The sequence below is a fragment of the Euleptes europaea genome, chromosome 14 (assembly GCF_029931775.1).
Source record: "Euleptes europaea isolate rEulEur1 chromosome 14, rEulEur1.hap1, whole genome shotgun sequence".
Lineage (NCBI taxonomy): Eukaryota > Metazoa > Chordata > Lepidosauria > Squamata > Sphaerodactylidae > Euleptes > Euleptes europaea.
In genome coordinates this window covers 30,711,149-30,782,234 of record NC_079325.1, presented here as the reverse complement: position 1 = coordinate 30,782,234, position 71,086 = coordinate 30,711,149, and the positions used below count along the sequence as shown (strand labels likewise).

The window sequence follows — 71,086 nt, the reverse complement described above, 5'->3', positions numbered from 1 at the left end:
TGGCTGCTTTGGAAGGTGGACTCTATGGCATTTTACCCTACTGAAGTCTATGCCTTTCTCAATCCCCACCCTCCCCAGACCCCCACCTCCAAAGTCTCTAGGTATTTTCCCAACCCAGAGCTGGCAACCCTATACTCTGTCCTCATTAGGTCTGTTGGAGGCCTATCTTGTCTGTAGGAGGCCCAGTTTATTGCTTTGAATCACCAGCATGAATCATCTACTTTACTGTTAGGTATAAGCCCTAGAGACTGAACACGGGTGCTGGTGGAGGAGGGCGAATGTCATCACGCTAGCATGTTCCACCCCTTACTACTTGAATGTGAAGGTCTTGCATAAGCACAAATGCACATACATACAACTCTTTTCTCACAATCAGGAACCCTGGTTTTCCTGGTTCCCACTTGTCTGGAGAATGCTTATATATGCAAAGGACATTTACTTATCTTCCAATGCATGGAGCGTGCTATCATGATGATGCCCCCACATTAGGGTTGCCAACCTCCAGGTAGTAGCTGGAGATCTCCCGCTATTAAAACTGATCTCCAGCCGAGAGAGATCAGTTGACCTGGAGAAAATGGTCGCTTTGGCAATTGGACTCTATGGCACTGAAGTTCCTCCCCTCCACAAACCTTGCCCTCTTCAGGTTCTACCCCAAAAATCTCCTGCTGGTGGCGAAGAGGGACCTAGCAACCCTACCACACCCCACACACACACATTTGTAGTCTCCATAAAATGTTGTGTGAAAAGGGTTGGTTTTCATAAACAGACCATGCCAAAGAGTCAGACCACTGGAATATTTGAATGTATACAGCAAGCTATGAGGAAGCAGCATTTTAGCGCACCTCTTCCATAAGCGCAAACAGTAAACAATATAGCTTTTCCTTCTCTTGCCTCTCTGCCCCCTCCCACTCCACCCAACTTCCTCTGTCAGATCGATCCTGAAATTAAACAGGACTCTTGGGGATATTTATATCTTCCCAGGCTCTTCTGTATCATGCTTGGATATAACAATATTACCTCCAAGAGCCTCCGGCAACTGAAAAGAGGGGGTGAGCTTCAGACTCATTTTCATGTTTCCAACCTACAGCAAGTTTAGTTTGGTACAACATGAGCTTGAGGAGAGGGAGCACTGTAGAAATGATACTCCCTCTACACCACAGCTAGCTATGTTACAGAAAACAGAACCTTTATTGGCATTTAGCTGGCTATGTTGTGAGGGCAGGGTTGCCAACCTCCAGGTACTGGCTGGAGATCTCCTGCTATTACAACTGATCTCCAGCCGATAGAGATCAGTTCACCTGGAGGAAATGGCCGCTTGGGCAATTGGACTCTATGGCATTGAAGTCCCTCCCCTCCCTAAATTATCATGTTGTCCAGTAACAAAACAAGTGTACTCAGGGCCAGCCCAACACATTTTGATGCCCAAAGCACCAATACGAAATGGCGCCATACACGCTTCCGTTATTTAATATGGGTCGAAAGCTACTGGCAAAATCCCAAAAAGAAAAGCCATATAATGCCTTTTATTAGAACTGACCACAATCACACACAACGAAAACAAAATCACACTAATCAAAGTCACACAAAACCTTATGCCAGCTGTTGAGTTTTCCAGAACATTCTATCTGGCTTGATGTGAAACAGGGGGAGGGGTGAGAAAAACATGTTTCAGTCTCTGCATTTAAAGCTTCTTGTCTACATCCTATATAGAAAGTCCTGCAGAGTTTCATTTAAAACATTTATATCACTGTCTTTCTCCTGAGCAATTCAAGACCCAAAACGTGAAGAGATTCAGTAGCGCTGTGTGAAACAGGTGTCAAGTTACATCTTCAGCTTTCTGGGAAGAAGGAGGGGAAATGACAGCCATCAGCTGGAAGTATTAAAAAAAGATAGTTGATCCAATTTTCTCTATGCCCAGCTCCCATTTATTTCTATAAGCATTATGCAGGAGAAATTCCACAGTAGCTTCTGTTCCATGTTATTTAATTGGAGAGATCTGCTCTGAGCAGATTTGGGCCTGCTCTGAGAAGGAAACATGGGATGAATTGTTAGGTTTTTACTTCACTTTTTTATCTGACAAACTAACAAGAGCCCTCATAATTTTCTTTCACTTGTCCATTTGAGTGCTCTGCTTGGAGTTAAAAAGAGAGAGAGAGAGAAGTCCTCCATCCCAAAAAACCCCCACTTTGCTGACATTTTAATAACATCTTCAAAGCCGGCACTGACAGATGTGGCTTAAGCTGGTTACTATTCTTGCCTCCTCACAGCTGCTGAGCAAAGAGAGGCCTCAACTGTCAACAACAGTTTAGAGAAAGCCTGCTGTTGTGATCAAAACTGGGGACAATGTGGAAAGCCATGTTGTAGGCCACAGCCAACAACCCATAGGGATTAAAGTTATTTATCCTTTACCAAAGGCTGTCAGACTAATAAATTCCCCTCGTTATGTCTGACATTTCTCCTATCTCTTTGTGAACACTGCTGTGAACAAGCACGTACGAAACCCAAGCTGACTCTAGTTCATCCTTACATGAATGTTACATCTGTTTCACTCCTGAATAAACTCAAGCCACATACCCACTAGTTGGAATGTGAATGAGGGAGGACTGGCATTACTGAAGCAATGACACGTACGTAGAGTTGCCAGGCCACAGCGTGCAACCCCAAGGGAGAAATGGGGTGGTGGTGGAGCCTGGCACACCAGTGTTGCACCGGCTCTCATGACTTCCCAAATAATCCTGGGAAATTTGCTAGAATTCTCTGTTTAAGATCGCTAGTGGACACTATTTCCCCACCTCCACAGAAGGAAACGTTTAAAATGACGGATGACTAATTATTGCTACTAGTTGAACTTGGGAATTTCAGATGACATTCTTGTGTCCCTTCACAAACTTCTGATGGGAAAAAAAAGGATTGGATGGATCCCACAGAGGATTTCAACTAATGGAAGGGGGGAGGGAGGAATTTTAACTGATTTGCTCCTCCCCAAACAGACCTCTGAATTTCCCTTTATGCTGTTCCCTTCATATTCCTATTCCCCAGGAGCAGACTAGGGAGGTATTTTGGGGCTGCAGTGGTGGAGGGACGAGAGAAGATTATGCTCTACAGACCAAAATCCTTCCATCAGTAGATATTTTCCTCAGGATCCAAGCCAAAGTTTGTTTAATTTTCCTATGAGTTTTTAAAAGGTCCTTTTCCGATTTGGTTATTGCCTCTCATGAAAAGAAGCACACCGGCACCTCTTCATTGTATCTTCATCAAACCACAGGTGACAATCCCATCCACACAGAACATCTGAATTGAATTTTAATGCTATTTGGGGTTTTTTAAAATCCCCATAAGCTTTGAGAGACAATTTTGGCTGAAAAGCAGAATAAAAACGTAATTTGTTACCCAAAATGCTCCTTTAATTGGGAAAATTAGCTGAGCAATCGGAAACTATAATATTTGTAAAGCGGAATGCAACCAGTGTATACCAGAGCTCGTAACTGTGACCTTAGAATAACGACAGAGACAATGGATTCCGAATTAAGAGAGTTTGTTTTCAAGCGTTCAATGATGCAACACAAACATACAGAGACTCTAAGAGTTAAAAAGAGAGGAGTACAGAGACGTTCGACAATGTGGTAGGAGGTGATGACAGGCTATATGATACCTTTTCTGTAGAGGAGTTGTCCCATGTTCCAGTAGACTAAGATACAGAGAAAATAGAGGGGCGAGGGAGAGGGGTTCCCGTGGACTCGACCAGCAAGGCGGGAGGGGAGCGTGGTCAGGCTGCGCAAACCCAAACCAACAGAGTGACGGCAAAGATGCATAAAGATAACATTATGGGTGTGGGCAACCCCAGTTATACTATTTTTCCGGGGGCGGGGTGATTGGATTACCCCTCCGTGGTTCCCAGGTGACAAAAGGTGACAAAGGATTTAATGTTCAGCTGCCGGGGTGGGGAGATTGGAATTTGGAAATCTATTCTAATTCTAGTGACTTGTGCAACCCGGGAGGAACTGGGAGAATCTCTTTTTTTTTTTAACTTTTTATTATTTTATTTATATAATTGGAGGGTACAGGAAGAGAAAAAGGGGAAGGGGTAAACGTTATCATTATAAAAACAATACAGTATTGTAAAATGATTTCTGAATAGAACATAATTACAGAATATCTTTAGTTTGTTATACTTGCATCAGGCTGATTTCTAATATTTTAAAAATTCATATTCTACTTGGCAGTTAATTGAGATAAAAATATAATACAGAGTTTATTATAATGTTTAAACATACTTCGTTTAGGTTAGCTGCATTTCATGTAAGTATAGAAAGACGCCCACTTCTCCTCGAATTGCTCAGTGGATTCACTAGGTTTAGGATTTAATTCAAAAGTCATTTTGGCCATGGTTGCATATTCCAGAAGTTTTTCTTTCCAGTCATCAATTTCAGGTATGTGAGTTTGTTTCCAGGTTCTTGCTAAAATTGTTCTGGCAGCTGTTGTAGCATATTTGAAGACGTCATGCGATTTCAAAGGTAAATTTGACGGCACTATACTGAGTAGATAAAATTTAGGATCAAATGTAAACTTCATATCTAACATCATCTGTAGTTCCCGATGAATTCTTTTCCAGTATAGTTGTAGTTTTGAACACGTCCACCAAACATGAAAGTAAGAGCCGTCTGACTCTTGACATTTCCAACATGCACCTTTTTTCCCTGGAATTGTCATCTGGGAAAGCATATTAGGAGTCAGATACCATCTGTAAAAAGTTTTGTACCAATTTTCTTTCACTTCTTGACAGACAGTATATTTCAATTCGGAAGAACAAAGTTTTTCCCATAGGTCCATATTGATCATTTCTCCGAAATTTTGCATCCACTTTATCATATTTGTTTTCACTTGTTCTTCTTCTGTATCGTATTTCAGGAGAAGCTTGTATATTTTTCCTAAGACGTTGAATCATTTTTAGATATTAACTGCTCAAATTCTGTTAATTCACGAAATGGTTGTGGGTATAAACAGTCTTTTTGCAAATTGGACCTCAATTGTAGATAAGTTAACCAATTCAACTTTTGAAATTTTTCTTGAAGTTTAATCATGGTCTTAATTTCTCCCGTGGACTCTATCATATCATTGTAGGTAAAATGAACACCCGGTTTCAGTTTAACATTATCGTGATAAGTTCAGTTGGTGACATTATGGGTGGCGGAGAAGGACTTATTCTCTTTTTGTATCTTTTCCACACTTTCAGTAACACTGTTTTGACATCGCAATCTTCTGATACTTTGTCTTTTTGAATTTTTGATTTGAAGTCCCACAAAACTTTATGGAAACCTTGTCCCAAGTCCGCCCGCTCTAAAATAACATGCCGGCTTTTAGGATGTTTTATCCATTCGGTTATCCAAGTTAGGCAGGCAGCGTGGTAGTATAATTTGAGATTAGGCAATGCCAGCCCTCCTCTTTTCTTTTCGTCTTGAAGGACTTTAAATCTGACTCTCGGTTTTTTCCCATTCCAAACAAATCGGTTAACTTGTTTTTGCCAGTTTTCTAGTGTCCTATCAGGGATGTCAATCGGCAAAAATTGAAATAAAAAATTTAGTCTAGGAAGAACATTCATCTTTATCGTCGATATCCTTCCTATCCATGAGATGTTCATTTTTGACCATAAACTCAAATCTTTAGGAACTGGGAGAATCTCGATGATGAGCTTAACGATCTCAAACAATAGGCGCGATTCTGCTAACGTCCGGGGATAGCTGCTTCGCATAGCTGGAAGAACGAGTCATCGCTGATATCAGGATCTCTGCTGATGGCCCATTGATCTGCTGATGTTGCAATGGGAGGGGGGGGTTGCTGGCACTGACTACATGGCTGTCCACTTTCCAGGAAATGGCTGCGGCTGGAGGAGAGGTGAACAGGAACATGGAGTCTCTCAGGTTCGCTGGAGGTTGCCCTGGCCTTTGTCTCCCAGCTGCTGGCTGCTCGGAACGCACAGGAGCGGTCATGTCAGTTTCGCTGGTGCGCGCTGCTGCTTTCCCCATAGCGCTTGGGGCTGGGCGCGCGGCTGCAACAGTAGTAGTGTGCCTGCATATTGGGGTTGCCATGACCAGTCCGGGAGTTAGGCGGCCCGTATGCTTACAATTATGAAATACATAATAAATTAAACAGATAATAGATAACAATATTAACAGATGTTTTGATCAGAATCTCTAGGGTGTGCGAAACATGAAAAGTGAAGTCGGGAGGGAGGGCAGGAAGGAAATGCATGTGATGAGAAAGTCATAGCAGCACTTCTGTTCCCACACAGAGACAACACAAGCCAGTATTGCAGTAGAAAATCCAAATGGCAGCACTCCCAATCCACCTACGCTTATTAAGACAGCCCACAATCCATTTCAGAATGGAGAGGGACTTCTGTTGGGGCTCAGGAGAACTTCCTACCGATGGTGAATTAATGGCACCTGAGATCCATCACGTGGAATTGGACACTTCTTACCTCACGATAGGGCCCCACTTCTGTTCCTCACAAGGGAGATGAGGGAAAGAAAGAAAGAAAGAAAGAAAGAAAGAAAGAAAGAAAGAAAGAAAGAAAGAAAGAAAGAAAGAAAGAAAGAAAGAAAGAAAGAAAGAAAGAAAGAAAGGTTTCCCGTTCCAGAGTCTTTACCAATGGATTGTTAATATGCTGCCATGACAACAGATGTACCATTTGGGGTAATTATTGGTGAATAACAAAAAAGCCATGAACGATGAGAGATAAAAGGCCAGAGAGACATTTGTTATTCACAGCTAAAGCACTTTCTCAATTAAACATGTCTGTTGCAGAATTACTAAGATGGGGCAGTGAACTAATCACAGTCAATGGAAATATGAGAAAAGTGCCACCTACTCTTGGGATGGGGTTGAGAGCTGATGGCTTGATTCTACTCATAACTCTACAGAAGGATCTGTCTGAATGTTGAGTGTCAAGCCCAAAACTGCAAATGCTAATGAATTATTCTTTTAACTCTTACAGAGACAGCTACAGCTCAATTTATGTCAGGCCACATTGATGCCCAGTGCATCTCAATGCAACTTCTTATAGGGTATTAGACAGATTCATGAAGTCTCTCATTGGATGGTTACCTTGAGGCTAGACTATTGTGACGTATTCTACATGGGTCTGCCCCTAAAACCAACTTGGAAACTCCAATTGGTACACAATTCCATAGCCCAAATACTATTGGGCAATCGGCAGAGCATGAATGTCACACCCATTCTGCATTCATTCCATTGGTTACCAATCAGTTACTGGGTTCAGTTCAAAGTACTGGTCATCACCTATAAAATGCTTAAGGGACTCACACAGATACAGGACCACCTCTCCTTCTATGCTCTGACAGCTTCACTGATCGAAGCAAGGCTTTCTGAAGGGGCCACTTGCAAATTGGTAAGCTTTTTTTTATATAAGTTCCCACACTGTCGAACAGCCTGACTGAGGAGGTCAGGAAGGTTCCCACTCTTCTATCATTCTGTAGAATGTCTTTTGGGTGCCTCAATACTTGAGATCTGGCCTGTGTATACCAAGGTCCAGATTCAGACCAACACTTGGAAAAACAAGGGGGAAAAGACTCTCAAACAGAAAGGGTTTTTATTTAAAAGCCAAATTGATCTAAGCAATACGGTGGTGCAAAAAAATAAAATAACAAGGGGGAAATGGCAAGTAACTGCAATACAAAACTTTTCCCTAGCAAAACTGCCTACCTACTGGGAAGTAAAACTAAAGCGGGGAGAGACATACGAGTCTGCTCTTGGACAGGAGGGGACGTTGTCCTCGGCAGTGAAGAAGCAGCATTGCGAGCAGAAACTGACCAGACGGTGGAGGAAATACGGAGAATAGGTCCATGAAGCAGAGAAGTGAGAGGCAAACCATGATTCTGGGGTAACAGGATAAGTCCCAAACCAGCTACAAAAAGGGGGCTGAGGGACAATTCTTTATACCCTTTTGATGAGACTAAGGAGGGGACGGGGTGCTGGCATTAGAATGTGTCACACCTAAGGAAACAGTACAGCCAAAGGGGATTTAAAACTATAGTTTTATCAAAGTATTTGACAGTGGTTGATCAGAGGAAACAGGAACAGAATCATGGCAAAATAATATACCGCTCCATCAAAAAAAAATTCCCCACTTGCATCACTAGTAGGGATGAACGAACCTCTACCAATTCTTGATGGAAATAATAGGGACCTAGCAAATTATTTTTCTAGATTGAGATCTGGTTGGTTAATCCAGCAGTCCTATGTTATTTTTGGACACGCACGGACTCCTTGCTCTCCCTCTCACCAGACGTGGCCAAGACCCATCTCAGAAGTGCCGAGACGAACCAACGGCTGACATGGTGATAACAGGCATTCATATCTTCAGTTCTGCTAACTGGGGTGTTTTCTTCTCACCCATAATCTTGATTTCTGCCTGTCGGTGACACCAGTGTGGGAAAATGCAACTAAGAGGGAAGAAACCAGGAGAGGGGAGAGGATGGAAAGAGAGGCTAAGGAGAGAGGGTAGGCTTCAAGCCCAAAGCACTCTGATGAGACTTGAGGGACTTTGAGAATTTTCTGGCAACAGCAGCTTTGACACAGGCAGGAGGGAAGTGGTGAGACTTGATCCTGCACACACAGCCTCTTGCTCGGGCCTCAATGAGAAGGCTAAACAGCAGGCATGTTAAAAAAATTGTGTGTTGTGTGTCATCAGTAACATTGCTATGCCCTTTCACATGACCCCTGCTATATACACGGTCACCCTGGAAAACTTCCCAAAGGGAAGGGTGCTCTGAGAGGGGGGAGGACTCCATGTCCTCCTAAGCTTATGAATATGAACTGCCTTTCTCTTGCTTAGGAATTTTTAAATGGGAAAGAAGAGGGGGGAAATTAAAACCAGTTCTTGCTGCTTCCACAAGGACCTTGAGCTCTGCTTTCTCCCACAAACTGCAGCTTTTAAAAACTCAGCATACATCCATCCCTCTTCTCTATTTTTCCCTGCCTCAGAGCATGTTTTCCCAAACCTGTTTTGGTATGACTCTTTCCCTCAAAGATAGGACTGCCAGCCTCCAGGTGGTGGCTGGAGATCTCCTGGCATTACAACTGATCTCCAGGCCACACCTCCAAGTTGGCAACCCTATGGCAGATACTTCAATATATGGGGATTATCAGTAAGACATAGGGTTGCCAAGTCCCTCTTTGCTACCGGTGGAAGGTTTTTGGCATGGAGCCTGAGGAGGGTGGGGTTTGGGGAGGGGAGGGACTTAAATGCCATAGAGTCCAAAGGCCAAAGTGGCTATTTTCTCCAGGGGAATTGATCTCTATCGACTGGAGATCAGTTGTAATAGCAGGAGATCTCCAGCTAGTCCCTGGAGGTTGGCAACCCTAGTAAAACAGCTGACATGAAAAGAAGCAGAGGAGAATTTTGGAGAGCACATTTGTCTCCGCTGTAGCAGCAGAGGTGAGAAGGGCAGAGCCTAATGCACAGAAACCACAGGGCCCAAGCAGTGGCCTCTCTTGTAAAGCTTGCGTCTGCGTGTCTAGGAAGCGTGCATAATGCTTGCAATGTGAAGAAAGGCAAGACATGCTGTGGGTCAGCAGGCCCTAATCCCTTATCAGGAATTCATTCCAAATTCCCCAGCTTACTCCCATCTCAAGAAAGGGCAAGAGGATGGAGCCAGAGAACGAAGAACGCATTACTGGGAGGCAGGAAAGGGATGAGCTTTCCAGAAGTTCACTGACCACATTTCTCATGGGGGAGGCACATTCCTGGGGAGGGGGTGGAGGACAAAGGGGGGACGAGCACTCTTAAGGAACTCTGCTGAGACAACACAAGCATTTTTAATTAACAAAGCAGAATGAAAATAAGGAATGGGCCAGCTGCGGAAAATCAGGGTGACAGGGAAAGCAGACGTACAATCCGTGCAAAGCAGGAAACAGGTCCCTTACTTAGGTTGTGCCACCAACCTTTCACATCATGCAGGTATACCTACTTTATATTGAGATGATAGCACTGGCTGAATTTATGCCTGTGACCAAAGCCGACGTGCACATAGGGTTCCAACAACCCTGGAGAAAAAGTCCTGTCCTTTTAATAGGGACTTAATGTGTGGGCATAATAGGGTTGCCAGGTCCCTCTTCGCCACTGGCGGGAGGTTTTTGGGGTGGAGCCTTCAATGCCATAGAGTCCAATTGCTAGGGTTGCCAACCCTGCTATTACAACTGATCTCCAGCCAATAGAGATCAGTTCACCTGGAGAAAATGACTGCTTTGGTAATTGGACTCTAAGGCACTGAAGTCTTTCCCCTCCCTAAACCCTGCCCTCCTCAGGCTCCACCCCAAAAATCAAAGAGGTGGCAAAGAGAGACCTGACAACCCTATCAATTGCCAAAACAGTCATTTTCTCCAGGTGACCTGATCTCTATCAGCTGGAGATCAGTTGTAACAGTGGGAGATCTCCAGCCAGTACCTGGAGGTTGGCAACCCTAGGAAATAAGCCAGTGAAGTAGTTTTTCATGGCAAGGAGGCAAGTAAGATCATCTGGCAAAGGACATCCCATGAAGGCTCTATTAAAGGAACAGAAGTCTTTTTCTCTCTCTCCAGGCTGCTGGCAATCCTACCTGCTCACTGTGCTTATCTGATGTCCTCAGCCTCAGGAGTTGGATCTCAGATCTCTGATAATGTACGCTGAATGGTGGTCATGAGATGCAAGGGGGTTCCTATTGCTGCAGAAGCAGAGATATCAAAATAGGAAATACTGCTTTTTGTATTTAATGTGTCTCTTTTAAAAGCCACTCTTGTGGAAAAAATTGTTTGGACAGTTTGCAACTAACCACGTGGAAATACCTCACTTCTTTACCTGGTTGTTTGCTTTACCCTGGTTGTTTGCCTTCTTTGCTTAACCAAGTCTAGCGGCAAGGCAGGTGACTTGTTCATTAATATCACTTTCTGGGAAGTACACAAGAGAGGCTGTCCGGGACTCTTCAACTGCAGTATGGGTTGGCTGTAACTGGAAAAATCTTGGTTCAATCCATACGTATATTTCAAAATCTATCACTATAAGGACAGCCTGCCTCTCTTCCATAGCTCTAAGTCACATGCGCCTCTTCTTTTCACCACCACCACAACGTTCATCAACCCATTACAGAAATATAGATATGGACAATATAGGCAAAATGCAGCTGTGTAAGTACCACAGACATGTGTTGGGTAGTGCATTGTGCCTGCGCCATCACTGCAGGACAGCTGACACAACCTCCCCCTCCCCCTGTGCCATTTTTGAACATTTTTATAATTTTAAAAAAATGTCCTTGGTGACTATGTGCTCCCTTAAATGTGCTAAATCAGAATGCAATGGAGTACGTTTCTTGCCCTACTTTAAAATATTATTTTTAAAATGTCCTTGATAGTCAGTCATATGCTCCCCCCAATTGTACAAAGTCAATGCTGGAGTGTTTATCCAGCCTGATTATTTTCCCCCATGAGCTGTAAATGGGAAAATGTGTGTGTGCGCCTGATCAAAACTTGAGGAATGCTGTGTTTACATCCCCCCCCCCCATGAAATTGTTATCTTGTTTTCTTAGTGGTCTGGCAGCAAATTGAAAGCAATAATTCACTTGATGGAAAACACTGTATTTTGCAAAAGCTTATAAATGTGCAGCCTTTGTTGCATCCATCAGACACATGGGCATGTGATATGAAGTTTCTGGCCATTGCTCTGCTACAGCATTTTCCAGACAATCAAGTAGGATTGCCAACCTCCAGGTACTAGCTGGAGATCTCCTGCTATTACAACTGATCTCCAGTCAATAGAGATCAGTTCCCCTGGAGAAAATGGCCACTTTGGCAATTGGACTAGGGTTGCCAGATCCCTCTTCGCCACCGGTGGGAGGTTTTGGGGGTGGAGCCTGAAGAGGGTGGGGTTTGGGGAGGGGAGGGACTTCAATGCCATAGAGTCCAGTTGCCAAAGCAGCCATTTTCTCCAGGTGAACCGATTTCTATTGGATGGAGATCAGCTGTAATAGCAGGAGATCTCCAGCTAGTACCTGGAGGTTGGCAACCCTAAATTGGATGCTATGGCATTGAAGCCCCTCCCCTCCCCAAACCATGCCCTCCTCAGGCTCCACCCCAAAAACCTCCAGCCGGTGGTGAAGAGGGACCTGGCAACCCTACAACCAAGCCATCTTGTCCAATAACCTACTAGCATCAGCACTGGTATTCTTCAGCCTGGAGGAAGCGCATCATCATTGAAACCTAGAACTCTGTAGTCTTCCATAGGTTCGGTTCAGCAAAAGTGGGATCAGCTGCAGGCTCAACTTTCTGGTGCCAGGCTGAGCAGCAGGGGCATGCACAAGGCTCAGAGGCTGGCTGCCAGTTATGACTCGCCCAGCAACTAGAGTTGCCAATAGGCCTGGAGAAAATAATGTCCTGTCCCTTTAAGGGAGACTTAAATAGGATGTTATTCCCAAGGCATTATCATTCACTTCCATGCCAGGAAATGTTTAACCTGCCTGTTTCCACACATTAAGCTTATATTGCAGGGACAGGACGTTTTGCTCTCAAGTTATTGATAACCCCTAAGTGCAGCATTTCTGGAAGCTACAAAGGTATTGCTTCATCTGGGTCCTCCTTACAGCACCCACTTTCCAGTGGTCTTCTTGGGACACTGAAACAAGTCTATCTGGCATATAGATGAATCCTAAAGCTACTTAAGAGAGAATCAGTTGTAGGGTGTGGAGATTTGGGTGTGGAGATTTGGGTGTGGAGCCTGGGGATGGTGGGGTTTGGGGAGCGAAGGGACTTCGGCAGGGTATAATGCCATAGAAACCATAATCCACACCAATCATTTTCTCGACGGGTACTGATGTCTGTTATCTGGAGATTAGTTGTAATTCCAGGAGATCTCCACACCCACGGTTGGCAACCCTAATCTGCATTAGGAACTGCCCAACAAGTGAACCACAATTCAATCTTTCAACCCCCTTTTTTCCTGTAGTACACACACGCACAAATTACATCACATGTATCATGACAGCAAAATTCTTAATGCGCATAATAGATTCTTTACCCTGTTTGCACAGTCAAGGTTGTTAGTACGTGCATGACCAAGGTGGTATTAGAAAAGGCAAGAACATTTCTGCAATGGTGATAGAGCCCCACACACACACACACAGAAAAACAGTGAATTATCTCCGTCAAACTGACTCCCCTTCAAAACAGAAGAAAAAAGAAGGCACTATTTGCCTGCTGCCAACCAGGAAATTAATGAAAATTATTTTTCCCACCCCTGCTCAATATGACCCACCTTTCCCACATTCTCTTGTTGCCTCCTTTTGCAAGGTGTATGTGATGTGCCTGATCTCTAATTGCCACTTAAGGCTCACTAGTAAAATGTAATTCCCCTCAGTTGCTAACAGAAAGGCCTGCCTGCAGTGGGGGATGTGGTTTCCTGGTTGTCAAGATCAGAAAACAAACTCCAGTGGGATAAAATGAGCCAAATCACAGATAACAAGGATTCAGAAGAAAAACAAGCTAATACGTTTGTTCTTCCACTCAACGCATTTCTGTCCCCTGATGACCACAACTCATTTTTGTTTCCTGAAGTTAATAAAGTGGAGAGTCAAAATTTTATTACTACAAACAGATGCGTCCATGCATTTTATAAGCTCTGGGGAAATGCAGTTGGGCGGAGAATATGAGGCATTTCTCAGGATGTGGCTGCGTTGTCCCTTATGTGGAGCACGGAGAAAACGCCAACGCAAGGGAGCCCCTAAAAAAGCACAGAAGCCTCGACCTGCCTCCTGCCCAGCTGTCGCCCAAATACAGGGATGAGGCCCCTCGTGGCCCCGTGCCTCTTTAAATACAAATCCACAGGGATGCTGCCAATGGCTGTCACCACCACCAGCCGCCAAGAAAAGCTTCCCACGTCATGGTTTGAATTAAAAATAATATAACGTTTAGTGTTAACACAGGGCTTTCCAAGGAGTTCAGAGCCCATCTCATGCCGTACCACACAGACCTTTACAGGGCTGCAGCCAGCCTCCTTACCAGGTAGGATTTGCCACATTTCCAGCTGGTAGGGTTGCCACAGGGTTGGCAGGTCCCTCTTCGCCACCGGCGGGAGGTTTTTTGGGTGGAGCCTGAGGAGGGTGGGGTTTGGGGAGGGGAAGGGCTTCAATGCCATAGAGTTCAATTGCCAAAGCGGCCATTTTTCTCCAGGTGATCTGATCTCTATCGGCTGGAGATCAGTTGAATTAGCAGGAGATCTCCTGCTACTACCTGGCAGTTGGCAACCCTAGGTTGCCAACCTCCAGGTAGTGCAAAGAACCAGCACTGGTGGTCCACTGTCCAATATGCTGATATTCCAATATACCAGCTATATAATCAAGAATTTTTGTCTAAATAATATTTTTTCAATTAAGTGTTTTTATATAACACTATTGCTTTAACTGCATCAATACAATAGCGTTGGATGCCACAAACTTCTTATTCCATTCAAGACCCTTTGGATTTTATCCCCAGGAGTAGGGTTGCCAACCTCCAGTAGTAGTAGTAGTAGAAGAAGAAGAAGAAGAAGAAGAGTTGGTTTTTATATGCCGACTTTCTCTACCACTTAAGGGAGACTCAAACTGGCTTACAATCACCTTCCCTTCCCCTCCCCACAACAGACACCCTGTGAGGTAAGTGGGGCCGAGAGAGCTGTAACAGAGCTGTAACTTGCCCAAGGTCACCCAGCTGGCTTCGTGTGTAGGAGTGGGGAAACAAATCCAGTTCACCAGATTAGCCTCCGCCGCTCATGTGGAGGAGTGGGGAATCAAACCCTGGTCTCGTATGGGATATGCATACTGATCCAAAAAGAAGTTCCAGAAGCTGTTGTGTGACTTGGAACACACTGTGGTGCTTCCTTGGGGGACACTAAAGACAGACAATAAGCAGCACAACAAAAGTTTAGGAAAATGCTGCTATTTGGCATTCAAAGTGAAAGAAAGTTCCATGTGAAAACCCCCAAATTCCATACAGGGAAAAAGAAAATGGATAGGAAGGGCGATGTCAATTCTGTGTTCTGTACACACCACAACATCCCCTCCTTCAATTGGATGCTTTTAAACAAGGCAAGTCATAATAGCTGCATCTGGATTTATATTCCTCTTCTGTTATATATTCCTATTAGAGTTGATACTAAAGGCATGTGATCTCATGACTCTCTGGTCTGAGTCCAAGCTAAAGCCAGAAGTTTCTAATTTTGCAAGCCAAAAGGGTTACAGGCGACAGGACGTTGGCGGATGCATCATGTAAATGTGGTCTATTATCAGCTATAATCAAGGTTTACTTTTACTCAGAGATGCTGCTCGCTCAAGAGAGATTGCCCTGTTGCTTCCAGGAATACTAAACATAACCAGACACTAAAAATGTACAAATGCATTGCTTATTCCTCTGGCAATGGATTGCTTTCAAGAAAGGTCTTCAAGCTCAACACTGTTTCAGGGGGCTCGATTAGGGTTGCCAACCTCCAGGTAGTAGCAGGAAATCTCCTGCTATTGCAACTAATCTCCAGCCGATAGAGATCATTTCACCTGGAGAAAATAGCAGTTTTTGGCAACTGGACTCTATCACCACCCCAGCCCTGCCCCAAACACCTCTGCCAGTAGAGAGGGGGGACCTGGCAACCCTAAGTGGGAGACATCCCAAGTCCTGCCATTGGCCCTTGCTGCTTAGGGTTTCCAGTGGGGGGTGGGGGCGTAGGGTTGCCCATTCCAGGTTGAGGAACTCCTGGAGATTTGGGGGTGGAGCCTAGAGAGGACATGGACCCCGGGAGCGGGAGGGGTACAATACCAGTAAGTCCACCCTATGAAGCATCCATTTTCTCCAGGGGGACTGATCTCTGTAGTCTGGAGATGAGCTGTCCTTCCAGGAAATCCCCAGGTTCCACCTGGAGCCTGGCACTCCTGTTCCTGTTGCTCTTCTGCTTGGTGGTAGGAGAAAAATGGAGAATGGAGGGAGTGGTTGCTGGCTTCCTGACACGCTGATCTATCTGCCAGTGTGACTGAAAGTGCCTCAACGGTGACACTGTAGCACTCAGTCAAAACATGATGCTTAAACCATAGAGTTTTGGCTGAATACGAGAGCATTGCCATTGATGTGATGACATCATTATGTCTCTTGTGAGCTCCCACCCCACCCCACGATGAGATTCCTTCCACTTGCCAGTCTTATGCTGGCAACCCTAGTGCCTGGGCTGTTGAGTTGCCGGCTCTATGGTTTCCTGCTTTGGGTGGGGCAATTCCTGGACATTTAGGGGCGCAGCATGGTGAAGGCAGAGTTTGGGGAGGGAGCTCAGCAAGGATGAGATACCAGGACCCCCTCCAAAGCTATCATTTCCTCCAGGAGAACTGATCTCTGTCACTTGGGGATGTCGCAGTTTCAGAAGAACTCCAAGCCCCACCTGGAGACTGACAACCGTAGCTGGCTCTTCCCAAATAAATTTGTATGAGCTGTGTTTACTCATCTAAATGTACCAAATGGGTGGTTACAGAAGACCAAATTACCGTAGATGATACAAGGGAAATAGAGATCTCCCAATCCCATATTTTACTCATTAGATTGTTGTAGGAACAGGAGATAGGTATTTGCATGGGAGAACCAGTGAATATATGCACCCCCTTCCTTACATTTTTCATTATTTTGACAGATGTGAGGTTGAGAGTGAGACCATGTTTGCTGAGATAATGTTTAGTTTGGTTTTCAGTGGTCATGAGAATGCTCCGCACAGGCACAGTATCATTCTCTTATTATCCCCCATAGGGAATAAGATCTAATTTAGAAATTGAATTCTGGGGCCAGACCTTAGTAAGAGCCTGCTTCAACTCACACATTTTCACCAGAGTCAAATGGCTTGTACAAGCAGATGGATGTTGGCTCGCCGTTCTCTTGCTTTGGAGTGGAGAAGCAATTTCCAAAACGTCTGTGGGAACCCTTGGAGACACAAAGCTGCCTGCTCAAGAAGATGTTACAAAGCCTGCAAAATGTGTGGGAAGTTGTTGCAAGCTCAGAGTAGGAATTCCCAGAGCGGCTGCATGCAAGAAAGCATTATCCTCCAAGCTTGTGGATTTAACTCCTGTGTGGCACCAGACAGCAAGGAACTTGAAAAACACCTTTGCCTGATCCTCACTGCCTTAACCCCTGGGTAGCCTTTACAAAAGACAGGCCCCTTTGGATAAGAGGGCTACCCCATACATTTAAATCTGCTTTACCATCAGGGCTAGGGTTGCCAACCTCCAGATAATGGAGATAATCCAAACAGCACTCACACACTATAATAGAATAAAGTGCAAATTTATAAAAGTGAAAGTAAGTGCAAGTGTGAATAATATGTACAAGGAAATAACAATAAGATACACTTATTGTATCTTACTTTGCACTTACTTTCACTTTTATAAATTTGCACTTTATTCTATTATAGTGTGTGAGTGCTGTTTGGATTATCTCCATTATCTGTACAGCACTGAGCCTTTCTTTTTCCAGCAGAACCTCCAGATAATAGCTGGAGATCTCCCGCTATTACAACTGATCTCCAGCCGATAGAGATCAGTTCACCTGGAGAAAATGGCCGCTTTGGCAATTGGCATTGAAGTCCCTCCCCTCCCCAACCCCCCTTCTTCAGGCTCCACCCCAAAAACCTCCCGCAGGTGGCGAAGAGGGACCTGGTGACCCTAATTGGGGCTCCCCCGCAGGGATTCTGGTCTTGTATATGTGCCCTTTGTTAGAGATCTCTGGTCCTGTCTCAGAACTTCACTCCTCACAGTTCTGGGGCTGGTAGCCATTGCAGTTAAACAATCTTTGCAAACATCTTTGCCACCTGTTTTTTTTTTTTATTTCAAGGAGCAGTTCCTTATTTAGAATCAATGGAAAAGACAAGATGCTTGATAACTGTTAAAAGCAACTGTGATGCCTTACAAGGATAGCACATTCTAATGAAGTCCTGGTAATGTTCTGACATGTGCAAGATGTAGTTTTCTTACGATCTTACAACCTGTTCTTTATTTTGGGGTTTATCAAATAGAAACCCTGTTTGCAACTGGATTCCTGTGTGCTGGGGTATGCAGGAAAAAAAGTTAAAACAGATGTTGAGAAAGGGGTATAGGGAAGCAGCAGCCAACCCAGACAGAGCAAGCTAAAAGCCCTTTTTTCCTTGAAGGAATAATATGCATGATATACAAAAAAATCAACAGGTGCATACTCCTTGTATCTCTGTCCCACTGCCACAAAAAGGCGGCACCAGTCGAATTTCTATTGTATAACCCACTAGAGGCACAAGACCCTGGGTAGAAAAAAAGTGATAAGTCTAAGGGGATGGTACATAACTGAACCCAAGAAAGTAAGTCTCAGTACTAGTTTTGTCTCTGGATGATGTTCTTCTGCAGACTCTGCCTGGGACTTTTCCCATCGCCTAAATAGCTCAGGCCCTGAGCAACTGAACACCTGGCTACTTAGTATGCACATAGCATTTCAGCACTTTAAGTACTTTGCATACATTATCTCAGTGATCCTTGCAACAGGCATGTAAGGTCAGCCAGTATTAAAGACATAAGAAAGGCTATGCTGAATCAGACCAAGGTCCATCAAGTTCAGCAGTCTGTTCACACAGTGGTCAACCAGGTGCCTCTAGGAAGCCACTAACAAGACGAGTGCAGCAGCACCATCCTGCCTCTGTTCCAAAGCACCTAATATAATAGGCATGCTCCTCTGATCCTGGAGAGAATAGTATGCATCATGACTTGTATCCATTTTTACTAGTAGCTATGGATAGCCCTGTCTTCCATGAATATGTCCACTCCCCTCTTAAAGCCTTCCAAGTTGGCAGCCATCACAACATCCTGCGGCACAGTGGTCAACCAGGTGCCTCTAGGAAGCCCACAAACAAGACGACTGCAGCAGCACCATCCTGCCTCTGTTCCAAAGCACCTAATATAATAGGCATGCTCCTCTGATCCTGGAGAGAATAGTATGCATCATGACTTGTATCCATTTTTACTAGTAGCCATGGATAGCCCTGTCCTCCATGAACATGTCCACTCCCCTCTTAAAGCCTTCCAAGTTGGCAGCCATCACCACATCCTGCGGCAGGAAGTTCCACAATTTAACTATGTGTTGTGTGAAGAAATACTTCCTTTTATCTGTTTTTAATCTCTCACCCTCCAGCTTCAGCAGATGACCCCACGTACTAGTATTATGTCCACTCTCTCCAGACCATGCATAATTTTATAGACCTCTATCATGTCACCCCTTAACCGCCTTCTTTCCAAGCTAAACAGCCCTAAGCATTTTAACCGCTCATCATAGGGCAGTTGCTGTAGTCTAGTCCATCCCATATTATCCATTCCATATTGCTAACATGGCAGGGGAGGGAAGGTAGGTTGAGTCTGGCTTGGCCAAGACACCCCACGCTGTAGTGACTTCATCAAAAAAGTGAGATTTGAACCAAGGACTTCTGGGTTCAACTTAGTGGTCTAAACTACTCCACTTGCACCCCTCCTGTCTCTTGCCTTACATTTTTTTGGGACTGAAAAGAAAGGGAAACATTCTGTTAGTACTAGCATCTGCTCACCTAGTTCGAACATTATCAGGTAAGAGCTGATTTATGGAACTCACTTTCCCAAGTGTTGACTAGTCATATTTCTTTTGGGGGCAGGCAACAGGTGCTGGGATTCAGTTCAGGGTATTTAGATGTACAGAGATTTAATTTTTTGGATGCTCAGTATTTTAAAATATGATAATTCAAAACCCTTTTACTGGTCATTTTGTTTTCCAGGCTTTGCCTCCATGATATCATTTAAGTATATAAAGACTGAGCTGGATGGCCCAGGCTAGCCTGATCTCATCAGATCTCAGAAGCTGAGGGTCAGCCCTGGTTAGTATTCGGATGGGAGACCACCAAGGAATACCGGAGTTGTTATTGCAGAGGAAGGTAATAGCAAACCATCTCTGCTCATCTCTTGCCTTGAAAACCCTACCGGGTTGCCATAAGTCAGCTGCGATTTGATGGTACTTTTACACACATACAAGTGAGCTGTGAGAACTAGAAACAAGACGTAAAGGAGTCCTCTGGAATCCTAATTCTGTTTTAGGCTCTCCATGCAAATTCTCCATCCCAGATGAGGACCAGCAACTGATAGGGTTGCCAACCTCCAGGTACCAACTGGAGATCTCCTGCTATTACAACTGATCTCCAGCTGATAGAGATCAGTTCCCCTGGAGAAAATGGCTGCTTTGGCAATCTGGCTCTATGGCATTGAAGTCCCTCCCCAAACCCCGCCCTCCTCAGGCTCCACCCCGAAAACCTCCTGCCGGTTGCAAAGAGGGACCTGGCAACCCTTGTAACTGATTATAAAGCTAATTAGCATTTGGGTCTCATCTTGGAACAAACAGGGCCCTTTAAGGACCTTCTGGCAGGATCTAGATTCTGATGAGACTGTAGAAACAAAACAAAACAAAACAAAACAGGGAGGCTCCTTGGCTGTGATGCTCACAACAGTTAATTCTATAAATAACTTATCTTGACCATGGAAACATTTTGTTCCTTTAAACCAATTGGGGTTTTTTTTGTTTTGTTTTTCCTCAAACATCCTTCTCAGCTCTATGTACGGCTCTCTTCCCATGCTGCATTTCAGAGTTGTTTATCAGCCCGCTGAAATGCACGCACTTATCTTTAAATAAATAACAAGGTCCCCAGAAACGGTCAGTGCGGTGTCGGGGAAGGAGTGAGGTTGTGGCCAATCAGTGACCTCGGCTTCAGCTCGACGATATTATTTCTGCCTCCCTGCAAGAGCTCCTGCGCAGTGGGCAGAAACCCAGCTGGATATCAGTTGAATTTCTGTCTGTCACTGAGATCTCAAAATCAGCTTGGACTGCAAGTTGTGGTGGTCTGTCCCAAAAGCACAAAAGCTAGGGCTGCCAGGTCCGTCTTCGCAACCGGCAGGAGATTTTGGGGGCGGAGCCTGAAGAGGGCGGGGTTTGGGGAGGGGAAGAGGGCGGGGTTTGGGGAGGGGAGGGACTTCAATGCCATAGAGTTCATTTGCCAAAGCGGCCAGGTGATCTGATCTCTATCGGCTGGAGATCAGTTGAATTAGCAGGACATCTCCTGCTACTACCTGGCAGTTGGCAACCCTAACAGGAGCCCTGCCCGGGAGGGGGAAAAATACATCTCTGCTAGCTATTCTGCAAGCATATTGGTTTTATACTATCATGGCTTCTCCACAAAGAGTTAAGGGTTGCCAACTGCCTGGAGAAAAAAACGAGCCCTATCCCTTTAATAGAGGCTGGACGAGATGTTATTTACCAGATGATGTCATTTACCTCCATGCCACTGAAAGCTTCAGCTGCCCGTTTCTACACATTAAGGCGCTATTAAAGAGACAGGACATTTTTCTCCAGGCCTATTGGAAGCCCCAGAAATAGGCATGGATATTGTGTGTGTGTGTGTTAAGTGCCGTCAAGTCGCTTCCGACTCATGGCGACCCTATGAATGATAGTCCTCCAAAATGTCCTATCTTTGACAGACTTGCTCAGATCTTGCAAATTGAAGGCTGTGGCTTCATTTATTGAGTCAATCCATCTCTTGTTGGGTCTTCCTCTTTTCCTGCTGCCCTCAACTTTTCCTATCATGACGGTCTTTTCCAGTGACTCTTGTCGTCTCATGACGTGACCAAAATACGACAGCCTCAGTTTAGTCATTTTAGCTTCTAGGGTCAGTTCAGGCTTGATTTGATCTATAACCCACTGATTTGTTTTTTTGGCAGTCCACGGAATCCGCAACACTTTCCTCCAACACCGCATTTCAAAGGAATCTATTTTCTTCCTATCAGCTTTCTTCATTGTCCAGCTTTCACACCCATACATAGTAATAGGGAATACGATGACATGAATTAATCTAGTCTTGGTGGCCAGAGTCACGGTGAAAGAGCAGAGAAATCTGTTAGTATGGTACTGAGGGAAAGGCTGTTAAGTCTTGGTTCTTGTAGGTTATCCAGGCTGTGTAACCGTGGTCTTGGTATTTTCTTTCCTGATGTTTCACCAGCAGCTGTGCCAGGCATCTGCAGAGGAGTCACACTGAAGGACAGTGTCTCCCGAGAGAAAGAAAATACCAATCAGGAAAGAAAATACCAAGACCACGGTTACACAGCCCGGATAACCTACAAGAACCAATGAACTCTGACTGTGAAAGCCTTCGACGCTGTTAAGTCTGTTTTAAATCACAGTGAGTGGGGCTACACTGTGATTTAAAACCTCAGAACACTTACAGGGTCCCTTTGTCCCCCTTGAAATTCATGCCACCTTTTCCAGGAAACCTTGGGGCACCCCCCCTTAGCCCTCCGCCTCTTCAGAAACTCCCTGAGCATATGTTAACTGCATATGCCCAGATTCATGCCCAGTAACCGTGACCCCTGCCTCTCCTCTGTCTACATTTAGATTGTAAATCCAGATTTAAACCTGATGCTGGTGAAACAGAAGAACTTACCTGAGTGGCTTTGTCTGTGCCCAGCATCTCTCTCAAAAATCAGCCCTCAGCTGCTATTCATATGGTGTTAGTGCATCAGAAATCCATAGCTGGGGGGGGGGGGCATATCAATGATGTGCACATAGTCACTGTGCGTACATAGCTGCCCAGTTTAAACAAGGTGCTCAGCAGGCAAAGTTCCACATGGATGTTCTTCCCTGCTGACAGCTTCATGGCAAGTTCCTCAGGCAGAGAGGTTGGATTTGACCTATAAAGTCCTAAACAGTCTGGGGACCTCATACCTTCAGGACCACCTCTCCCAATATGACCCCCTTGCCCCCTTCAGTCTTTATCATGGGGCCTACTACAGGTGCCTGCTTCACTAATAGCCTGTTTGTCTTCCACTAGGGCAAGGGCCTTCTTGGTGGCTGCCCCTGCCCTCTGGAACCAGCTCCCTGAGGAGGTTCGTGCCCTGCGGGATCTATTAAGGTTCCATAGGGCATGAAACCTGCCTTGTTTGGTGCAGCATTTAATTAAGAGAATGAATGAGCTGGCTGGAAGTCCAGATTTGTTCCACAATGGTTGACCGGTTGAATTTTAATTAGAATCTGTTTCATTGTATTTATTTGTATTTATCGGTTTTATTGCCTATTTTAAGTTTTGATGCTGTGTTGTGTGTGTTATGAACCGCCCCGAGTTCTCTGTTGAGGAGAGTGTGTGGTTCACAAATTGAATAAATAAATAAGAGAACACTTTTGCTGACATTAAGCTGTCGAGCATCAGGACGCTGAAAACCGTGCCAAGAGGGAGAGAGTGGATGCGGGCCAAGTTTTATGGTGAGAATGTGTGAATGCTGGCACATTGGAGATGACCAGGTGAGGAGCAAACTACCTCTGGGGACTGCCAGGGGTCAGTGGCTAGCTGTCTTCCATGTCAGGCAGTGCAGACACCCAGGAAGCATATGGCTCTATTATTAAACAAGGGAGAACAGAACTGCTCAAAGAAAATCTGCCCTTTACAACTCACGAAGAAATGCCTGTGAGCCCACTTAACAAACTAAAAGGATCCTGTGGAGCTCACAGTCAGGGTGATGATAGCAAAGTTTTACTGCTCCCGCACCTTTAACAGCAGAACAAATCACAGGCCTTTTATGCACAGGTTATTTTCATGGCAGACACACACACACACACCACACACACACTTCGGGGCTTTGATTTCATTACGCATATCTTTTCTGACCTTTAGAAATCACTTCGCTCTCTCCCCACATTTTCCCCACGTCTTCTGGACAGCATCCAGAAAACATGGGGAGAGAGCAAAGTGGCCTCTAAAGGTCAGGAAAGACATGCATAATGAAAATGAAGCCCTGAAGTAGTGTGTAAATTCCATCTGAAATCCATGTTGAGGAATTTTGTGGCAAATGTTGAATGAATATCATGGCAGAGGCTGCTCTATATAAATATCATAAACATCAGAATGAGATGGTAGAGTCCGGAGGCGGTAGGAAATTGAATGTACCACTTCAGAGTGCAGGTGGGGGAATCACACTCTGGAGCGCCTCTCACAAGTATAAAATTCTCCTAAGCTGCTAGAGGGTTTTGTTTAATACGCAGGGGAACATCCAAAGAAGGCACCTCCTATCTGCCATAGCACGTTCATTTAAAACTTGTTCATTCTGCTGCTTGCTCATTCTGTTGCATATATAGACATACATTGCAGATATAGTCGAAGGCTTTCACGGTCAGAGTTCATTGGTTCTTGTAGGTTATCCGGGCTGTGTAACCGTGGTCTTGGAATTTTCTTTCCAACTATTTTGTCAGATTGCACAGAGAAGCCATTGAAATTCATAAACATCAGCACAACTTTAACAGAAAAGAGGAGAGTTTAAGAATGAATAAGGCTTGGCTTCCTGCCCTGAAAAACCTCCAGACAAAGACAACATTCAACAATAGCCATACAGATTAGCTTTGGATTACACACACTAACAGATCACTTCAGGATACAATGGTTCCATATTAACATACCATACCCTCATTAGCACATTATCTTGATACTTACAGGACAATACTTTTGCAGGACAATACTCAGCTCAAACCCAACCCCTTTCTGACTATATATTACTCTTCCTACACCCTTGACACTGAGAGACACTGTCCTTCAGTGTTACTACTCTGAAGATGCCTGCCACAGTTGCTGGCGAAACGTCAGGAAAGAAAATTCCAAGACCACGGTTACACAGCCCGGATAACCTACAAGAACCATTGCAGATATACTTTGCATATATACTTTGTTGGGTATATATTTGCTCATTCTGTTGCGTATCTAGACAATCAGGACCTGCCCAAATGAAATCTTATCTTAGCCATGAAAGCAGGCCACAAACTTTCACATGGCCAATTCTCACCTTACAATTCCTTGGATCCTTCACATGTCAACCCTGGTCCATTCAACCAGGTGTACTCTGGGATCTCTGTGAAAGGCACAATTCTCTTTGCCTGTCCACCCTACAAGATACCACTTCTGGACCTTTTCTGCCTAAGAGGTGCGGCATAAATGTAAACGATAAATAAATAAAATAGCTTACCATTCAGATCTGTTGTAAGGATTACAGAAATGATATGTGTAAAGTGTTTCAAACATTCTAAAGTGCTCTTTTTAGTGCTACGTATTGTTAAAAACCCCGGGCCAAATTCAATATCTTCCCTCACTAACCAGCGGCATGCTGCATTTGAAAATGTTACAAGCAATTAAAATTCAGAGCACATGTTTTCTAATCGTTGCAAAGAAATCTGAAACATGACCCTTTGGAGAGAGAATTTATTTCCCAGTCGTACAGAGCCAAGCATCATTATTTCCCCAAAATATGGTCCCACACATGTTTATTAAAAATATCTTTTATTGTTAAAATAGCTTGTCAGATTTTTTTTTTAAGTAAACATCATTCGGTATATACAAGGGGGCTTGGGGGGAGAGCAGGAGATCACATTCATTGAGTACACACCACCTTAAGACGTGGGCAGAGTCTGACCCAGTGGTTCATGTCAGCTCTCATTTCCAGCAATCTGACCACTTCAGAGGCAACCTGGAAATCTGTCCTTTCTTTTAAACGACACCATAATGTTTCCTTTAGCGGTCCGTTCAGATTAACAACAGAACGTGAGCACCGCATGAGTGGTGCCAGTGCAACCCGGCGATTGTATGTTTACCTTTTAACAAAGCAACACGTTCACAGTAGGAGAAGCGGCCGCCGTCATGGCTCCTGTTTATCCTTTCTTGGGTCTCATCGTTCTCTCTTTTCAAGTTTGTTGAAGCAAGCAGAACTTCAGTTTTTGGCCCACAAAGGGTTGACCGGTTGTAACCTGGAGAGTGCGTGCATTTTTCTTCAAAAACAGAAGACGAGACAGCCCCTTCCTCTCCCAGGCCTTGTGTGCATTGTCCTTCTCTATCCACAGAGTTCTTTACTGTTACACCGGCTCCTCACAACGGTGGCAACCTGTCTTGCTGCGTATACAGGGTTAAAAGCAACAAAGTCTCTTTAGTAGAAACCAGCAAACCTCACTCCCATCGCAACTTCCATCCAACCTGCAGTGTGGATGCATCAAAAGAACCCCAAATTATAAATCTGCTTGAATGCTATGTACAAAGTAAAACATGCAGATCCACAGAACCTTTTTGCAAACTCCCTGACAGAAAAGCCTCGGACTCTGACCTGCAACTATTTTTTTTCCAAGGTCAGTTTTAACAATGGAGTCCAAGGCCCCTGGGTTCTAGAGCAGCTTGTCGGCAAGTTGTGGGACCATACCACACCCCCCCCCCCGCCCACACACCATAACTTCTTCAATAGGTAGGGTTGCCAACCTGTTATGGTGGAGTCCCCGTCTTTGGAAGTCTTTAAGCAAAGGTTGGATGGCCATTTGTCGGGAGCGCTTTGATTGTGGGATCCTGCATGGCAGGGGGTTGGACTGGATGGCCCTTGTGGTCTCTTCCAACCTTGTGTGATTTTGTGATTTTGTGAACCTCTAGGAGGTACCTAGAGATCTCCCGCTATTACAGTTGCTCTCCAGACAACCAAGATCCGTTCCCCTGGAGAAAATGGCTGCTTTGGGAGATGGACTGTATGGCATTATACCCTGCTGAGGTCCTCCCTTACCCAGTGTCTCATCTTGGAACAAACAAATTCTTCCTAATGTCCTTCTAATCCAGCATCTTGATGCTAACTTCTGGGGAGTCCACAGCATCTGGCTGTGTGCATGGAAGTTCCACTCGCTATCAGGAATCGATATGTCTATCCCTCCATGTATTTGTCTAACACTCTTCTAGTGATCTAAACCAGCAGGCTTCACTACCTCTTCTCATTCTGCTTTTCTCTTGCTGACTTCCTGGTCTCGGCCGTCCAGGCCACAGCTTACCACATAGTGTTGCCAGCCTTTCAGCCCACCCCTGTCACTGTGCCTTTTATAGCTGCTGAACAGGCAGCAGTTCGTGGGGGATAACATTACCCTCCATGCCCTGAAAAGCTACACTTGATAATTCCTGTATAATCTAATCGATGGGAAAGGCACGACTACAGAACTGGTTGGAAATCTTGCAACCCTTAGTTCCATAAACAGAAAGCTGGTACGTTAGAGACAAGCAGTTCCTGAGTAAATCATTCCAGGAAAGTCAAGCAAAGTTTACACAAAATAAGACCGTGCTGCTTGTTCTGATGTTGAGGTTTCTTCGGTGCAGGATTTTGACAATCTTGGCAGGTAATTTGAACAGCTTTGCTTGTATCGTCTAGCCCTTGACAGAATAAAACACCTTGTACACAAGCATTCAGTATTAGATCAGGAATGTCACTTTGTAAAACACATTGCATTTTATGGATTTGGAATAGCCTGATGCCACCATCAAATCCAGAGCCAGCGGTATATCATCATTTGTGGCAGGCACCGCAGAGTTTCCGATTTTGCCATGAGCATGATAGAGATCCCAGAACGGAAATTACTTCCCTGCTGTTTACAGAGATACGATCTTTTATATTGCACAGGTTGAGAAGGGGAAAAGAAAACAAGGGAAATAAAATAAAACCCACAGTTCCTGTCAACTCCAAAAGTTGCTCTTTCCTGATGAGGCATCTCATTCTGAGCCCAGTTCAGTCACAATTTCATACAAGATCAAGGTTACAGCCACCATTTCAAATCTTCAATAAGGGTTTAGCAACCAGATGTGGGCCCATTAAAGGTTTGCTACCGTCCAACCTTCAAATCACTAGCTAGAGGAAAAGGTGATTCCAGATGCCTGGCAGCAAGAGCATTGGGGGGGGGGGGGGATACAGAGCTGAAATCCCACCCTTTCCTTTAAAGTGGCCCTCTGTCAAAAGCAGTTACTGACCAGCACACAGTTACTGAAGCAGCTCACAGGTCTATCCCATCTAGCACTGAGTTTCCCAGTCAGTAGGGTTGCCAACCTCCAGGTGGTAGCAGGAGATCTCCTGCTATTACAAATGATCTCCAGCCAATAGAGATCAGTTCACCTGGAGAAAATGGCTGCTTTGGCAATTGGACTCTATGATATTGAAGTCCCTCCCTCCCCAAACCCTGCCCTCCTTAGGCTCTGTCCCAAAAACCTCCCGCCGGTGGTGAAGAGGGACCTAGCAACCCTACCAGTCAGTTGCCTCTGGGAAACTCCCAAGCTGGGCACAAAGGCAATGTTTTCCCTGGACTTCAGTGATGGTAGGAAAAAACCTGGGCCTGGTGAATGTGTTTGCCAAGCAGCAGCTGAAGGCACAGAACCTTGCCAAAAGAGAGCCCTGCATTTCTATCCATGCGGCTGCACTTCACCAGGTGTATCCCAAGGCCCTTGCCATGTTGCAGAAGATGCTGGATGCAACGTTTGGAGCCTGCCTATCTTGTGCCCCTGTCAGCCTCTTCTGCCAAGTATCTTGAGATGTATCTCTCAGCCTTCTCCCTGCTTCGTTTGCACTCCTGTACACTCTTGCCCGAAGCAACCCTTGGGGTTACCTGGGTAAGTGGGCCAGGTAATGAAACTGGACACATCATTCAAAATAGTGATTTTCACACTTGGTACCCTTTTCCGCCTTAATTTTTCAGCTGAAGAATCCCTGCACACCTAACATGGAACCAGCTGTGTTGCAGAGGATTCTGGGTTGTATTCCAGGGTACTACAATCCTGTTTTGATGGGGGGGGCTTGTGGGGCCTATGGATATTGAAGCACACCATAGAACACAGCTGTGCATTATAGGGAAGAGACTGGCAATGGCAGGGGAGCTGGTGGGCCATTGATGGTCTTTTTACTGAAGGATCCTGGCAAGCGTTTGAAAAGCCCCTCGTTTGTACTAGAGCTGTTTGAAAACCCACCAGTTTAAGAGATTGTCTTATCTATTGCACAGCTGCTTCCCACACACAATTCGAAGAACCCCTTCCTAGTCTTCAGAACACCACCTGTTTCATGAATCTTGTTTCCATTAGAGATGCAAAATGTATAGAAGAAGAAGAGTTTGTTTTTATATGCCGACTTTCTCTACCACTTAAGGGAGACTCAAACCAGCTTCAAATCACCTTCCCCTCCCCACAACAGACACCCTGTAAGGTAGGTGAGGCTGAGAGAGTGTGACTTGCCCAAGGTCACCCAGCTGGCTTCGTGTGTAGGAGTGGGGAAACAAATCCAGTTCACCAGATTAGCCTCCGCCGCTCATGTGGAGGAATGGGGAATCATACCCGGTTCTCCAGACTCTACCACTCCAAACCACCGCTGTTAACCACTACACCACACTGGCTCAAGATGTTTGTGACAGATCTGCAAGTACCAGACTTGGTCTTGGGACTCAGGGGTGGAAAAAGGGTGTGGAGAGAGATCATGAAACAGAACCAGTGTGGATTCAGCAGAAGGGCATGTTTTGGAGAGAAGCAGCGAGCAAATTGATATATTGTGATGTTCGGGCGGGGGGAGAGGAAGCCTTTGAAGAATTTTTCCCGAAAGAGACATAGAACGAAGTGGTGTGTGTGTGGGTGGGGGGAGAGCATCCTTCTCCCCAAAGCCTCCAGTTGTTCTTTGTATTTTCCAATCACCAGTTTAAACTAATTTTAAAAACATGATCTCCACAAAACTCAAGTACTGGGATTTCTAAAGAATGGCTCTGCTCAGAAGCCCGGTCACCTTTGTCTCACTGCTCCTTCCCCAGTGCCTTGAATAAGCAGAAATTCTGCAGGTAAAACTTGTTCTGGCCTGCAGTGATGGAGAAAGCTTTGCCTGCTGAATTTCTGCCTGCCACACAGCTGTTAAAGACAGGGAAGCACTGTCGGAAGAAAAGTTGGTAACCTTAACATGCAGATAAGATTGTTGCCTCTTTTTATTCGATCTGCTCTATGCCTTTAACCACAGACTGGTATATGAAAGATAGAGGCAAAGCTTTCCTCCCTGTTTTACCTCCATATCAGAATTACCGGTACCTAATATCTGATTTTCTGGCAGTGCTCCTCTGCATTCCCATGCTATGAAAATCTCCACCTGTTGAAATTCAGAGGAGCCCATCTAGGAAAAAAGTCCCAACACTCAAGGGAAAAGGGTTTCCAAGTCAGAGGGCAGGCACTTCTGAGTTTAAAAACTTCTCATTTCTCATTAAAATCTAAACATCCTTGAGAACTCAACCCAAAGTAAGCATGAAGTCCAGTTTCTCTGAACTGAAAATTGAAATGGGAAACCTTCTCATAATCCTAGTAATGATGCCAACAACCTGGAGAAAAGGTGCTTTGTCCCTTGAACAGAGGCTTAATGTGTGGAAATGGGTAGCTGAAGCCTTTCATGGCACAAAGGTAAATAACATCACTTAGTAAATTACATCCCACTAAGATTCCGTTAAAGGGGAAAGACATTATCTCTCCAAACCAGTTGGCAATCCTACACCCCACCCACAAAGTCAGCCCCCATGCAAAAACATCTTTCCCTCTTTTACCTGATCTGTTCCCCACACCCAGTCCACTCCATACAAAAGAAACCTTCTAAGACATGTGGCTCTTCTTGTAAATAATAGTAAGGCAGCCGACTTTTCCACCAGCCCCTTTAGCTGAGCATAACAGCAGCTTTAATGAGCAGAACTCAAAAGGTGATTTTTTTTTTTTTGCACTATGCTGTAAAAACCTTTATTTTCACATCATGCACAAGAGATTAGGTCAGGTTTTCTCCTGGTTGGTGGTCAACCTTGTATGGCCAGAGGCATCGAGAGCACCAAGATCTTTTCTTCTGAGATTCAGAGGTCTGTGTAACTCTGAGCAAGACACTTGGGCCGTTTGCCAAATTCTGGATCTGACCTGTCAAAACTCCAGGAGCAAAGAAATGGACCACCGTAGAAATCAGGAGTTGCTATCAGAGAGGCGCCATCTTTTATGGCCAGTTCTGTTCCTTATCTTTAATAGCAGCCTATCTCTGGCCATGTTGAACAGCTGAAGCTTGTCCTAGAGTGGAAATAAAGTAATGGGGCAAGTTTCTCCCAATCAACTTAAAGGCACAGGAGCAGGGCAAGTTGGGAGGGGGGGAGTCACAACCCTCACACATCCCCCCAAAAAGAGTTGCTAATAGTTGGAGGTCACAAGGTGTGCGCAACAGCAAATGTTTAACACCTTGTCAAACCTCTCCTCTCCTTTGAAAAACCCCACCAATCTGGATGAAGGGGGGCAGCCAAGAATTTGTGCAAGTCTGTGAATCTAGCAGCAGTTTAATGTGCATGCAGATAGCAGGGGAGGGTGATTAACTCCACCCTGGGAAGCGTCACCTTTTGATTTCTGCTGATCGAGCTGCTTTTAAGAGGCATAAAAATAGGCCAGGCTCACACACCCCTCACCCAGCCAGTTGGCAATCCTAGTACAGAACCGACACCAAGAATTTTTAGTCCTGGGTTCCCGAACAACCACAGAAATAGACACTTTATACACTTCCCATTGACTGATATAAAGGCATTCCACAATGGCTTGGCTTTAGGCCTAAACTCAGACAGATTTTTTGGGGTGACTTGCCTGGAATGGCAGTTCACAGGAGGAATGCCAATTGGCCACAGAAGAACAGCCTCCCCAGCTCTTGTGCCTTTAAGCAGCAGCTTGGTATTCAGGAATCAACGTGTGACGCTTTTTCACGGCATGAAGAGAAATGTTACCATTTACTAACATGTGCATATCATGCTGCTGCTAGTGGCCCAGCAGCTGGGCTACTGGGAAAGTTAGAACTCTAGATCATACTTTCATTTGGCTACAGAGTTTGGAGGAAAACGTTAATTTGATCCGTCAAATAACCTAGAATTCTTTTTGGCATTGGCACATGGTCTTTTTTTTTTTTTTTTGAAGGGTGTGTGTCTTTTGACAGAAAATATGTATGCATATATATATATATATTCACACACACATATATTTTAAAGCTGAACCAAAGTAAACTTTCTGGAAACACTCACCTCACTCCCCTTTCTGCGAACACAGAAGCCAACAAATAAATAGATTGTTTAAATAGCACGATGAGGTCCTCCAAGCACCTCTAACTTTTCTTGGTCTCTCTTTCTGTCTCAGCGTCTCACCAAGCAGTCTGAGTCCACTGCCTGCAAAGAATCTTTCGGAACGCCTTGCGAAAGTCCTGGTTGAAGATGGTGTATATGACAGGGTTCAAAGAGCTATTGCAGTAGCCAATCCAGAAGAAAAATGTGAACGTGCTGTCTGGGATTGGACAGAGCTTCACGGGGCAGATGGCTCTGAGGCTGTAGAGGAAGAAGAAAGGGAACCAACAAATGACAAAGACCCCAATCACCACAGCAAGAACAAAAGTAAACCTCTTCTCTCGGTTCAGGTGTGTCTTCCTCTTCCAAGGGTTGGTGCTGAGGACCCTCCTCACCAGCACAACCTCCCCTCTGGCTGTGGCCAAGGTGTCCATGCCCTTCGGTGAGCTTTGTGGGTTACCATTGCTCTGCTTCACGCTGTTATGAGGAGAGCACTCCAGCAGACTGGATCCTGAAGATGGTTTCTTCTCTGACTGGGGCTCAGAAGGGCTGGTGGCAGTTGCTGTCTGGGGGAGTTTTTCCTCCTGGTTCACAAGAGAAGTCCTTTTGGTAGAGAGAATATGGGCATCTGGTTGGTCCCCTTCTTGAACAGGCAACTGATGGCCATTGAGTTCCCTTTCTGGATGGTTCTGTTTGGGAGACATTTCACTGGATGGGCCAGTGACAATTTGAGGATGCCCTTCATCCGCTTTTACCTTCGGCTTCTTTGCTCTAGACCCCTGCCTGCTTCGACGCTTGGCTATGAAGTAGATCCTGAGGTACACCAAGATCATAATGACACAGGGAGCAAAAAAGGAACAGGTGCTGGAGGAAAGGATATACCATGGTTCCTCATTCAGTTCACATTTCCTGTCTTCTTCTTTTGCATTGTTTGGGTTTTCGTTGAGGACCAGCGGAGGCAGAGAGATGACGGCGGCAATCAACCACACAACAAGAATGGTGCACTTGATTCTCCTCGGCGTCCGCTTGGAATTGTACTCGATGGCCCGGCTGACGGACCAGTAACGGTCTAGACTGATGGCGCAGAGATGCACGATGGAGGCGGTACAGAAGAGAACATCCAGCGCCAGATAGGCCTTGCACCAGGTCCTGCCGAAGTACCAGTAGCCCATCAGCTCATTGGCAAGGGAGAAGGGAATAATGAGGGTCGCCACCAAAATGTCTGCTGCTGCCAGAGAGACCAAGAAGAGGTTCTGCGGGGCTCTCAGAGACCTGCTGGTCAGCACGGCGATGATCACCAGGATGTTGCCGAAGATGGTGAAGAGAATGAGGAAGGTGATGACAGCGGCGATTGCAGCGGTGGCTTGGATTGTGTAGCCCTCATGGCTACCCATGGTGGCCACAGTCATTGAGGTCCAAGCGGGATGGGCTTTTGCTGGATGCTAAGGGTCTACAGATCAGAAACCCCCATTGGTGCCTGACCCAGAAGTGGCGCTGGGAGGCCCGGGAAAGAGAAGCTGAGGCTCAGTTTCCAGCATTGCTTCCATACTGGGATTCTGCCAGCAGGAACATCTGCTCCTTCAGTGGTGCTGGAAAACCGCTCTGGCTGCTAGTGAACTGCTAAATTGCAGCACCGCTCCCTCCTATCCATAGCGGCAATCCGTAGCGTCTGCCTCGTTCGCACTCTCTCTCTGATCCTTCATCCCTCTTCTCCCGCATTCAGATGCTCCTGCTCACCGGAGCATCACTGGCTGCAAACAGACCGCGAAGTTTCTTCTGCTTTTCCTTCCTGGGAAAGTTGAGAGGCACGCAGCGCCTGCTTGCTGAGCTCTATGCCGTGCGATCTCTCTCCTCGCTGAGGCAAGACCAAGCCTCCCTGTGCTTTTTGAAACAAACTGCAGAAGAGGAGGCTTGTTCTCCCCCCTCCCCTCCACATCTCTGACGTGGATGCCAGGCAGTTTTTCAGCTCTTGTCCTATCCCCTTCTTGGGCTTCAGAAGGGGAGAAAAGAAGCAAGACGACAAAAAAAAAAGGGTGTGTGTGTGGAGGATGCAGTGCGCGCACACACACATTCAGCAACGGCAATCACAAGAGAAGTCACCGACCTCCTTTCAGTGTGGTCCCCCCCAGGAGTCAGGCTGCTGACTCTGTCTTCTGTCTCACCTCCGTTGCAGGGCCTGGGTGTATGTTTCTGGACAGGGTGCTTTGTAACTAAATTATGCTGATAGCCCTGCCTATGACTCAGAGAGCTTCCAGCCTGGTGTGCTGTGTTTCTACCCTTCTGGAAAGGTTCGGTCAGGCTTTGGAAAACTGTAGTGTTTGGTTGTTTGAAAAGAAGGTGCGGGGAGGGGGGGTGAGAGAGAAAAGTCTTTGCAAAACAAGGTGAACGTCTGTCGCCACTGCTTCCCTAATGAAAACCTGGCACACACCCTATTCTAAAGTTGAAATGATAAAAACGGAGTTAGGTCTCGTATGCTCATTTTGTGGCCCTGTGGCACAATACAGCAAAAGTTAAGCATGGTGGAGTATAACTAACTTAGTAACAACCTCCTGCTATTACGACTGATCTCCAGCCAATAGAGATCAGTTCACCTGGAGAAAATGGCTGCTTTGGCAATTGGACTCTATGGCATTGAAGTCCCTCCCCTCCCCAAACCACGCCCTCCTCAGGCTCCACCACAAAAACCTCCCACCAGTGGCAAAGAGGGACCTGGCAACCCTAAATTAGGGACGTCAGCCTCCAGGTGGGACCTGGGGATCCCCTGGAATAACAGCTCATCTCCAGACTACAGAGATCAGTTCCCTGGGAGAATGTCTGAGAATGGGCGGAGGTGCATATTCACCAGAAGCTGCAGAATTGGGTTGCCAGCCTCTAGGTAGGGCCTGGAGATCTCCCATATTTACAACTGATCTGCAGCCTACACTGATCTCCTCTGGAGAAAATGGCTGTTTCAAAGAGTCAGATCGATGGCATTATACTCCTCTGAATTCCCTCCTTTCCCCAGGGTCCACCTTCAAATCTCCAGGAATTTCCCAACCCAGAGATCATGTACTGTTTTGAAATAACCTGCTAAATCTCTGGCCGTCAACAGCAGGTATTTGGCCATCTTCTAATTTCCCTGTCCTCCTTCCTTGTTTTTATTATAACTGCCCCCCCCCATGGTAAAAAATACCATTCACGTAAGATGTAACTGCTGAATGCTGCCGCTACATTGCCATGTGTGTGTCTCAGTTTTCACCTCACAGGTAAGTGTGATATGTGTGGGAATTTATAAGAACAACGAAATGCGAGAAGATCGCAGGGAACCAAAATCTGGAAGCTCTCTCTGAGTTGATGGATATCAAAGGCACAATGGGAAGGGACGTTTGTTTATGTGACAAATGTCACAATTTTTCCAGAGTGAAGAAAGATGCCAGCAGCTCCTCTTCCCACCTGCACAGTGAATTATTAAAAATATCAGAACTACTTACGTCCAGAATTTCTCTGGCTGCAGCGCAATTCAGCACTGTTCAATGAGAGCCAGATTTTCTGTCAGACCTCCCTGCTCTCCATCAAACAGAAAGAAAACGTTTGGGATGGGGCAACCACACAGAAATCATATCCATTCGAGACCCAAAGGACTCTGCAGCCACGTGGCGTTAAGTGCTTTAAAGACAGACAGTCTCTGCCCCAGACAGCTTACACTGATAAGTGGAGCCAACAGAAATATGAAGGCTGATGGAGGGGAGATGGAAGGACTCATCAAGTGTTCGTAAGGTGGGTATGGCTAGTCTCCCAAAGCCATTTCATCAAACCATATTGCCCCATTTTGGCGGCATGGATTTTGGCGGAGGACTCCCTTCTATCCATTACTGTTGTGTAAACAGATTGGAAAGTGGCACCTTCTCTTTTGCAGAAACAATGAAATCAAACTATCTACATTAAGGAGCTGGTTGGGTGTTTGTCTGCCAACTCCTTCAGCAGAAGTGCCCCACAGTCACAACAGTTGGCTCAGAGGTAAAGAGAATTCGCTCCCCAAAATTCTCCCTTGTTTATTGGATGTTTTATGCTACTGTTTGTTATATGTTGTAATCCACCTTGAATATCAGCGAGAAAGGTGAGCTATTAGTAAATAAATAAAATTGTGTGGTCAGACAATCTCCTTTTTATCACACACACACAGAGCTCACGGCAGAGTATATTGTTCACCCCTCCTCCATACTGGACACCCACAGATTCCACTTTTTGATATTTGAAAATGTTTATGTTGCCTATTATAGGTGACATGTAATAGTTTGTAATATTAAATAGCATGTGGTGACACGCAAGGGTATGTAGGAGATGAAAGCTTATGCCTTTTGATCCCTGCTGGAATTACAGAGATGCCACTGGGTCTAAGGCAGAATTTTAAGGCAAAATTCCACATAACGTGTTGCCCAAATACTGATCTCAGCTCCAACCCACACCCTCATTGATACCTTTTTTGTAAGCATACTTGCCAGGCCATCTGGCTTTCAGGCTAGCTACCAAAGATGGGTCTCCTTCATGCTCATTTTGGGAGAGAAGCCATGTTCGTCTGAGCTACGGCAGATCCAGTAATTCCATAGTGGTCAGAAATATGTTTTCCTCCTTTCTTCGTACACATGAACACATGAATCAGACCCTTGGTCCATCAAAGTCAGCATTGTCTACACAGACCAGGCGGCAGCTCTCCAGGGACTTAGGCAGAGGTCTTTCACATCACCTACTCGCCCAGTCCCTTTAACTGGAGATGCCGGGGATTGAACCTGGGACCTTCTGCATGCCAAGCAGATGCTCTACCTCTGAGCCACAGTCCCTCCCCTTTTGAAATCTTAACACACAAGGCCTTACTCCCTTTTCCTCCCCCCTCATTGACCTCTCTGGCCCTGTTTGGGGAGGCTCAGGTCTCTGAGTGCCTTTTGCATAAAGAAGGTCCTAGCTTTAAGCAGCTTGAAAGGGTATTTTGAACAGTAGATGTTGTGAAAGTTATCTTTGACTGAGAACTTGGAGACCTTCTGCCAGTCTGAGTGGAGATCATCCTGGGAGTAAGGGAGCCAGGGTTTCAATCAGTGGGTGGAATATTTACATGGGACAAGTTATACCCTCTCGCATGATTTGTTTTATTGAAGCAGTTTCTTGGGGCCACCTTCTGTGTAGCAAAGTTACAGATGCATTTTTCAAGTTTGGCTCCAGTTAACTCGCGGGAGCTAAAGTCACCTGTATTTTCAAAAGGACGAGCCAACCTGGCCTGGGGTAGGCAACGTTCCTAACCTCCTCTTAGTAACGTCACACTCTGTATAGGTATTCCATTTGTGACAGAGAACAAAATCCCTACCTGGGGGAACTATCTAAGTAGCAAGGTACCATCATCTCTCACACTCTCTACTGTCCCGTCTTTGGGGCCCCCGACCCTTTTTTAGTAGCCCAGGAAAGGCAGTTGCAATTTGCGAAGCCATGAAATGAAAGAATTAAATACCATTCTCCATCTCTGTGTGGCCCTGGTTCAATTGCTTTGAAAGAGCTGAGAAGAGCCCAGCGTTCTGTCAGCACCTTAACATAAAGCTTTGTAAAAACTTTGTGGGTGGTGGCGGTTTGGGAATACTCGGCCAAAGAGCACCCTCTGCTGGTTCAGAATTTTTACTTGCCAAGACATGCTAGTGCCTGACAGCAAATGAAAAGCGTCTACGGTATATATCCCCTTCTTGCTAACGAATACACATATTGCAGCATGCAAGCTTTATACATACAATCAGGAGCCATATTTCATGCAGTAGTCAAAGCCACCTACTCTCCTTAGTGCACTGACTAGTCTGGCTAAGGTGCTGGAGGGATAAGTGGTGGACTGGGTCGCCATAACCTAAGTTTCCCTAGCAGGGCAAATAGAAGCTCCTGGGGTCACTCCAGGCTGGGAAAGACAACCCAGGGGGAGGGCTTAAGTCCCCTCTCACCATGTTCGGTGGTCCCAGTTGGGCCCCTCTGTGCCTGGAAAGCAAGTTTCAAAAGATAACTCCCGGCATATACCTGGTCTAGAGGAGCAGACCTATCAACACCCTATCATGTAGTCAAGCCCGGGCCAATAGAATTGGAATTCCCTCCCCCTTTCCCTGCACAACTCCCAGTAAAACTAAATCTGTAATTTACATTTTATGAACCCTTGATAATCTCCAACTTTGCTGTGCAAAAACAGAACTCGATAGCTACCTGGAGTTCCTGCAGAAGCTGGGTGTATGTTTAATACAAAAGTGAAATATTAAGATGACTCGTACTGCACCAACATTACAGAGGCGGAACAACGTAACTGAAGCAAGATAGCACCTCTGTTACATAAGGAAGCCCTGCTCTAGCTTTCCCATTCCTCAGGCAAAAGGGCCAAGGGGAGAATAAACCCCAGGAGAGAAATCCCATGATCCTCCATGCAAACCTGAGACATCCACACAAGAATAATTTTGTTCTCCTCCCGCCCCAAACCAAGCACCTTTTGTTTGGTGAGTGTTACCTAGACACCAGCTATGCTCAGTTTCGATCAAACTTCCATTTCTTGATCAGTATAGAAAGAGAGATTACAGGCCACAGTTCCTTCACCCCTTTCTTCGGAAGGGGGTAGCTGTAATGCATGGATTGAGCCCATAGAAACATTTTAAAAGTAAAAGTACAGGCCATTTTTTTCAGACTGCACACAGAATGTTCCACTGACTCTATTCTATCAAAGCTAAGATACCAGCATTAGCAAGAGGGCTAGAAGTCCCCCTTAATCATAACTGTTGGTGAGAAGGAAAATGGCCTTAAGTTCTTTAAGTGGGTGATATTGCCCCTGGTTGGGAGTGGGATTATCTAGGGGAGTGCTAAGAGGCAATGAGACAGTAGGTGGGGGTGCTAGAAAGGGGACCCTTCGACCACATTGTTCACTTATTTATGACTGACCAGGCTCCGGCACCATACTGGCAAATCGCACTCCAAGTTTATCCCTCTGCATAGTGCTGAAATCTGGTGGAAACTATTGGAATGTTTAGTGGAATATGGCTTTAGTGCAATCATCCAACTTCTCTCCAAGCAAATAAATCCACTCCAGATTACTAAATGTGTTGATGCAAGATTCCTGCTAAGTGACTTTGAACCAGACATTGGGAAGCTGGTGTCACTTCATCAAATCCACCTACTGCATTAAGTATTTACTGAACAGTGAGCAAGTACTAAACGTGGTATCTAAGGTTCTTGCTAAATGACTATCAGACTTTGAAAAGCTGGTATCACTAAATGAAGTTCATCAGTTTTGATGAATAAATTAAACTAAGTTTTAATTGGATTTTGAATAAATGTGCAATTAATTGTTACTGTTTAGAATTTTATTGCTATTATCTTCCTTAGTGGGTTGTACAAACCGTTATTCTGAATAGGGTTTTATATAGGGTAGGGGGCCCTCGAGATGAGTTTATGGAACCAATGGGGTGGTGGCCCAAAACAATTTGGGAACCAGTGCTTTCACCCCACAGGCCCAGTTTAAATCATTCCTCACAGATATGGAGCTTACAGGGTGGGTTGGGGAAAAGTTACTTTCTCTGCCTTGCAGGGTTATGCAAGGATAAATAAGTGAGAGAAGAAACCCTATATTTGGCACCTGAGCTTCTTACAAGGAACAGATGCAGCCGACGTGTGCTGTGGAAGCAGCTCGTCCCTCTTGGGTTACTGTAGTTCCCAAGCAGCACTGGTGTTCTCCCTTCCCCACCCCCATAACAAGAGGCATCAGCTAGCACTGGCACCAGCTAAGTCCAGCCAGTTTTAAACCTGCTCATGAGTGTGTTATGACAACAGCACACACAAAAATAGTACCATGTTAAGTATAGAAATATTTTCCAAAGAGCCTCTGAAAATCCAAGACAAAACCGGATCATCGGCTAGAGTGCACAAAGACCGTGCATTTGTCTGCACATTGCAACCGTGGCGTGTGCAGCTACACAAGGAAGGGAGAAGGGCTGATTGAACCCTTAACTTTCACTTGGCTTTGCATTTCAAAACCAGGCTTTTTTGTTACTAGCATTTTTTGCTCCTTAAAAGTGCATTGTCAGGGGCTTGGCCCTGGCTAGCATAGGCCCAGGAGAAGCTATCAGCCATTCTGTGCTGCTGCTGGCTGGGATTGAACCCAGCCCTGGTGGTAGAAGGGCTTCATCACTATGCCTGCCCAGTCAGTTAGATGGACAGGGAAACAGACCTGATGGAGTTAATTCCCCTCTACTTTCCCTGCACAGCTCCAAGGCACCTTGAGGCTGCACAAAGCCTGCCACTTGCATGTAGGGGCAGAACCAGATGTATCATTTTTGGTCTCATCCGCCTGAGCTAACCACATTCATTTGCAGCTTCATTTTTGGATCTTACTTCAACATCGAAAATGATCACTAACAATGGCTGCAGCCTAGGGAGATCTCCTGCTATTACAACTGATCTCCAGCCGATAGAGATCAGTTCCCCTGGAGAAAATGGCCGCGTTGGCAATTGGACTCTATGGCATTGAAATCCCTCCCCTCCCCAAACCCCACCCTTCTTAGGCTCCGCCCCAAAAACCTCCCACCGGTGGCAAAGAGGGACCTGGCAACCCTACTGCAGAGAGGTTGTCAATTCTGCAAAATTGCTGGAACTCTTAACACTGGCAGAAGATTTGGCTACAGTGTTCTTCTGATGCTGGAAGGCAGCTAAAGTATCTGGGGCTGTCAAAACAACTGGGGGCTCTGTGCTGGCCAACAGTCAGAGACCCAGTCTTCAGCCTGCTACTATCAGTCCACTGCTGCTCACCCCCTTGTTAGCAACTGAAAGCTGTCAGTCTAGAACCTTCCCAGTTGGCATTTCTTCCCAGGAGCCGCCCCACCTCTTTGATGGGGTTAACAGACTCCAGCTCCTTTCTTTAAAGTTGTTTTCTGACAGCCCTGCGAGGCTAATTAACCTGTCTGCCTCTGAGGCAATTTTCTCCTCTTCCACCCACCCTTAAACCTTATTCCAATGACACCTTTGAGGCATAGCCTAGAAATCTTTTTCTTCTTAGTTTAGGAAGGAACTTCTCCTTCCATTACAACATAGGCAGTCCCACAAAAGAGATGCCTTCAAATACAGGCAGCTGAATCTTAGGTAGACTGGGGGGGGGGGGCTGCTTGGAAAAAGTCTTATTGTTGGGGAGTGAAGAGATAAGAAGAGAATCTGTTCTACAAGTTTCACATGGAAAATGGTGGTGTAGTGGGCCAATTTGTGGGAGTCAGCCAAGCAGTGCAGGACTAGGAAGCAGAAATGAGGATGCTCACTTATGGATTAGTACCAGGAGTTCTGAGTTGTTCCAGATCAAGAGTAACAGAAACTGTAAGTCCTGCTTGTAACAGTAATTTCAGCAGTAGGAGTCCTTATCCGGTTGCACTGAACCTCTTAGCCTCTCTTCCTTCCTTTAACTATTGGGAAAGAATAAACAGTATTGCTGCAGCTCTTTCTACCACTATGCAAACCAGCAACTTCTTGTATATCAAACTTTTGGTATACTCATGCTAAAAGTTTAACAGCTTTTTCTTTGGGCACCAGAATCTCAAGAACTGTAGTCCTGAGACGCAGAACTGAAGCCTTGGTATTCTGCAGCCCCTCAGAGTACATTTCCCACAGTTCTTTGGGGGGAGGGGTAGCTATGACCCCATGACATAAAACCCAGCAAAACCTTATACTGTGGAGACATCAACAATAAGCCCTATACCCACCCACCCCCTTCCAGAACACTTTTGTAATCATTCCAGCAACTAGCCTTTATTTAGAAATTTGGGGTAGGTGGGCTATTTTGTCACCTATGCCCCAAAATGTAGTGGAAGCATTCAAGCTAGTCAGCATAAGATGTAAGGGAATAGTTAAAGTTTATTTTGTTCACTTGTTGTAGAAGACATTTTGCATTGCCAGCAAGGCTATCTACAAGTAAGGAGGTCACCAATCCATTTGGAGCTCATCTTCCTTTCCGAATGCTTCTTCTTGGTTTCAACTCCAAGCCCCTGAGATTCAGGCGCCCAATATTTCAGGCTGGCAGTTCATCCCCAGGGTCACTGTCATGTGGGAATGCTGCCATCACTGCTTTGCTATTTTCTCTCTAGCAAAGACTTCTCACCAAGCTGATGACCGGAAGCTGGGTTGTCTACAGAAGAGCTTTTGTTGTGCTCTAGTCCCACGTTCCTCATTTGGATCATATCTTCCTGTCTCATTGCAGCGCGAGTCTCTGAGACCTGCCTTAATTCCTCTGTAGAAGGACCAAGTATCTCCTCGTTGCTTATTACTGTAGGAGTCCCTTTGACTGGAAGCAATTCACTGTAGCCATTTTCTCTTTCTAGACCTTGGCTTACATGTGGCCTATGGTACTTCAACTGAATTCTAACTTCATCTGGGCTGACAGTTTGGGGATGAGCCAGTGAGACTCCTGTGGTCGCAGTCACTCCTTCAGTGGACTCCATATCTGTCAGATACATGCCTTCGGAGCTTATCTCCAAATGCAGGGTTGTCTTGGTCTTCTCACTGGCCAAATTGTTCTGGCTGTCAGGAACAGAGGGTGCCATTTCTGTGTTTCCTCCATCTCCTGGGATGGGGCTTCCCATCATCTCCAAGACCAGTTTTCTGGTGGGTCCAGCTGAGATGTTTATTGCCTCTTTCTTCCCATGGATAATAGTGGGCTCTTCCACCAAAGGAGGACTGGAGTGTGTGTAGCCAGACTGAGAAGAAAGTTTAGTAGATGTAGTGGTAGTTGCTATAATGCCGCCACCATTTTGTGCAGCTGTCTGAGATCCCAAGCCTAAATTCACCACAGTAGTCTTTTTACCCAATACATATATTCCACTCTTGCTTCCTTTCTCCAGGAGGGGCTTTGCCTGTCTCTCTTCCACAGTTTTATATGTTGGCCGGATAGTTTCAGCATCAAATGGGAGTTGTGGGATTCCTATCACTTTTGACCCAGCAGTGCTTATAGTGGGTCCTTCATGAAGCCCCAGGGTGGAAGCTTCATGAAGCCCCAGGGTGGAAGCAGAAGGTATCCCGTAGATTTCAGTGCTCGCATAAGTCCCCAAGCCAGCTTCTCCTCCTTTCTTGGTAGCTCTGCTTGTGAGGTCTCTTGTCTCCAATGGTATACTTGCTTGAATTTCCCAAGTCTGTATAGGAATAGCATTGACCGAGTATACCACGGGGGCAGTTGTAATGCCTACTGTAGGTGGCAGAGTTTCCTTTATAGGGCTGATAGCAGCAGGTTCCCCTCCATAGCTTACAAACTTGGGAGACTTCAGTAAATCAGTGGTCAAAGGCAGAGCTGTCCCTCCAATGGCAGCATGAGGTATTGCTGTTGGTTGCATGTCTAGTAGAAAAGCAGGGACAGTGGCCTTTGGGGCTATGTCTTTCTGAGCGTTGGCTGTGGCCCCCTTCACCCCAAGAAGCATCTCTTTGGTGGCATTTGACAAATTAATATGTTCCTCTTGTATGAAGGGGCTCAGTTCTCTAGGGTTAGAAGAGAGTTTACTCAGAAATTGTGGCAATGAGCTCTCAGAAACGTCCGTAGTTTGTGTTTCCCACAATGGAGGAGAGTTGGTTGGCTCTTCTGCATACTTCGAAGTTTGGTTACCAAGAACCAAAGTAGTAAAAAAATTAGAACTAATACTGGAAACTCCTGAAGTTCCTTTACTCATGGTACTCTCTGGAATCTTCCTCTTGTATGGCATTACATGCTTTTGCTCACTCACTGCGTATGAAGTTGTTTCTTTAAGGAGTTCTGCAGAACTGCCAAATCCAGTACTCTTGGTTGGGTTTCTAGACCCACTCACCCAGCTGAGGGCAGTTCTGGTTTCACGCATGGGCAGAAATATCCCTTCCAAGGTGGAGCCATGTTCTTTGACTTCCGTTGCGGGACTTGGTTGGCTAGTAGACTCCAGTCTGAATTGTCTGTCTAGGAATGACAATCCCTTAGTTGTAAGTTCCACAGAGGAAGATTTCGCTCCAGATGAAGAAGCAGCCATTTCTTGTCTTGGAGATGTTGCTCTCCTTAGCCCGGCTTGGGTATCACCATTCTGTGCCCCAGTAATACTGTTTACTAGTGAGAAGTCAGTATGTGGCTGTGGAGTCTCTACCCACCCAACCTGGGTGTAGGATAGCATTGGGCTCCTCACTGATTCACTGCTCAATGCTCCCTGCATAGATTCCCTTCTGTGGGCTTCAATTTCTTCAGTCCCAACCAGGATTTTGCTTCCAGTTTCTTCCCCATGGCTCACAGTAGCCTTTTGCTCTACAGACATGCTCTCTGTGGCTGTAACAAGTGCTGTGTCTATGGTTTGCTTTACTCGTGGCCCTTCAGCTTGCACACCTGTAGATGTAGCCAGTCTTCCAAGAAGGGCACTGAGGCCATATTTTTCAGTGTTGCTTGGCTGCAATATTAAACTTTCTCTCTGTTCAGGCTGCCCAGGATTTTGAGACCAAGCAGCCCCTAGGGGAGAGGCTCTCTCTGTGGGGAGCATGGCCTGGTTGGTTTCCATTGCTAGTGAAGCTGGCTCTGCAAAGGAATACAAGTTGATTTGGGTTGGGGATTGGCCAGCCGACTCTGCATGGAGAGGAGTCAATTTCTCAGACCCCATTGGCATTTCAGTAGCTGGTACCCATTCTGTCTCAAAGAGAGAGCCTGAAGGTGTAACAGTCCCTTCCCATCTACCCTTTCTTGTCAGACTACCAGGCGGAAGAGAAGACCCTTCCACTTCCACAGAAGGCACCACAGAACTGCTCTGAGAGAGAGTTGCCTCCTTCATTCTTGAAGCAGCAAGATGGTCTGTGATCAAAGCCCGAGAGGAGGCGCTTGCTGCAGTAGCACCAATCTGACCAAAACGATGGTCTTCTTGGACCTCTGAACTTCCAAGGGCTTGAGCCTCCTCAGTAGAATGCAGCTGCTCAAAATCATTTGCTGGCAAACGTCTTCTAGTGCTGGAGTGCTGGGTGTATACCGATCTACTCCCCTTTGTTTTGTAGAAGCTTCCAATTTCCTCTTCTGCCATTCCATGGGGGATGCCAGTGGTAAAGGATGCTTGGCTCCCTGCTTCACTGCTTATTGTTGCTTCCACTCCAGAAGCACGTGAAGCAGCCATCGGGTTCTCAGGAGCTCTTGGAGGGGTTGTTGCATACACAGAGATTGTTGCTTTAGCCTGAGCACCCTCCCTCAGGGGCACATCAGTGAAATTGCCAAGTTCCTTTCCAGAGCTGCTGATCGACTGCTGGCCCAGTTCCTCTGATTGTTTCTCATTCAGAGTAAACGGGTATCCCTCAGTTGAGTGCAGAGGGCCATTTACGTCTTCAGACTCGCTGCTCCGCATTACCAGTAGACTTCTTGTCTCTGTAGGGGTAGAGGTTTCTGTTACATACTCTGCATGTGTGGCTCTTGTGCTCGAGAGAGGCCAGTGCAGAGCTTTCTCACTAGGCCTTGTAGCAGTTCCCTGGACAATTTCACTTAGAAGCGAGGCTGGACTTCTGGTCCCAAAGGAAATAGTGTGTTTCACTTGAGGAACAGTTCTTGTCATGGCTTCAGTGGTCTTTTGCTGGCTTGCTGTGTAGGCCTTTTCCAAGTCTGAAGCCTGGGTTTTCAACTCCTGGGGACTGCTGGCTGGGTTCTCCAGAGCTTGCCACAGCATGCTTTCCTGGGCTACCTTCACTACTGTCTGAACCTCTGTTTCTGTAGCCTGGGTTTCAGGTGGCACTTCCTGAACAACAGTTAGGTACTCCATTTTGCTGTCAGCCCCTGGAGGCAATAGGGTTTGACCATGCCTATCTTGGGTCAATGTAGCTGCCCATGGAATTTCTGTTGTCTGCGTCTCCATAGCATCAGAGCCTTTCCCAGTAGGCTTGTTCAACAGCTGGGTAATACCCACTTTGGTTTGGTCACCTGGCTTCTGAAGAGTCTCTCTAGCAGGATGGGCCATTTCTCTGGCCTCAGTGATTGAACCATGACTCTGAGCAGTGGAGAGTTTGACTTGGCTTGCATTTGAACAGGGCTCTGGTTCATGTGGAATGAAGTCCTTCATTTTCTCTTGCAGAATTCTCTCAGTTGAAGTTTCTGAAAATTAGCACAGTAGATTAGAGCATCCATAGCCTTATGTAGGTATCCTTTGTTCTCAGCCATGTGTTTGACTAGCATAATTACGACTATTTCAGATTACTTCCTGTATACACCAATAGTAAATGCAATGCAACCAATGTAGGCGTTATATAAGTACACTGAAGGAGTCACAATTATGCTTACCCTCATCATGAAGCTGCATCCAATAGTATGCAGGGGCTTCCAATAGCTAACTAACTGCTAACTAAGAGGTAGAAAGACTAAAAAATACCTCCACACTGCAGAGACATTGGCTTAGCCACAGCTCCCCAAAACCAAGATTAAAGCATCTCAGCAATCTATTGAAAGGTTTTAACCCATCAAGGCAAAATATTGCTACCCACCCCAGTCTCCAGAGATGGCAGCCTGTACTGGTCTTCACAACAACACCAATTTCTTACCTGGCTGCAGTGTCCCCTGAGAACACTTGTAGAGTTTGTTGACTCTGGCAACATCTGATCTGCTCAAGTTCCACCGCTGACCAAGGAAGGCATGAGAACTGGAGAGTGGTATAATGGTAGGCAAGCCAGTCATGCTGAAGGCATTCCTGAGAAGGTGTATGGAATAGAGTTTCTGTGAGTAGCAGCTATTCTCCATGCCAGATGACTCTAGTTAAGCTATGCTGCATAAGTCTATATTACCAGCTATTACTATTACCTATTACCCTTATCGTCTCATGATAGCTCATATAACTGAAGGACAGATTGAGTTGCGTGCATTCTCCAAGCCAAGTCAAACTCTCCACTGCCCAGAGTCTTGGTTCAATCACTGAGGCCACAGAAATGGACCCATCCTGCTAGAGAGACTTTTCAGAAGCCAGATGACCAACCAAAGTGGGTATTACCCAGCTGTTGAACAGGCCTACTGGGAAAGGATGTGCATTAATGTTTTAAGGTGGAGACCTTTTTAGGTGAATGGGAACAGTACATTCCAATGCCAGGATTTGAAACACAAGAACTCTACTTTTGCAAGAACAATGTACCCCTAAACATGGAAAGTCGTTCGGCAATATGAAAAGTTTTTTGAAAGTACATGGGTGAATGAAAACTTTCCACAAACCCCTCCCCCCGAAAAAAGGTTTTAATGTAAAGTTTTATGGAGTCTGGGAGCCTTATCTAATATGTTTTGATCCCATTCTTCTTCCAATGAACTCATTTCCCCCCTCCTTTCCCCCATTTTAGCCTCACAACTTTGTGGGGTAAATTAGGCTGACAGCCAGTATGGGGCTAAGCTAAAATCACTAAGCAAGCTTCATGGCAGAGTGGGGACTCAAACCTGGGTCTCCCAGATCCCAGCCCTCTAACCACTACTACTCTGGCCTTATATAGGTTTCCTTACCTGCCATAATGCATGACAGATGAGTAGTCATAGTCTACTAGCATGTTGGTATTCCAAGACTTCATGAAGTTTATTTCAAAGCCTGGAAGACAAGGAAATTAGGCACAGTCATGTAATCTTCATGGCCTGACCTGGAAATTAATGGAATTTCAATTGGTCTCCAAGCTGGGGCTCTGCTCTGTGCAACAACCCACTGCTAGGACAGAGAAACTCTCAAGTACCCAAATACACTTGTGCCTCCACTAAGAGGCACCTGGAAGCTAAGAGGAACTAAAGAAGCTGTTCCCCTACAATGGAGGATTATGGGTGCTAAGAGGAGAGAACAGGTGGACACCTTTAAGCCTGGGCAGGTAGGCAGAGGGAGCTACAGGGCAGGCATATGTACACACAAACTATAGCCTGATTCAAAGCAAACACCATCTCTCCCATATGATGCTTTACAGTATAAAAAGTGGTGCACCAACACATTTACACTAACCTCAAACTGTTTCAGTCTTTTCTCCCCTGGGAAATATGGTTGTGAAGGGAGGATTGTTCTCTACATCCTTGAATTATAATTCCCAGGGCTCTGCCAGAAGCCATTTAAAATGATATAAAACCATCTGCATTTGTAGCATATAAACATATCCTAAGGCTGAATTGTTTCAGACGAGTGTTTTACCAAAATTGATAGGGAATCAACAAACAGGCATATCTAGACTGTGGAAACCACATCCACACCATACTGTTCAACTCTAAGAAGAGAACTGCTTCTGCTAGGAGACAGACAAGTTCGGGTTCTGCCACCTAAGTTCTCAGCCTTATTCCAATGTAACCATGTCCCTTACACAGTGGAAGAATTGACGCAGTACTTGCCTGTCAAAATGTCATTCCAGGAGATGCTGATATACTTGTCTCTGTCTGCTCTACAGTGCTCGTGCCAGAAGCCCAAGACATGCATGAACTCATGCAGAGCTACTCCCTTCCCCCTCCTGAGGCAAGCAGGAGCCAATGATACCACCTGCATTCCACCAGTGCGCCCAACACTGGAGAAGCATCTGGGGAGAGAGGCACAAAGAGACTGGGAAAGGCAGAAGTTGCAATGCTAGGAAGCTTTCTGACCAAACCATAGGACACCTTTATGGATTCCGTTTCCATTTCTGTGCATATATCAGCTGTTTCAATGGACAAGTGAAGTTAACACAATGCTCTAGTAAATGTTACTGCAAGCCAGCAGCTCTAATTTCCAGAAGCCAGCCACCATTGAGGAGTCATTGGATAAGAACATAAGAAAGGCCCTGCTGGTTCAGACCAAGGCCCATCAAGTCCAGCAGTCGGTTCACACAGTGGCCAACCAGGTGCCTCTAGGAAGCCCACAAACAAGATGACTGCAGCAGCACCATCCTGCCTGTGTTCCACAGCACCTAAGATAATAGCCATGTTCCTCTGATCCTGGAGAGAATAGGTATGCACCATGACCAGAATCCATTTTGACTAGTAGCCATGGTAGCCCTGTCCTCCATGAACATGTCCACATGGGTGGCAACTGGTAGCCATTGAAATTTGCAGATGAAAGGGGTGGGGTAGTAATCTGCTTTGGCTCAAATATTGTACAGCCTCTCTCCATGGTACAGCCCTCTAGTTGGGGCACAAGGCTGCAGAAAGAGCCCTGCAGGGACAAAAGTGTGAAGGGGGAAGAGGGAATGATCCCAATGCCTACAGGGGATGACTCTGTCAAAATAACCCCCATGGACATCACTGCAGGCACTCCCTCCCCGCCACATGAACAGCCAGCTGCATTCCCTCCCCAGGTCACTACTAACCCAGAGAGAGGTACAATGGAGATGAAGTCTCTCTGGTAGGAATACGGGATGAACTTTATGCAGGTGAACTTGGCAAAGTCTTCAAAGGCTTCCTGGATTATCTTCACACTGGATTTATCTGAAGAGGTAACCAGAACAAGGGTAGCAGCAATGGAGTCATGGTCAGGGCTGCATTCGTTTCCCCAGAAGAGGAGTGCTAAACTGGATTTGCTACTCGTTTTCTCCATTATTCGACAGATCTAAGACATTTTAAGTAGGCCTATAGCGCTGTCTTTAAACACATCATTACATCCATGGGTAGCACATTTCCGTGACCCTCCCCTGTAAGATCTAAGGAATTAATGCATCGTTCTAATTACAGGCTGCCAGCTCAATACAAACTTGTCATTGTACAACAGAAATAGATTTGTGACCAGATGTCAGGAGCAATCCCAGAGCAGAGCTCATTCTTGACGGCGACACTTGTTTGCCAAGTCTTCTAATTTTCCAGAACTAGAAGCTCGACTCTCCCTTTAAAGAATCACAATCCTTAGGAATCTCTGTTCTGCTCTTGCTACCCTGTTGCATTGAAGCACTGATCCTGCACAAAATTTACCCAACAGACATTACGATCCTATGCATGTTTACTCTGAAGAAAACCTCTGCAGAACAAGTTGGGGGGCTTTTTTGTGCCATTGTCACAGCTGACTTACAGTGGCCCGACAGAGTTTTCAAGGCAAGAGACATTCAGAGGTGGTTTGCCATTCCCTGTCTCTCTGTTGCGACCCTGGACTTCCTTGGTGGTCTCCCATCCAAATACTAACCAGGGCTGACCCTCCTTAACTTCCAAGATCTGATGAGATCCGGGTATCCAGGTCAGTGGGGCTTACACCCTGGTAAATGGGCACAAGATTGCAGCGTTTTCAAGCCAAACTTGTAACAACTGTATAGTGCCTGTAAACAGCTGTATGCAATTACCCCCTCCAGCTTCTACATGTCATCACCAGTGCCAGAAGGCATGGAGAAAGAATACCCAGGAACCTAGCCACAGCAGATGGATTAAGAGCCATTCATGCAAAGTGCTTCTATAGGTTGAGAACTTGCACTTTGTGATGCTTCCATTTATTTACATAAGGTGAAGCATGTTGACAACACACATGCACCACACACTGGATGCACAGGAGTTGAAGATTCTTCCTCCAGTACCCCTTCATTTAGATTCCAGTTCAACCCAGAAAGTGGAAGTAGAACCCCATTTGCTGTTTGTCACAGCATGTCTTCATTTAACCCCCATCACTGCCCCACAATCCTAAGAACAACTTTCAAGAGACTGTTCCTCACCATATGTGTGAGAGATAACGTAAGGAATTTGGACAATCCCACCCTTCTTCGGCCATCTTGGGCTGGCAGATGTGAATAGCCGGAACGGACTCTAGAGGAGCAAGAACAGACATCAGTCTCTCAGTTCTACCATCCACAACATTCAAAGGATTCCTGCAAGAATGTTTCTGGAGTGTAAGAAAACCAGCATAGTGGTTTCCCCCAGTAGAGACTGGAAAAACCCTACTACTCAGGTCCTGGTGGTGCTAACCAAGAAGACTTGGTCTGGCCATGGTGACCGAGAACAGGTTAAGGTCAGCCAAGCTTTACTGCTTCCCAACCAAGCTGTTCCCCTTAAAGTTCTTTGGATAAATCTCGTAAATTGAGCTAAGGTCATTTCTCCCCCACACACACTTGTCTTCCTCATTGTCTTCTGATCTTCTACATCTCCATGGTCATTTCAGACAGGCAGGCCACAACCATCTATGGGCAGCACTTTCTAGTACTCTACTGGAGCAAATAAGCTTCAAAGTGTAGGGCTGGTGATCCACGTGGGACCTGGGGGTCCTCTGGAATTACAGTTCATCTCCAGACTACAGAGATCAGTTCACCCGGAGAAAATGTCTGCTTTGGAGGGTGGGTGGACTCTATGGCATTGTACCGCACTGAGGTCTCTCCCCAGGCTCCACCCCCCCCAAATCTCCAGGGGTTTCCCACCCTGGATCCGGCAACCCTACCCACTCATCCCCCGCAGGGGGATCTGGCAACCCTAGGTGCAACCCAATAGGCACTAGAAGTCCAGAAGCTCCAGGTCAATCTGGAAATCCTTGTTTCCTCTCCCCAACAGGAAATCCACAAATATTCTCCCTACCAGGATAGAGCTGCTTGGGTCAACAGAGTCTGAGAGGCAGATGTAAGCACCCCAGCTCCCTGGTTCCATCCTTTTGGAAGTTAGCATGTACCGAGATGGGGAAAGGGACTGCATCAGGCATGAGAGTGAAGGCATAATCGTTCTCCTGCCTCAGGTCCAAAAGGTCTACAGAGTAGATGCATCCGTTCATTTCCACCTCATTCACCCCCTTCCCTTTTTGACAATCAGTTGTATGAAACATGGTGGCAAGAGGCTGAAGTCAGGAAAACTTCTGCCCACTTCTCTCGTGTGCCGCAGATTCAAGATTTACTTTAGGGCACCAAATAATGTCAGGCAGCCACAAGAAACGCCCCTCCGCAAGATGATTCAGTTATTACTCACTGCCTTGATAATGTCCCCCTCAGTCAGGAAGCTGCTTTCTGGTGCCTCCAGAGGGATCAGTGCTGGAATGAGAGAAATGGGGGGTCATCGTTTGATGTTCGCCATGATGCAGGTCCATAGATTCAAATGGGGCTGAGAACTGCAGTTCAGGCTCATCCAGCTACGGTGCCGAAATCTTGAATGCAGCATTGCCAACAGTGCTGAAGTCCTAAGACTCGGACAGCATCTTGACTGTTTGAGCAGGCCTCTCCATCACCAACTACCATTGTGTGCCAGCTACCAAACAGCATCAACAAGGTGTCAAATAGATATTTCGTACTTGGCAAGCTTTCATGCATCCAGAGAAAACTGACACCAAGTTTAGAGGAGGGCTCATTGGGGAGTTTGACAAAAAGCACCCCAAATTGTCCAGGACTTTAATATCCCCTCCAGTTGCTTTTTGTACCCTTTAATTTACTGAGAAGAATGATAGTGGTGGGGAGACACACAGAGGTTGATGAGGCCTCTAGCTTCCCAGGGTCTTGCTCTTTCCCCCTGCCCTTGGCATTTTAAGCATGCTCAAACATGTGTTGGTAAACCCTGGTGAAATTTCAGAAGCCAATTGCTTGCTCAGGTTGCCAGGGCTGGCTGAGGGTTTAGTGGCCTTCATGACTATTCCAGTAGACAGTGAAGGAGTCAAACAGACTAAGCTGTGTAGCTGCTCCTATTTGATAGAGTTGCTTAAAATCAGTGCAAAATTGCTGTACATATACAGGACACAGAACCTAGCCTTCTTGATATGTCTGGAGACAATTACTTACCTTGGTTAATGTCAAGAATGTCATCTGGGGAACTACCGGCCTCTGGCAAATTATTTTCCTGGATGTCTTCTTGGAATGCATCTTCACGGCCATTCACAAGCAGGGCTGAGAAAAGCAATTTTGGGGGAGCAGCTTCAGCCCTACTGCAAACTCCTACATGACAAGGGCTATCTCAAGGAACATATGCATCCACCTATCAAGGAGCTCAGGCAGACATCTGTAATTCCCCTACATTTTATCCTCACAATCACTCTGTGAAATAGGAAAGACTGGAGTGTGACAGGCCCCCAAGAGCATCCAGTGGGCTTTGTGCTGAGTTGAACCTGAGTCTCCCAACCTTTAGCCAATACACCACACCAACTCTTATAGCTATTCTTTGTTCAGTCTAGGTCAAGGAGACACCAGCCATTACAGGTTCATACCATGCTCAACCTCTTTTTCTGAACATTGTCAATCCCAAGCTCATGAATCCTAGCAGCTGCTGTCATTTGAAGAAGGGAGTCTAGTTCTTGGGTCCCACTCAGCATAACCCACCTCACAGGGCTGTTGTGAGGATAAAAGAGAGGAGAGGAGAATGATATAAGATGCCTTAATTCCCCACTGGGGAGAAAGGCAGGGTATAAATTAAGCAAACAAAGTAGTTCTATTTTTGCAGTGTGGACAGGACTTCAGCTTCTTTCACAAGAAGCCCCTTCAGTGAGCTGCCTTCGTGGGAAACAAACATCACAAAACTTTCAGGTTAGCTGAAGTAGACACTGACCCAGAATTACATATAGCAGGATTTTATTTACTAATTAGATTTTTTCTCTGCCACTCACCCAGAGCATCTCACAGTGACTTAAAACACTTAAGCAGCATCATATTAAATAAGTTAAAAGCCAACAACTCCGCACCATACCATTATCAGGATTTTAATGTAACGGAGCTAGGGCGGGGGAGAAGGTAAAACAGTGTGAAACAATATTAGGAGGCAGAATTGAGGCCTTCAAGCTGCAACTTACTCTGAACGCCCGCCCTCCTCCCCAAAGCACAGGCTATTTTTAATTACAGTTGTGCTTCCACCACCACCCCTTTAATTAAAAAGCACATTCATTGCTCAAATAGAAACAAATGAGGGGGGAATAATATGTAGGATACTGTTGCCAACCTCCAGGTACTAGCTGGAGATCTCCTGCTATTACAACAGATCTCCAACCGATAGAGGTCAGTTCACCTGGAGAAAACGGCTGCTTTTGCGATTGGACTCTATGGCATTGAAGTGCCTCCCCTCTCCAAACCCCGCCCTCCTCAGGCTCCGCCCTAAAAACCCAAAGAGGGACCTGGCAACCCTAATGTAGGAAAAGTCTATTTCTATCATTTTTCTAATGCTGAATAACAGTAATGCAAGCTTCCTTTGTAATAAGTGTGAGATTTCACCACAAAGTGGGGTGGTTGTTTTTTTTTGCACAAAATACATTTTACTCATTAGACAAGGAAATGGTAATAATGCCAAAAAATTACTTCTTTCACTTTGAAGAAGCAATTGAAGTACATCATGTCAATGATACAAACTACCTTGTTAAGTAAAACAGCCAGATTAGAGTCAGGTGGCAAGTGGGAAAGCGTGAGAGAGCCCTTGCCTAACATAGTGTCTGGGGAGACACTGACAGATATTCATGCTCATAGAGGCCACAGTAGTTTCCAGGAAAACCACACAACAGCAGCTTGCTTAAGACACTTCAAAACAGCTACTACAGGATTTAATTAAGACAGAGACCACCAAGGGATAGGGCTGCCAACCTCCAGATGAGGCATCAAGATCACACAGAATTACTAGGGTTGCCAACCTCCAGGTACTAGCTGGAGATCTCCTTCTATTACAACTGATTTCCAGCAGATAGAGATCAGTTCACCTGGAGAAAATGGCCGCTTTGGCAATTGGACTCTATGGCATTGAAGTCCCTCCCCTCCCCAAACCCCACTCTCCTCAGGCTATGCCCCAAAAACCTCCCACAGCTGGCAAAGAGGGACCTGGCAACCCTAAGATTTACTGTTTATCTCCAACCATAGAAATCAGCTCCCCTAGAGAAAGTAGCTGATTTGGAGGGTGGACTGTGTGGCATTATACCTCACTGAAGTCCCTTCCCTCTCTAAACACCACCCTCCAAAAATTTCTCAACCTGGAGCTGGCAACCCCACCAAGGAAGTATCCCTGCCAGACTAAGATAAAACCCAGACAGCACCCTCTCATGTTTCAAAGCCTCCAGGTTGACCATCCTTTAATGGTACTGCAAATGTGCCCCATAGTAGGGCTATCCTTGAGGGAGCCAACTCCTTCCTGCAGCTATAAAACACCACCTACAGACACAACGGGACCAGAAAGAAGAGTCCTTTACCTGGCCACAGCCAAAGAAAACCCAAAAATACAAGCCAACAGTCAAAGGAAACACCCATGGCCAAAAAAACAGCCCCCAAGAGGCCACAACCAAAAGAAAACCAAACAGTCCTTCCCTTGGCTATTAACGGAGGTGAAAATTACAAGCAATCTTATAAACAGTTTTAAAACAAGGAAGGCCTCTCTGGATCTTTATATAGTATTAAGTGCCGGTGCAGACACACCTGGAAGAGGCGTCTTCCTGAGGAAGATGGTTTAACTCTTTGTGTGATACAGTCCTGTCTAACCTTCCCTGGAAGTTTTCAAGCAGAGGCTAGATGGTCATCTGTCAGCAATGCTGATTCTATGAACTTAGGCAGTTCATGAGAGGGGGGGCATCTTGGCCATCTATGGAGTAGGGGTCACTGGAGGTGTGGGGGGGAGGTAGTTGTGAATTTCCTGCATTATGCCGGGGGTTGGACTAGATGACCCTGGTGGTCCCTTCCAACTCTATGATTCTATGATTCTAACTAGTCCTGGGTTTTGTTTTCACAAGAGGCTTGCCTGGTGCTTTTTGGAAGGTTGCAGACAGGGGATTAGTGTGATGGCTTGATGTGCTGTTTGCTCTGGTCTTCAGAGGTGACTTCACCTGGCTCTGAACATGGAAGTTCTGGTCAGCTAAGCAGTAACTGCCTTGGACAGGTCGAATACCTTTTAAAAGCCATTTAAGGCCAGAGACCATCACTACATCCTGTGGGAATGAATCTCTCATGCCCGAGGCTTGGAAGCAGGGCCTGGAATGAAAAAAGGGACAAGCCCTGCTTGGCAGCTCTGCGTGGTGGCCAGCACTGCCCTGATGCTAACCACATGGGAAATGTTTGCAGTAAGGTTGCCAACCTCCAGGTACTAGCTAGAGATTTCCTGCTATAACAACTGATCTCCAGCCGATAGAGATCAGTTCACTTTGAGAAAATGGCCACTTTGGCCATTGGACTCTATGCTGTTGAAGTCCCTCCCCTCCCCAAACCCTCCCCTCCCCATGTGGCTGTATGCAGTCTAAGTCATAGAGATTTTCTTGAACTCAGAGATCTGTCTTGGCAGAAACTTGGCTCACTCAGTGCAGAAGAGTTGTACAATCCAAAAGAAGGGGAAGTGGTGTTTGGCCACAAGGGGGCAGTCAGACTCCACATCAACAAAACCTTCAAAAAGAATCCATCTCTGTAGTGAACTCTTAGAACGGGCAGAAGCACACTGCATGCACAAACATTTACTCGTCTAATCTCTAAAGAAAGCTTTCACAAAAGAGACTAAATAATTTCATACATGAGAGATTTGTCACTGGCTATTAGCCAACTGTAGCTAAATGGAGCCTCCATGTTCAGAGGCAGTATATCTCCAAATATGGGAAGGTGAAGCAACAAGAGAAGGATGTAGGTTTCCTGGCCAGATTGTGGGCTTCTAGGGACATTTGGATGGCCCCTGCTAGAAACAGGGTGACAAATTAAATGAGTCTTCAGTCTGATCTTTGGTTTATAAGAAATTTGGTTCTTGTGTCCATATCAAGGCATAGGAGCACGACCATTATAAAAGGGTTGCAGCTCTCCAAAAAAGGAGATCTGTCCAAAGACAGCTCTTGTTCCCTACCCTAGCTAGAAGGGTGAGGAAGGGAGGGTTTTTTCTGCATGACAAGAAAGTGATGGGAAAAGCATTACCTGTTTAATTTCTGCTTGTTGGGTAACTTGCTATTCAAAACATAGCAGGTGAGGCCACCTCCAAAGCCCCCCTCCACCAGGCATCCTTGTGTACAGTTGTGAGGGTGCTGGTTGCATGGTCTGCATCTCGGGAAAGCAGGAATTTGTTATCTAGCAAGAGCTGTTATCCGTAATGCCCACATAGAACCTCCATGTACAGAGGCAGCGTACCTCTGAATACAAGATGCAGGGGCCAAACAACTGTCTCCATTGGGTCAAGGAATGTTGTGGACCTTGTAATTTTTAGGCTCTTCAATATGAGAACAATGATGCTGCTTCCCTTACAGGGCTGTTGAGGAGGACTAAGATATAAAGCATGTGGAGAATTTAAGAAACACACTATTATTATTATTATTATTATTACTACTACTACTACTACTACTACTATTTACTACACAGTAGTACATGAAGTATGTTCTTTCATGTTAAAAGGACATTAAAGAAGGAAACTGTCAAGCAAGCCACACTGACACATCCCATACAGAATCTGTTTCCTCTGGTATAAATAAACCCGTACCATAACATTATCCCATGTATGAGTTCCAGGAGGCTGAGAAGAAGCAAGTAGAGGCTACGAGACAATCTCGGGTGGCATCCACACCCATCATTGGGTGTTCCACTATTGTTGTGCCACAGTAGTCGCATTCACAACAGGGTTGGCTTGTCCACACCAGAGAATCCATTTCTGAAAGATTGTTATAGCAAAACAGTGGTCTGGTTCATACAACGGCACAAAATGATAAGGCTGTTCATACTTGAGGTTAGAAATGTATAATCAATGACTCTGGTCTCCCCACTAGCCGCTACTCCAAACCTTTCTTATGGAGAAGCTTCTGTCAAGCCAGGATTCTTCGGGGTTCCACAACAAACCTTGCACCATTTTCTAGATGGTGGTATAACAAGGAATGTCGAGCACAGAGGTTGTCTCCTGGCCTGAGGGAAAAGGCCCTGCTACCTCTGAGGAAGGATAGAATCACAGAGTTTGAAAGGGCCATACAGGACATCTAGTCCAACCCCTGTTTAATGCAGGATCAGCCTAGAGCAGAGTTTCCCAAACTTTTTGAGTCATGGAGCACTTTTCAAGAGAGAAATTCGTCACCGAGCACTAATTTTCACCTAGCACCTATATGCTAAACTGAATGACAGTAGTATTTTTCTTTCCAGTCTCTTCATGGAGCTCTAGGAGATGTTTCCCAGAGCACCAAGTTCTCCTTGGAGCACAGTTTGGGAACCTCTGGCCTAGAGCATCCCTGACAAGTGTTTGTCCAGTCGCTGCTTGAAGACTGCCACTGAGAGGGAGCTCACCACCTCCCTAGGCAGCTGATTCTACAGCTGAACAACTCTTACTGTAAAAAGATTTTCCCTAATATCTGTCCGATACCTTTTCGCCTGCAATTTAAACCCATTGTTGCAAGTCCTATCCTCTGCTGTCAACAGGAAGCGCTCCCTGCCCTCTTCTAAGCGACAGCCCTTCAAAAACTTTGGATTCCAGACACTGCCCTGTTGCCAGGGAAGAGCGCACTCCTTCTGCAACTTTCTTGGGAGAGTCAGTGTGGAAGAGCTCCAGGCTTGGAGAGCCACCATCTCTTGGCTACAAATAGTTGGGCCCTTAACTTAGATAAGGGCTAGCACTAGGATTACCAGGTCCCTCTTCGCCACCAGTGGGAGGTTTTTGGGGGCAGAGCCTGAGGAGGGCAGGGTTCGAGGAGGAGGGACTTCAATGCCATAAAATCCAATTGCCAAAGTGGCCATTTTCTCCAGGTGAACTGATTTCTATTGGCTGGAGATCAGTTGTAATAGGAGGAGGTCTCCAGCTAGTACCTGGAGGTTGGCAACCCTAGCTAGCAGCATGGACTGGAACAGGTCCAAATCTCACCCCAGCCATTAAGTCACTACGCAGGGGTCCCCAACATGGTGTCCACGGGTGCCATGGCACCCACAGACACCTTTCCTAGTGCCTGCCAAGTGTTTTTAGAAAGTAGGTGGGGGCCTGGTGGGACTTTTGCCCAGCAAGGTTTCTGATTGGCCACTGGAAATGTGATGGGGGGGGCAGATTTTTAAAAGCATTGCCTTGGCAAAAACTGCCACCACGGCACAAAGATCTTCACTGTGTGACTGAAGGTAAGCGATGGCTCCGCCTCCTGCAGCAGCCATTTTGTGGCTGTGCCCACCACCCTTTGTCAGAACTCCAAAGGTATCAGAAGAAGAAGAAGAAGAAGAAGAAGAAGAAGAAGAAGAAGTTGGGGACCCTTGCACTGGGACCTTAGGTATGCTTGCCATATGCAGTAGGTGGAGAATAATGCGGATCCAGTTTACGAGATTAGTAATGACATATGCCACGTGCTCCAAATACTTGAACTGTATAAACAAGCATAACAACAATTGAGCTGAGACCCCATGAGAACATGAAAGGACATTTCAGTGTGTGTCTGCGTACGTAAGCAGGCCAGTGGGAGAGAGAACATCTGTGACTAAGTTTAGGGCCTGTGCTGGCGCCCCAAAGTGAGTGAGCGGCTGTGTCTGGGATTCTGTTCTCAGTGCACAAGCTTTGATTTGCGTGAGTGGGCTGGAACGAAGTAACGCTGGGTAAATTTAGCACGTATGGAAAATTTCTAGCTGTGCATGTGGGTGGCTGATACGTGCAGAGGGATTTCAGCGGCTTTTTGCAGACTGAATGCGGGTGGAGGGGAAACAGTGGTGAGCATGACGAATCGTAAGAAATGGCCTTTTTACTGGCCCTGCTCTGGTCTCTTGAATGGCAGCCTGACAGGCAGAAGTTAAGCCAGTGAAGCTTTTCCTATCAGAGATCAAGCGACGGGCCGTTTCCATATGTCAGGCTTTTGCTAAAAAATGGAACAATATATAATGAAATAGACAAGAACTATACACAAAATACTACAATGTATAGCAATCTATATAGTGTCTAAGCATACATGTAGACAAACATTACAATCCAACCTCACATGGGGGTAAATAAGACAGAAAAATCCAACAAGACGTGAAGAATACTGATGGTCAGGTGAATGCGGATGCTGAAAAATGATCCAAAATGGGTCAAAAGGCTCCAAAAGAGATCAAAGAAGGAGACGGTCATTCCGGATACAAATTAGAAGTCTGTTTCTGCCATAGGCTTCATCAGTCATTTGATCTCAGAAGAGTCTGTGCAAAGTATTCAATTCTTTGGTTCTTGTAGGTTATCCGGGCTGTGTGACCGTGGTCTTAGTATTTTCTTTCCTGACGTTTCGCCCACAGCTGTGGCAGGCATCTTCAAGAACCAATGAACTCTGACCGTGAAAGCCTTCAACAATATTCAATTCTTTCATAGGACATTTAAGCCTCTTGCCATATTAGATCCAAATAATCGCATTTAGCGTGAGGTTGGACTGTAATGTATGTCTCCATGTATGTTTAGATTGCTATACTATATAGATTGCTATACATTGTAGGTTTTTGCTAAAGGCACAGGAGCAGGGCCAGTAGAAAAAGGTGGCAACTGCCTTAGATTAAGGGTCAATCGAGGGCACATTCAGGAGCAGAGCAGTTTGGGGCACGGGGAATCATCCTAAATGAAGCAAGAGAGGAAGATGTTCCTGCTAGGGTGATTTTCACAAGCTAGCTAACTTGCAAGTAAAGCTGAAGTAGATGAGCAGCACGAAGGCTCCAATACTCAAAATACCCAACGGAAAAAAACATGCATTTCAAGACGGGCATTCAATTCATGCCAATGCATGTGTTTTTCCGTTGGCATGAATTGATTGCCCGCCTTAAAATGCATGTGTTTTTCCGTTGGGAATTGGTGAGGATTATTCTAGTGCTTTAGTAAAATTCCCGTTTTGAATAAATTATTATATGTTTAAAATAAGTTTTGAATTTCTGTATATTTAAATGATTGATTTTTGAGTATGGGAGCCTTCGTGCTGCTCATCTACTTCAGCTGTATCTCATCTACTTCAGCTGTATCTAACCCTCCTCACGCAGGGTTCAGCAGAGTGGAGGCAATGAAGGCGTGGCGCCGCTTCCAAGGTCTGCATCTGACAAAAGCAGCCATCCAAACCAGCTCAGCGCCGGGTCACAGGAAGTGCTTAAGGGGCCTTAGTTAATTCAGGCTGCCAGAGAAGGAGAAGAAGAAGAAGGGGGAAGCTGGAAGATCTTAATCACGCCCGAGACAGACACAGAGACGGCAGGTGTAGCTTTACATCTACGCGAGGCAGGATGTTGATGGGTTTCCAAAGCGCCAGAGCTTAAGTGCCGGGCTCTGCTGATCGTCAGCTAGTGGCAGGCGGCTGCAGGGCGGATGCGGCTCTCTTTGCGTGGCCCCGTTTGACCTGGAGAGGGAACGATTTACAAAACGCGTCTCTCTTCCCTCCACAACAAGGACCCCACCTGCCACTCATAGCTAACTCCTCCTGCCAAACACCCCCTGCTTTGGATCCTGGTCAGAAGGGATGGCGCTGGTGGATGGATGGCAGCCGGCTAACATCTAGAAATGGTCTGACTGATGGTGCCAGAGGTCTGCTAAGGTCCCTGGCTCAGAAGGGGCGGACATCAATCATTTTCTACCACCTTCCTCAGCTGGCTCAGTCAGTGTAATGGCAGCAGAGCTGCGCACAGGCCATTTCCCCCCTCGCAGCCATAGTTAGGGTTGCCAACCTCCAGGGACTAGCTGGAGATCTCCTGCTGTTACAACTGATCTCCAGCCGACAGAGATCAGTTCACCTGGAGAAAATAGCCGCTTTGGCAATTGGACTCTATGGCACTGAAGTCCCTCCCCTCCCCAAACCCCACCCTCCTCAGTCTCCACCCCCAAAACCTCCCACCTGGCAATCTTAGCCATAGCTAAGCTTACACAGGCATATTCTGCAAAGGCAAAGGGCAAACAATGCTCAGGTTCCAGTCCCACCACACCCATGAACTCTCTGAGGCTGTAGGGAGAGGCTTCTTTGATCAGAGAGTTGGAAGGGGTTTGGAAAAGGAATCACAGCTCACAGTGTGCACACCCATCCCATCCTAGCCTGATTGCATCATATCTCAGAAGCTAAGCAGGACCAGCCCTGGTTAGTACTTGGATGGGAAACCACCAAGGAAGTCCAGGGTCATGACGCAGAGGCAGGCAATGTCAAACCACCTCTGTTCATCTCTTGGCCTTGAAACCCTACCGTCATCATAAAACAGCTGTGTCTTGACAGCACTTCCACCACCACATTTATCCCACTGTTGCCCCTGCTAAACAGGGTTTTATGTTGGGTTTTATGTTGCTTCCAAAGCCTGTTTATCCAGAGATGACAACAGGACAAAAGAAACTGGAATACAGCAAGGTTCCCTCGAATCATTTTCATCTATCTCCAGCATAGATGGTCTCAGTCCAGAGGCTCTCAACCTCAGTCTACCGTTCTGCACAATTAAGGAATAACACTGAGTGGTAAGAGTTACTAAGATAAAGTGCTAAAAAAAAGTGCTAAAGAAATGCGAAGTTTACTGTGCCTATAAACATATACTCAAAAACAGTATCTCACAGCTTCAATTTGTATACCAGGTTTTGAAGTATTGACCATTTTAGTGTTCCTTCACATTGGCTTTCTCCCAAATGGTAGGGCATGCTATAGGCAGCATCACCAAGTCCATTTTGCTTGCAAGTAGATTTGGCTTGTAATATTTTTCTGAAGCCAATGCTAAATCATAACACATGCTCAACAAAAGATTTCCTTCCTGATCTTTCCCTTTCTGAAATGACTGTATCTTGGCAATGGGCTTCCAACCTAGACTGATCTCCCTGAAGCCCATTGAAGTATACCTGCTTGCCCCATTATTGAGCTCTCTTGTGCCCAATACTAGCAGAGCAGATGGGGAACAGGTAGAGTGCTTTATCCTAAGAGGAGAGGCTGTGGCTCAGTGGTAGACCATCTGCTTGGCATGCAGAAGGTCCCAGGTTCAATCCCTGGCATCTCCAGTTAAAGGGACTAGGCAAGTAGATGATGCGAAAGACCTCTACCTGAGACCCTGGCAAGCCGCTGCCAGTCTGAGTAGACAATACTGACTTTGATGGACCAAGGGTCTGATTCAGTATAAGGCAGCTTCATGTGTTGAAGTAAAACTAGTCTGCTCAAAGCTTTACAAGCACATCCTTGCAGCTTTACAAGCTCTCATCCTTGCAGCTGTTTCTTTCCACAGCTGCAGAACTCATTTTAAAGTAGACCTTCAGTAACAGAGTGGAATCTATTGTCAGCACAGAAAAGATGGCAAAGGCCTAATCTGAGGAATTTCTTCCTGGTTTGCAGTTGTTAAAGGCACAAGGCTTGCCAGGAAACAAAGTTGTGTGTGTCAAGTCACAGCTGATTTAATGGCAACCCCATAGGGTTTTCAAGGCAAGAGACATTCAGAGGTGGTTTGCCATTGCCTGCCTCTGCATGGGCTGAGAGAGTTCTGACAGAACTGTGACTGGCCCAAGGTCACCCAGCAGGCTTCATGTGGAGGAGTGGGGAATTGAATCGGGTTCTCCAGCTTAGCGTCCACCGCTGTTAACCACTACACCATGCTGGCTTTCCTAGGAAACAAAGTTGGGAACCTCCATGGGGCCTTGAAACTTTGTTTTAATTGAAAAGAAATATTCCTTCGATCGCGTTTTCAGTGTCATCACAGCAAATGGGAAACTTCCATTTCCCCCTTAAAAACCTTTACCCAAGCCACTAGACGTAGAGCATAAAAATTATTGACAAGAATCATCAAAATCATGGCTAGTTGCTCGATTTTGTAACCAAGTTTGTAATTTTAGGAAAAGTAGAGGGCCTTTTAACATAAAGAGCAATAGAGTTTTAAAGTTCCTGGGAAGGATTTAATTTTTAGAATTTGTTAAGAATTTCGAATTGTAAATTTGTTTACAGGTTATGGTTTTCCTGCAGTTTGTGTTTAATATATACCATGTTTATTGGCAGTTGCTACATGAAGTTGGTTGTATACTGATCTTATTCCTTTTATTCCCTGTACTTGTTTTTGTGCTGGTTGTGGACCATAATAAAGTTTTAAATGTTAAATAAAAATGATTGATAACAGGTAACATATCGGATGATGATTCAGCCTTCTTGGGAAACACCCCTTTTCCTTGCCTCCAAGTTCTGTAATAGGGCAGGGCTCATTGACCAATGTTGAGGTTATCAACGTAGTTGAAGTATTTTCACAACGAGGAAGCTGAAGTTTGATGCACATGAGCGAGCACACCCTGAACGCCAGGAAATTTGAACCCCGGGCAATCATACTTCTCCCCTGGTACACCAGGAGCAGAAAGCCGATCTCTGAGATTAGCACTTCAGATAGCAAGCTACATTTGAGAAGGGAGGGACAAGCGGTCTATGGAATCTGGCCGCAAGCTGGAGATGGGGGATATAGAGGGGCAGCAAAGGGTATATCCTTAAAATGGGGCAAGGAAAGCATTGCGGAGGACTCATTGCCCTGCCTACGAGCAGACACCTACGTTTGCAAATCTGAAAGGTACATAAAAGGACAGATAATAATCTCAGGGACTCAACCCACAATATCAAAATGGTTATTTTATTGCAACAGGTGATAATAAATATAAAGTGCAAGAGACATTTAAAATTAATGTCAGTTGATAACAAAATTCTCCTAATCACATGTATGTACAAACTGTATATTGCTCAATGGGGGGGGGGGAGGAGAATAACACCAACCACAACCCACCAGGAAGTTCTCCAGCACAAGCCTTATTGAAAGGACTAGGAGCCGGGCAGGAGGCTTTCCTGGTGGTTCGTACCTACCGCGATCCAAGACAACACCTTGAAGGAAGGAAAGCAAGCTTTTCTTTGGCTGCAAAAGATGTTGTCTGTTCTCAGTGCACTCAGAAAAGGAGATCCATCCGTGCAGAAAAGGAGGCTGGCGGGTTCTCCCCAGGTTCATTCTACCCGCAAGGAAGGCAAGTGCTGCTGTCCTACAGTTCTGGAGGGGGGGGGAGACTCTTGCCCTCCCATGCCTCCCTTTTTCACAGCATATATGAATGGCCAATAACTAGTTAAGAGAATGCTTGTTGGTCATTGGCTGACCTATGTAAGGCTGGTGATCAGAGAGCCAAGTGGTTTGCATCATGTAGTCTAGCAGGACATTAATGGTTCAGTGTAGAATTGAATTTCCCTGGATGCTTCAACTTGAGCCTGACCCTGAAGATGATGGTCAAAGAAAGAGGATTACCCAAAAAGGCAAGAAGAAAAATAGCTGCCCATAATTGAGGCCCAGAAGCTGGAAAGATCTGCAGAAGAAAGTGGTACACCTCACCTAGAGGCCTACCAGGCCATTATCACCATGGGCAACATGTTAAAAGGTTAGTCCTATGAGAAAGACACTATGCTGGTTCCCCTATTAGCCAAGAAGCCTACTGGCTCACCCTCTGCTAGTGCCATTGTCTCAGCTTAGCCTACTTCACAAGGGTGTTGGAAAGAGGGAGAAAGGTGCTTGCCTTGGTTTCCTGGAGCAATACTAACGGGACAGCTATGAAATTGCCTTTTCCTGTCACAGACAGCCTTTCCTGGCTCTTCCGCATGTTCTGCTCCCATTTGTTAGACACAAGGTCTACATGACAACCTGGTTGAATATTCCTCTCTGATGAACAGCTTTAACCCCCCAGAAACTCCAAGGAGATTGAGAGTCTGAACCACAGGCGTCACTGTTACATGGTCACACAAAGCCGCAAGGATCCAACAAAGAGATAAGGAGGATACAATGCACCAACAAGCAATCGTTTGGGACGACATTGATTGACGTGACAAAAATACACCCTGATTCGGATTTCTTTTACAACTTCAGTGGGAGAGTTCTGGCCTTACAATGATTCACCAGTGGAGGAAGTGGGACGGCTCCCCCTCCACACTGTCCAACCCACCCTGCACTGCCCTTATCCAATATATTTATTGTGCAATGAGCAGGTTAAGAGCAGGGCAGTTTAAAACAGCCAAGAGAGAGAGAGAGAGTCTTGTCTGGCGGCAGAAGGGATTCCCCTCCCCAAAGGGATCCTCCGGCATCATTTAGTGCAATCAAGAAGTGATATTGTCCTGGGTGACAGCGCCCCCATAGGGATGTAAACAGAAACACACGTTATCAGTCTCTCTGTCCTCGGAAGGAGGGTGGCCTGCCCGCTTCCTACCAACTGGCTTTACAGGCAATAAGGGGCCGCTGCGCTAATGGCACAGCACCTCTGTCTCAAACTGCAAGAGCTGCCCCATGAAGCCAAAGTTGGGTGAGATGACCCCACGGCGCTGCTTGACAAAGTCAAAGGCCTCCTCCAGCCGCACCCGGCGGCTCTGGATCAAGTAGGCAAGGCAGATGGTGGCAGAGCGGGAGATGCCAGCTTGGCAATGGACCAGCACTCGCCCACCACTGTTTTTGACCGAATCTGCAGGGGAAAGGGAAAGAAAAAAAAAGAACAGTTACTTCAAGTCTGCAAGAGGAACGGCTCTATTTGCCAGCAGCAATCATATACATGAAGCTACCTTATACTGAATCAGACCCTTGGTCCATCAAAGTCAGTATTGACTACTCAGACAGGCAGTGGCTCTCCAGGGTCTCAGGTAGAGGTCTTTCACATCACCTTCTTCCCTAGTCCCTTTAACTGGAGATGCTGGGGATTGAACCTGGGACCTTCTGCATGCAAAGCAGATGCTCTACCACTGAGCCAGTATACTGGAATGCACCCTAGGCATTTCTATTGCCTTTCAAATAAAGATATGGCTGCATGGCAGGGATGTGTTTATGGGCCTGGCAGGCCCATTTAGCAATCCTCATCCCAACAGAATGGACAGGAGCTGATCATACAGCAACTGTGGGGCAACAGATACGTTTCTGTACCACATTTATTCTTTACCCCTCAGGAATGGCATCCCACATCTGGACCAGACTAAGCATCTCTCTGGCCCAACATTTTGTTTTGAGCAGCCAACTGTCCCTAAGAAACTCTCTAGCAGGACATGTAGGCAGTAGCCTCTTTGATTGCACCCAAAGGTATACTGCCTCTGTATATGGAGATTCCATTTAGTTATCATGGCTAACCGCTATCAAGACATATCCTCCATAAATTGCTCTTGTACCCTTTTATAGCATGTCCTCTAGAAGCACTGGAATCCCACAAGAGGTCACAAACCAAGTAACTTTGTGTAAAGTTTTAGCCTACATAGTAGTGTTGTGTGGTACCGAGTTCAAATCCTCCAACCACATAGTGACTTGGCCAAGAATACATATTTGGTTTTCTCAGCATAACAGATGCCACAGCATTAACAATATTTTAAATTAAGAATCTGCTATAGAAATCAGCAAGATTTTCATGTTTTGCAAGCTTTTTCCACTAGTTCAATTTAACCTGATGCAACTTGAAATGGATATGAATGACTGTTTTATCACACCTTTACATCTGTGTGGCAAAAGGATACTTGGCAAGATGATATAAGCACTCTTGGTACCCCCCTAGAATGGTCTGGTTGTCTGCATGGGCTTATTGAGGCATGATGCTCTACCCTTAAAAAAGAATTTGCAGAAAACAAGCACCTACCAATGAAGCTGATGGCTTCCTGGAACCAAACGCTGATCTCAGCCATGTGGTTGTCCTCCACCGGGATGCTTTTATAGAGAAACTGTCCTTCGAAGTGATTGGGGCAGCTGGAGGACACGTTGAGGACAGCAGTGATCCCCAGGGACTCCAGAACCTCCCTGTTGGAGGAGTGATAGCAGCTGCCCAGGTACAGAAAGGGGAGAATCTCTACTGGCCCACCCTGCAGAAGAAAAAGAGAGGACCCATTAGTCTTCTTTGCTCTGATAGTGCAGGTCTGTACACCAAAATGATTCATGGGGGTAAGGTTAATGGAGCAGTCAAGGGTCAGGTGTGCCCCCCAGGTGGTAGAATGTTATAGGAGTTACAAGAGGAACAGACCTTCCCCTCAAAGGAGATACACTACAATATACCCTTTCCTCCCTGCCTAGCTTCTCGTAAGTCCCAATAGCTGCATTTAGAAATAGCAGAGGGAAATTAAATACCCTGGGTTCAAATCCATCCTCAAGTACTGATGAATGATGTTGCAAGGGTGAATAAAGAACTAACTCTATTGATTGCAAGATTTAATTAGATTAATCAACTTGCTAATATATTTACTGATTAATTGGTGGGGCCTGGAATTAAGAACTCTCTTGTAAATTTTGAGACTATTTTAGTTCAGGTATGTCACTTCAATAAGAATGAAACACACAGCACTGTGTTGTTAAATTATAAGTTTATGTTCTTCTTTATGCATCTCCAAAGGTCACATGTATTGAAGGTGCAACTATATAAGGACTGATAATTGTTGTTACTTGCTCTAAACCTCTGGGACAGGGTGGACAACACAGCTTTTAAAATATACCTTTATTCCATCTCAGCTGTATTTTGTCTCACGAGTAGCAATTTTACTGAGTTACTCATGGAATGAAGACTAGACTGTTAAGTTAAATAACAGCATGGAATATTAATTGTTTTAAGTAGCTGTTCCGGGAATTGTGTGTAGGGGGGGGGTTGTAAGCGCCCACCTCTTTGACCCCTCAAATTCATGCACAGGTCACATCCTGAGAACTCACCTGGTCATACAGGGGTGTGATGGCTTCGTTGCTGTTGTCTTCAGGGCTTCTCAGAGCTGGGGAAGGAGTTGACATAGGAGTCTCAGAGCAGAGTTCAGGGAAATTGGCTTGGAAATTCTCAAAGCCACCTAGAAGACACAAGTTAGAAGAAGATGGTCTGTTAGTACATCTCACCAGGGGGGATGTTACAAGCTGTATCCCAGGGTGTTGGCAACACTTGTACTTGGCTAGTAAGAGCAAGGAAACATTTTGAGATCCATCCAAAGAAGCATCTATTGCTTTCTGTCAATAGAACACATTTCACAGTTGCTCCTAGCCCTACACCAGAAGACGACCCATACCTAATAATAACAATGTTACTCTGTCACTAAACCCTGCTACCAGTACTTGTGGTAGGAGACAGTGGTATGTTATATAGGGAGGTGCCCAAAGACGAAGTTTTATTATGCCAATGTCTGCATGCCTTTCTTGAGGTTGGGTGTTTAGTATAATGAATATACTATTGTGGGGAGAGATGGTGTGAATTTATGAATCCATTATTGCCAGAGCAGACATTTAGGAGACAGAAAACATATTTCACGTTGGCAAGTTTACTGTTGGAACAGCAACTGTAAGTGTCCCACAGAAGGGGACCTGTACTTTTCCCACTGCTGGTTTCATGTTAAATAAAATGTAGTTATCGCTACAATATTTGTAACTAGCTTTAAGCATCCCAGAAAATTAGCGATAAGAGGTAAGCAGAGGTGTGGGTGGAAGGAAGTCAGTCAGCAGCTGTGTTCCACTGCTAATGTAGCTGGGTGTTATTCCCCTGCCTAATTTTCTTTCATCCCACTAATTTAAGATGCGGCTGGATTTAAAGGGACTGAGGGGCTCGTATAAATATTTGGCACCGTTTATTTGAATTACATAAATCTAAGATTTTTTAAAAGAAGTACATTCTGGTATTCTAAATGAAATTTAAAATCATCCCCCAAAATACCAAAGTCAAATCTGATAGTCTTCTTTCACTTGTAATAGGACCACTTAAAAAAAACAAAAAAAAACACCCCTGGCTAAATCCTGGGCAGTGTGGAAAGTGAGTTCAAAGCATCCACACAATGGTCTATTGGGTCACTGAATGTCGCAAAGAGGAGGGGCAACTACTGTCCAAGGATACACCATGCCCCTCGGCAGAACAGACTTGGGAATTTTGTGTGTGTCAAGTGCCGTCAAGTCGCTTCTGACTCCTGGCGACCCTATGAATGAAAGTCCTCCAAAATGTCCTATCTTTGATAGCCCTGCTCGGATCCTGCAAAGTGAAGGCTGTGGGAATTTTACTGCATAGCGATTCCCCAAAGCAACCGGCACCGTTCTCTGAGAAGGGCCTGCCCGCTCTCTCCCTACAAGCCCCCAACTCAAACCGCTTCTGCTCCAAGTCAAGCTCCAACCACTGCCGGCACTCCGACTGTATACTCCTAGGGGCAGGGACTCCCCCTTGCCCATTTATTCATGGAAGGTTTTGCATTGGATTGGCCACTCTATAGAGGCACTTTTCCCCCCATCCCTATTCTCAAACCTCAACAATAAGCCGCCATGCAGAGTTTTGAGAATTCAGATGGGGAAAAGGTGCCTCTAGAGAGTGGCAAATCCAATGCAAAACCTTCCATGAATAAATGGCCCTTGTCTCCCTGATGCTGCGCAGCAAAGCCGCAAGCGCCTTGCTGGGCGCCCTATGCCGCCGCCGCCCCGGGGAGCCGCGAGCCCCTTCGTACCTTTGAGCAGGTAAACGCGCGAGGCGGGCGGCCTGTCCTCCCGGAGCAGGGCGTTGAGGAGCAGGCGGGCCAGGCTGTCGGGCCGCAGCGCCGCCACCGCGCCGCTGGCCTCGTCCAGCACCACCAGGTGGGCCAGCTCGCCCCTGCGCAGCCGCCCCAGCAGCGCGCGGTCCGGCACCAGCCACTCCAGGCTCACGCCGCTCCGGCCCCGCGAGCGGCGCCGCAGCAGCCCGTTCCAGTGGACCGGCCGCGAGTCGGCCAGGTGCGCCTGGCAGAAGGCCAGGAAGGGCCGGCAGTCCAGCACCAGCGTGCGGCCGCTCTCCCGCGGCTCCCGCAGCAGGCGGGCCAGGCCGGCGCTCTCCAGGGCCAGCACCGCCTCCATCACCATGGCCGGCCAGGGAACGGAAGGGGAGCCGCGCGCCTTTTCCGCAGCCGCTTCGCCTGGCTGCCCGGGTCGGCGCGGGCGCTTAAGTACCCCGCCGGCCCAGCGCTGCCGCCGTGCGTCACCGAGGAACTCCCTTGTTTGGGCACGGCCCACTCACGTGGGGGAGCCCGGCCCGTCTCCGGCCGCGGAAGGGCTGTGCGCGTCCGGCGGGGCGGGGCGGGGCGGGGCGGGGCTGCCCGGGGGTGGGCAGGGCAGAGCAGGCGGCGGGGCGGCTTAGCCCGGCCGGCTGGGAATGTGGACAGTCTCCTTTGGAGCGGCGGCCCGCAGCCAGGCCCTTTACGCGCGGGAGCTGTTGCCGCACGTGTATTCCCGGCGACGTGTTCAGAGTTTGGAAACGTTATAAAAAGTACTGTCCGCACTTTCTGTATGTATTCCCAGCGATGTGTTAAAACGTTATAAAAAATACTGTCCGCGCTTTCTGTATGTATTCCCAGCGATGTATTAAAACGTTATAAAAAATACTGCTCGCACTTTCTGTATGTATTCCCAGCGACGTGTTCAGAGTTTGGAAACGTTATAAAAAGTACTGTCCGCACTTTCTGTATGTATTCCCAGCGATGTGTTAAAACGTTATAAAAAATACTGTCCACGCTTTCTGTATGTATTCCCACCGATG

The 71,086-nt window shown here is 46.0% G+C and overlaps 3 protein-coding genes across 3 annotated transcripts; all 3 read right to left on the bottom strand.

The window, feature by feature from the left end:
- Positions 1-31,882: 31,882 nt before the first annotated feature.
- Positions 31,883-33,374, bottom strand: ADRA2B (adrenoceptor alpha 2B). Its single transcript, XM_056860766.1, has one exon. The coding sequence runs from the start codon at positions 33,372-33,374 to the stop codon at positions 32,046-32,048; it is 1,329 nt and encodes a 442-aa protein (XP_056716744.1). The 3' UTR covers positions 31,883-32,045.
- A 10,907-nt stretch (positions 33,375-44,281) lies between these two features.
- On the bottom strand, positions 44,282-59,770 carry ASTL (astacin like metalloendopeptidase). Its single transcript, XM_056860085.1, has 9 exons — positions 59,686-59,770; positions 52,573-52,677; positions 51,773-51,834; positions 50,542-50,632; positions 49,222-49,339; positions 48,275-48,456; positions 47,420-47,501; positions 46,483-46,628; positions 44,282-44,340 (listed from the first exon to the last, which is right to left on the bottom strand). Exons 1-9 carry the CDS (start codon positions 59,768-59,770, stop codon positions 44,282-44,284), a joined length of 930 nt encoding a protein of 309 aa, XP_056716063.1.
- Positions 59,771-65,471: 5,701 nt separating this feature from the next.
- On the bottom strand, positions 65,472-70,413 carry DUSP2 (dual specificity phosphatase 2). The gene is made up of 4 exons (XM_056860581.1): positions 70,026-70,413; positions 68,275-68,402; positions 67,220-67,439; positions 65,472-66,070 (listed from the first exon to the last, which is right to left on the bottom strand). The coding sequence occupies exons 1-4, from the start codon at positions 70,411-70,413 to the stop codon at positions 65,856-65,858; spliced, it is 951 nt and encodes a 316-aa protein (XP_056716559.1). The 3' UTR covers positions 65,472-65,855.
- Positions 70,414-71,086: the final 673 nt, after the last annotated feature.

What these genes read in the sequence shown, in the direction of transcription:
- DUSP2 (XM_056860581.1), bottom strand. Translation starts at nt 70,413, where the DNA reads ATGGTGATGGAGGCGGTGCTGGCCCTGGAGAGCGCCGGCCTGGCCCGC. An exon ending in TCACACCCCTGTATGACCAG is followed by an intron (nt 67,440 to 68,274) that starts GTGAGTTCTCAG and finishes TTTCTTCTGCAG; the next exon opens with GGTGGGCCAGTAGAGATTCT. An exon ending in GGAAGCCATCAGCTTCATTG is followed by an intron (nt 66,071 to 67,219) that starts GTAGGTGCTTGT and finishes TTTCCCCTGCAG; the next exon opens with ATTCGGTCAAAAACAGTGGT.
- ASTL (XM_056860085.1), bottom strand. Translation starts at nt 59,770, where the DNA reads ATGACCGTCTCCTTCTTTGATCTCTTTTGGAGCCTTTTGACCCATTTT. An exon ending in AGGGGGACATTATCAAGGCA is followed by an intron (nt 50,633 to 51,772) that starts GTGAGTAATAAC and finishes TTGCTCCTCTAG; the next exon opens with AGTCCGTTCCGGCTATTCAC. An exon ending in TCAGGGGACACTGCAGCCAG is followed by an intron (nt 44,341 to 46,482) that starts GTAAGAAATTGG and finishes ATATGGCCTCAG; the next exon opens with TGCCCTTCTTGGAAGACTGG.
- ADRA2B (XM_056860766.1), bottom strand. Translation starts at nt 33,374, where the DNA reads ATGACTGTGGCCACCATGGGTAGCCATGAGGGCTACACAATCCAAGCC.